Source organism: Tinamus guttatus, unplaced genomic scaffold (genome assembly GCF_059628265.1).
Source record: "Tinamus guttatus ecotype Peru unplaced genomic scaffold, ASM5962826v1 Tinamus_guttatus_pri_ptg000314l, whole genome shotgun sequence".
Taxonomy (NCBI): domain Eukaryota; kingdom Metazoa; phylum Chordata; class Aves; order Tinamiformes; family Tinamidae; genus Tinamus; species Tinamus guttatus.
This window is the reverse complement of record NW_028288848.1, coordinates 10,043,014-10,115,102: the sequence shown is the minus strand read 5'-3', so window position 1 is coordinate 10,115,102 and position 72,089 is coordinate 10,043,014. Positions and strand designations below refer to the sequence as shown.

General features: G+C 40.6%; 2 protein-coding genes across 2 annotated transcripts; both read right to left on the bottom strand.

Annotated features, from left to right (window-relative positions):
- Positions 1-50,917: 50,917 nt before the first annotated feature.
- On the bottom strand, positions 50,918-51,997 carry CH25H (cholesterol 25-hydroxylase). Its single transcript, XM_010226612.2, has one exon. The coding sequence runs from the start codon at positions 51,995-51,997 to the stop codon at positions 51,173-51,175; it is 825 nt and encodes a 274-aa protein (XP_010224914.2). The 3' UTR covers positions 50,918-51,172.
- An 8,441-nt stretch (positions 51,998-60,438) lies between these two features.
- Positions 60,439-71,825, bottom strand: LOC104579025 (putative lysosomal acid lipase/cholesteryl ester hydrolase). The gene is made up of 9 exons (XM_088528737.1): positions 71,721-71,825; positions 70,599-70,719; positions 67,150-67,348; positions 66,651-66,760; positions 65,849-65,985; positions 64,343-64,489; positions 62,638-62,709; positions 61,468-61,539; positions 60,439-60,689 (listed from the first exon to the last, which is right to left on the bottom strand). Exons 1-9 carry the CDS (start codon positions 71,823-71,825, stop codon positions 60,456-60,458), a joined length of 1,197 nt encoding a protein of 398 aa, XP_088384863.1. The 3' UTR covers positions 60,439-60,455.
- Between the last annotated feature and the right edge of the window lie 264 nt (positions 71,826-72,089).

Here is a 72,089-nt window from a genome sequence, read left to right as displayed (position 1 = left end):
TGTCATAACAAAATACTCAGGCTGCAAACTGAACCCTCCAAAATCTGGAATTGGCATTATTACTGAAGTACGTGCTACATTACCTGTGCCAGCATCCATATGCATTGCAATAAAGTCTTAATAAATGTTCGCATGTAAAATAAAACAGTTGTGACTTAGACATTCACTTGATCATTACTTTTGTGACTGCCAAGATACCGAACAGAAATAAACATTAGCAGCGACTGAAAAAGTCTAGGAAAGACAGGACAGCTGTTCTGAAATTGGGCCCTCCTAGGGGCAATCTTTGTCCTACTAAGATAAAGTAAAAAAGCAACTGCAGAAGATGGGGGAGGAGAAGGCGTGGGTGGTGACAACTGAGAGGTTTTCGGTAGAAACTAGCTTATAAATAATGCCCTTAATTGCTACATGCTAGTGTAAACAGTCTTGTTTCCTTTCTCTTCCAGGCTTATAAAAGGGTCTATCATTCTAAATAACTACACATTAAATGCAACACTGACTTCTGTTTTAACTCTAGCAATGTTGGGAATAACAACCTCAGGAAACTTGTTGCCAAGATTTTTTTTTCTTTTTCTTTTTTTTTTTAAACTATTACAAAGTCTGTAGCTGTTACTTCAATCAGAAAACTGGCACAATCACTAGTGCTTGAAAACATACAATCTCCTAACATGAGACATCAGCATTTACAAAGTACTTCACATATTACGTTTTTTGTTAGCTCTATTTACGTATCCTAAGCAAGGAGCAACTCAGCAACTAGCTGCACAAAATATAGGCTCACTTACTGAGGAGTCTTAACTGGAAGAGATCATTTTATTTAGGTCTCCTTAGAACATGCAAAAACCTTTCCCTGACATCACATGGGTTAGCAGGAGGAACTTGGAAATAACACTCTATAAAGACATTGCAAATAATGAGTAATGCTGCTCTGTATAATTTAAATTGTAAAATATTACAGGGGCAGGTACTCTCAAGCATATTTTTAAGAAGCACTTAAGTATTTTCTTAAATGATTTGTTGAACACTTAAACTAACGGATGGTGCCAAGTCTTCCTGTGAAGTGGCTCTGCTACAAGGCAGAAGCTGTAACTGGGGCTCAATGGCCAGGGACTGCAGGACAGTCTTACCTGTACCTGATGGCCTTAGGGAATATGCACTGTAGGGTGGAGTGAGGAGATGCATAGAAATTTTGTGGGGTTCTTTATCTTCTCACTGTTGTCTACTTTTACAATTGCAGTGGTCTGTTAACCTGCTGTCAAGTGCAAGTTCCTGTGCTCTCCTTTTATTTTTAAATGAAAATAGACAGAAGTAAATTCATTCATTGTACTTTTGGGGCAGGACACAGCTCAAAGGTTCAGTTCTCTGTAAGGGCTAGAGTTGAAAAGCCTTTCAGAAACCAGCTACCTCCTCCCTTGCCCCCAGAAAGCATTCCTAAATATAACACTCTAAAAACATACAGACCCTACAGGAATTGCAATTTTTAACATTCCCTAACTCTACCAAGTCCAAATCAACTACTAATACAACATACAAAAGCATTTATCAAAAAGAAACACTGTTTTTGTACCTTTTTTTTTCCCCTCAGCCATGGACTTATTCCAAAGAAAGATAGTTATATATTCACTTGTTAAATAAATAGAGGAAATGGTTCTTCCAAATGTGATTGTGATTCCAATTGTTGCTCAAATTAAATCAATACATTCTGTTTGGAGAGCAACCAAGCCCAGAAAATTTCAACAGAGAAAAGAAAGTTTTGGAAACTGTCTAGTTCAAAAGGGAATTTCATGTGAAATGCTGCTGTGCTTGGATTCAAGTTTGCAGCTAGGATAGAAAGGGCAAGCTAGCTATCACTAGAAAGCAAAGGAACTGCTTCTTTTATAGGCAGCATTCCACCTGAGTATCTAAGAATTCATTAGCTTGTACTCACTAGGCAGGATTAGAAACTACTTCCATTTAATAAATCTGGGCAGATTTATTGACAACCTTTGTATACATATGGCTAAAGTTGGAATCCATGACAGACCCAAAAAGCAAAATGACACTTTTTAAATCTAAAAATGCTAAAACAGCCTTCCTGGGTCTAAGCACTAGTTTAACATAAAAAAGGATGATTCCTATCTCTGTGGTCTTGCCACATTATGAAATCCAGAAATGCAAGTCAGATATTTTTCCTCTTTCTGCCACTAACCCCATATAATTGGCCCGGTAGCTTTGAACACTCACATGAAATGTGGCAGCACTTGGCAGGAATCCCCTTCTCTGGTTTGAAGTACGAAGTTCCACGCAAGTGTTCCACATCCCTGAAGCATGTCTTAAGTTTGGGCTATTTGAGGACATCTCTTTCCTGGTTACTTTTGTCAAAGCTGTTCCATTATGGGTAATTAAATATTTGCTGGTATGTAAGTTTGAAATTGATTCTCTCCATTACAGAGAACGTCTTTTTTTTTTTTCTTTTTCCTTGTTTGTTTGAATGTAACTTATCTTGTAAAGCAGCCAAAGAATTGTCCAGCCTATGAAACCACTAGAACATGTTGGGTCAACAGTGGAGAACTTTCTTTCATATGCTGGTATTTACTGCTGATATTAAGTATCTAAAATCTTCTCTGTAACTATCTTTACTTAATTTGGAGAAGGCTACAGGAATTTGCAAGACCAAATAACTCGCAGGGAAGACAGTGTTACACAATTAAGTTTTACACTTTGTCAAACTACACCATCCTTTTGTTTAGGTGGTTTTTGGTCCTTTTCATAATAAAGCATCTGGGGCTTTCTTCTTCAAAAATGCAATACTGTTTACGGGAAATAAGAAAATAAACTCTTCTAATTAAGGTGAAATCCAAGAATATTTCCTGCTGAACAAAGAACTTTAAGGAGAGTTCCCATTTAAAGAGCTGAAATTCCTACTACTTTAAAACAGACCCACACAATCCTGCTTCAAAAGCTACTTACCAGTTTCCAAGAATCCCAAAGGAAAAGACTTTGAAAGGTCATTTATTCCAGTTCAGATGGAGACTACAAAACTGATACTGATATTTCAGAGTCCTTATTTAAAACAAAATTCAACAAAAAGTATTTAATTAGACAAACCTTTGCATCTTGTCATACTCACTGTGACTATAAAGAGCAGGTTCTTCCCTTTCTTTAACATATTGTTATCACGTTTCTCGCATCATCACTGCTGTGCTTTAGGTTACAAAGTACCAATTTGGTCAGCTGTTCAAAGGGCACGATTTCAGCAGGTTCCCCCCCCCCCCCATCCTTCTGGATATTCAAATTATCATGACTAAAGATGTAAACTCAGTTGCACTTAAATTATTTTGTCTATCTTTAAAACATATTAATTAATCCACAAAACAGGAGTATACTTTTGGATGCAGATATTTATGGTTACTTTCCATGTACTTTTGGGTACAGAATTAAACAAGGAAGAGCTGCTGACTCTCTCATATGTATGTTAACCTTTAAAAGGTTATCCTAGAACTCTTCTTAAAAATGGTATGCTCGGAAAATTTGAAGTTATTAATTAGGATTAGGATCTAATGCTGCTAAATCTTCTGGACACAGAGAACATGACTTATGTTGTAACAATTAGGTGAAGATGAGCAAGAATTCTCATATGTTTTCAGCATTAGCGTATTCGCAAGTAATTCAGGAAAAACAGCATACATGGCTGTATAAATTGCCTGTTTATTCTAATAACTTCTAACAATTACTTCCATACTCTATTTTAACTCTATACTGTACTTAGCAAAAATGTTGATGTATTGTTAATGGCTGATCTCACTGCCTGAGTCATTTTAGATGCTGGAGTTAGTCATGTTTTGTGCATCTATTTGAAACATAGGGATTTTATCACATTTTCATCGCATCTTCAATAGCTATAATTTTGAACAAGTTATATTTCTTACTACCTTAGGAAAAGAAGCATAATTTATGTAATTGGTTCTTTAGTTTCACGAATGGTTGGCAGAAAAATAATATAATGACTGAAATTAATTTCCTTGCCCCATATTTTGTAAGAATCAAGTATTTTACACATGACCAAGTTCACTGTCAGAATTTGACCTTAGCCTATTCTGGCACATTTTCATTTATCTCTAAACATCATTCTGTAGGGAGCCCTGCAGGGAGTTGGACTCTGTACAAAATTGTTGGGTATTAAAATTCCTTGGATTTCATCTCTAGTGAAAATTTTGCCTTCGTCAAGATGGAGTCTTTATTCAGCTAGTCCAGATATATGATCTAAAAGAGCTTGTTCATCTGTTTCCTTTATTCTGCTGTCATGCTAAAGATCTTCTGAGAAATTCTCTCTTTTCTGCCTTGCCCTTCTTGTCAAAAGGCCACCAATACTCAGTTTATTCCTTTAAATTCAAGTCCTTCTTCTGTTCCTATAGCAGGTTCTGAATACATTTCTTAATTCAGTCGGGATTACTAAAGCTCTGGAAAAGTTAGGAATTATGATTTCAACATTACAAGAACATATATTAATATTTTGTGCTAACCAGAGTCCTTTGACCTCAGCCATGACATCTTTGCTTCTTTACCCATTTTCTTGGTATTTAGTTGCAAAATGCAACCAGATCATTACCAGAATTATTCTGAGACTTGTCTAAAACCAGTTATTTCTGGAAATAAGTCTTTTAAAATTATTTTAACTTAATTCTTTCGATTTTTGTGATTTCAGTGCTTGCTGAATCATTTTAATGATTTCTTCATCACTATAATCAACAACTCTTCCACTGTTGGGGCATGGCAGGCAGCCAAGGTTATGTCAAGCTCCTCCTGTAGACATGACACCTGGTTGGCCTGACCTCCGCTGCTGTCCCCGTAGGGTAGCGCTTGAACAGCCCACACTCCACGCCCTGCTGCACGTCCCTGTTCTGCTGGCAACAGAGCAGGCCTCAGAAGTCAGTGCCACCTTCCTCTGCTCTCAGCTATTCGTTCCATCCATTCACTCCATTCCTCCGCCCATTCTCTAAGCAAGCCTGGATATGTGGAAGTCTTAAAGAGGTGTCACAGTGAGCAAATGAAGAACAAAGCAGGTCGGGTAAGCCAAGGTATGAGGAACTCATATGTGGCAGCATAGGAAAATTATGATTGTGCGGATAATAAATGAGGAAAAAAGTTAAAAATTTTAGTTTTTTTTTTTTTTTTTTTTTTCTCTTGAAGATAAGTAATGTATGGCCAACTCCTTAGGAAATAGATTCTTTCCCTAAATGCACAAATTCAGTCATCATCTTTCAAAGCATATTTCAAAATATGTACTCAATACTATTAGTAGAAACTCTTTTAAAATACCTTATCATTAAAATAAATTCTTAATCTAAATGAGGTAACTGGATACCAATAATACCAAACATCTTAATCTAAATAAGATAAGAAGGTATTTCTATCACTAACTCAAGGGCATCATTTTGTAAATAAGCAAGCAAAAAGACCTACTGCATGTCTGAGCCCAAACTGACCTGGGCAAAGACCCATTCATTCCTTAAAACTGTTCCTTCTCCCTTTTGAAATTATCCACATGTCTTCCATATTAACACGATTAATCCAAACTTTGACATAAACTGTCTACAATTTTTCTCAAGGTTTTTCATATGTTGTGATGCCTATTATGCCTTAAATTGTTTTGAATTGTTTTGAATATATTGATGGTCTACAACCATCACTTTAGTCAATATATCCCCTCTGGAATAATGAAGCCCAGCCAGGTCCAACTAAGCAGCTTATATGTGGGGATGATGTAATCTAAATCATACGCGTATAAAAATACAGAGACTTTAGTACAGCAGTAATATTTATAGAAACACAATGAAAAAGTCTTGGACACTTTCTAAATGGGTAATCAGAGCCATTTGCCACTGTACGATAAACTAGATGAACAAAACAATGGAGAAGCTAATGAGAATGAAGCATCATGTTCTTTAAATCTCACATGTCCCTGTATCCTGCATATCCACTATTAGTGGTGGGAGTCCTGTCACATCAGGGGTTTGACAAGATTGGTGTCTTTTATAGAGATTAAAAAAACCCACTGCCTGATAGATGTTGTCCTTTCTTTCCAAGAGAACTGATCCTATTGCTTTGGAGGGGGTTGTATTACACAGCACAGGAAGGGACTGCAAAGCTCCAAAGTCTTTTTTTTTTTTTTTTTTGTAGACAGGAGATGTCATAATTTTAATGACAGGAGTGCTACAGAGTCATAGGCAAGGAAAGGGAAGATGTAAATGAGCAGACTTCTCCTTGCCTTATGAAAATCCCAGCAGAGGCCCTCACTGTCTGGAGTGTCTCCCATTTTATCTGTAGAGAAATGAGGTGCTTGCCCTGGGGCAGATATCTAGCTGCTAAATGCAGCTAATGCTGCATATGTAGCTATAACCAAATGGAGTGCATCTTCTTTGTTTACAACAGGCACAAGATGAAGCCTAAACGGACTGGTCCCTCGGAAATTAATGGATTGAATTTTCTTCATGATTAGATGGCTGGTATAACTCCTACATTTCAGTAGATTTAGCTTCCACCACTAGTGTAAGTGAGACTAGAATCCTGGTAAGATGGTCTGCTGACCGCAGAGCACCACGTCAGATCTTCAAGAGAGCTGATAGCACATAACAGTCACCAGCCACGTTATGCAATGGCTGCAGAGACTTTCAGTTCCATCCGTGTGCAAGAATAAAAATACAGAACTGAAGAATCTGGTCTTGACATGTGTAGGAAAAAGTCAAGAAAAGGGCTATGGGTATTACCTCATAGGGACATAACTTCCTATTGCCTAATATGGAAAGGAAAGGAAGAAAAAAATGTAGTACATAAAAGCTTGATACTTAATGAGAGGTTGACGCTCAATAATTCCAGGACATAAATTTTAAAATAAATGTATATTTGGGTTTGCTTTTAACTGGACAAATTACAACACTCTAAGTTGTCAAAAATAGTTAAACCCATGCTAAGTTTATGTAATTAACTGAATGGATATTTTACTCTCTTTCAGAAAGCTAGACTCTGTTTAAACAGCTGTAGCCATTGCACTTAAAGTGGAAGATAAAAGTTTTCCCATGATAAACAATCTGACAGTAACTTCATGTTATTTTGGGGTCATCGATTCAATTTGACCCTGAAGTCCACAAAGTCATACGGCAGCCTTGGGCCTTTTTCCTAAATTGCAGTTCCATTCCCCTCCTGGAGCAGAGGGGGTGATCACATAGCACAGCCATGCCCAACCAGCTCTCTTACTCCGCTCCAGTGGCCCCCAAATCCCGGGATGCACTGATGCTAAGGCTCAGGCTCTGCGCAGTGCAGCCTTCCAGAGAAGTATGTGCAGCTGAGGAAGGATGGCAACAAGGAGCAGGCTGCCACTGCCAGAATAATTGGGACCTCCTGTTTCAGGAGTAATTTGAGAGCACACAGTGAAAGAGCCAAAGTCTGGATGAATTGTTCTGGCAACAGAAATAGCTTGAACTTGGCCACCTGGAGCCCCTCAGCCCTTCCTATCTGAGATGTGCTCATCTTCCTCTCTTGGAAAGCGACATGTACACCTCATGGTGACAGGCAAGGAGACAGCCCCTGGCTTGTGCCCATAACTGCTGGGATTCACCCACGGGCAAACAGGAAGAAGGATGCTGCCCAGGCTTGAGGGCTGCTGCTTTTTACCAGTGGTTCATCCTTGCCAGGAATCCTGTTTTGCATAGAAAGATTCCACTGATCCTTCAAGATGTTCCCTAGAAAGAAGAGGAATGTTTCTCAGCCTCTCTGAGATTCCTCACTTTCTCTTCTCCATCACAGAATATGCTTCTAGCAAGCCCACAGCTTCTCCCTCCTAATTAGCAGTAGGGTCCAGGACTCCTGCCTTCTAGGATATGCTGCATTTAGTGCTTGGATTCCCTGTGCTGTGCTCAGCCTTACCAAGGAAAATATGCCGAGCTCCAAGCACCTTCACAGAACATTTCTGGATGTTTTTTTTCGCCGCCGTGACACCCTAAGATGCCTCTCGGCTTTCTCTGCCTGAGGAAAAAGAGCAGTGACACTCTGCCTAGCAAATTCATGACAGGAGTCACCAATGTGTCTCCTAAAAACTATTCCACAAAAGGAGCTTATTTCCAGCATAGTCATCTGTAGGAATTTTGCTGTAAAAAAAAAAAAAAAAAAAAAAAAAAACCACCAATAGGCAGCTTCCAGTGTCTTAATTACTTTGTTTCCTGTCTTCTCACTAAGGCAGTCTTAAAAGGCCCAAACTCTGCTGTTTCAGTGGAACAAGAAGGCTAACACCAAGCACGTGAAAAGTGCATGAGATCTGTGTGCAGAGACACTGAAGTAGATGCAGTCACTGAAACAAAGTGACAGAGGAAGCACTCTGGAGAAAGAGATGGGGACAAAACATGTCAACTAAGCAGCAAAAGAAGTTTGTTGCTCACCTAGCAAAGTGAGCTAAGTTAGCTAAATGGCCAATTTCAACATGGGATCAATTGGACTAGCAAACAGGGACTTGAAAGAAAGATGAAGAAACAGCTAGGTAACTGTAAGAGAGAAGATCAGCCATTGAACCTGTCTGGGACCATTTTAGAAGATTGCCCTGCAGTCCTGACAAAAATCTCTGCATTGCTCTGTGTTCTGGTTATGCCTCCAAGAAGCAAAATTTTCATTCATTAAGCAGCAGCATCAGACATTTTAGCTTTATTTATTTAGACATTTTAGCTTTGTTTCCATCACAACCTCAAGACAAGAGAAGATACAGATCTCAGCCAAAGCTATTCCACTTTTCATCTGGCCCAATATAGCAGAACATCTCCCTCTGCCTTGAAAAGATCCAAGACAATGTTGTCCCTCTGTACCTTAAAAAGCAAACATCCGGTCACTCTAACCAGAACTAGCTTAGTCCATCTTCCCACTCTACCACTTCTCATTTCCTCTCCTGAAAAAGAGTATTTAATAAAAAAAAAAAAAAAAAAAAAAACACACCCCGTTCTCCACAGTACTGCTACTACAAGCATTTCTGCCTCCCAGATATTCCACTTGATGTAATTGAAAAGGAAAGAGAAGTAAGAATTTGCTAATGGAATCAATTTGCTAAAAGTCTCATGTGCTGTCTTTTCTTTGAATTTGACATGACAAATCAGCCACAGTTCCAGGAGTGTTTACTTGGAACTGGCTATATTTCATCTTGATGATTGCTTGCATATACTCGCTTTGTTTTTGTCTGCTTTTTGTACCACATATTTTTCATTTTAAGGAAAAGCTTTACCGCTTTAGTACGCCTGTCGGTTTTTCAAGCTGACCGCGCGCAAGGCTGCCCCACGCGACACCCGCCTCAGCGCCGCTGCTGCGGCTCCCGCCCTGCTCCGCAGGCCCCGCTCTCCAGGAGGAGGCCACGCTCGAGCCTGGCGCTGCGGCACCTGCAGGACTCCAGCCTGGTGCCTTTGCAGGGCGGCTGCCAACAGAGTCACAGAGCAGAGACCGCCGAATCCCTCTAGGTTTGTCTGTGCTTCAGGCTGCAGCTGTCCTGCCACAAGAAACGGGAATACCAGGAGCTGTCCGAGGAGTCTGAGCTAGTCCTTGAAACAGAAGAGCAACCTGTGTTTTTAACCAGAGATTTTCCCTTTGCTAACTCTCAAGGGCTTTTGATGGCTACGGCGCAGTGGACCTGCATCTGTATATGTACAGAGTGGAAGAAAAAAAACATTTAGACATTACTGGAAAAAAAATCATACTTACTGATTAAAAACATAACTCCTTGTGTCCAAATCTTCCTCTCATTTACAATTTACAATCAGCTCATGGTGACCTTCCCAGCAATTGAGTTCAGAAGTAAGCCCAAAACCAATTGAAAGTTTTCAAAATTCAAAAGAATCTAAATTCCCAGCTGGCCAAATGGGAGATGCTCTATAAAATTCAGTACATTCACATGGACACACAGATGAAAATTTCCTGCCCATATTGTTTAATTCTATAGTCTGGCACCTAATCAAAACATAACCACCCAAAGGTAATCTTTTTGTCCAGCCGCTGCTGAGACTATGCTAGTTCCTGATTCCACGTGGAATAAGTCAAAGCCAGTGATCCTTGGAAAAGCTGCAGTGAACAATCATTGAGCCTTCACATTTTAGAAATGTTTTCATATCTCAGAACCTCTTGAGAAAAAACTTTGGTGGTGCCTTACTGTCACGATCTTTTTTTTTTTTTGATTAAAGTAGCAATTAATCTTACACATTTTTTTCATCACTTATAAAACCAGTATGAATAAAAAAAATCCCTGAGTAAAAAGCAAAATAGAAAATAATTCTTGTTACAAAGTTAGCATCATCTGAAATTTTCCCTCTGCTTACTGTTAATAGGGAAACTATTAGAACATTTGGTCAAAGGTCAGGAAACAGCAGGGGCTACTTAGGGAACTTTGCCATAGTGAATTACTAGATTTAAATTGAATTATTATTGGAAAACATGTTTTCTATCTTAAATAAAATCACCTTATCAGGAAGTCTAACCAAAAACAAAAGGATTCTAAATCCTGGAACAGATAGGGAAGTCTGGTCTTGTATACACAGAATTCAATGAGGATTATTTCCTGGAAATAGAAGAAGGTCATCTCTACTCAGAGATCATCAGCAAAAAATAAAACCATTTTGGTGTAGAATCATTGTTCTAATGGAATGCCATAACTTTTATTCGTTTTCACGAATCATAAGCCTGTAGAGGAGATTTTTTCATCTTCCCTCCCTTGCTCAAAGCCTAAAAAAAACACCAGTTTGGCACAAGTGAGGGTTCCCTCACTGGCATCTTAGAGCCTATATAACCATAGGACAGGGAAGTCCATGTGCACAGCACACAATAGGGTAAAATGTCTGCATTTTGTTCTGAAATATAAATCTGAACCATAACTTACACAAAATCCCAGCTCTACTGACTTATATCCAAGGTTCCTCTAGGGCTGAGGAGAACATGCACAGGGCTTACACAGCTCAGCCTGCAATTTTCTGTTGCATTACTGAGAGGCACCACACCGAACTTTACCTTTAGACCTCCTTGAAGCTATTGTGCAGCTAGGATCACTTAAGAGTCTACAAAAAGTAGCCCAGGTAACAATACCAGTAGCTGGCCTTGACTGCATTCTGTGTTCAAAATTTGTCTCAGCAAGCTGATCTGGACATAACATTCAATTTCAGAACCACTTTGGTTCTGTTTTTCATTTTTTGCAAAGAGCCCCTGAATGCTGCCTACCTTCATTGGCAATTGCATCCATAGTGTTAAGTACAGGGAAATATAGCTTCCTATTCGCCAAACAAGAATTCACTAGGCATTAGCTATTGTTCTGACCCCAAACAGTGAAACTTTTCCTTAATTTCCATTCAGCATTTCCAAAGGGAATACACCTGCGGCCTTGACAGGTGCTCTACATGCTATTCCTGGTTTATAGAGATCTTCATGGATTAGCTGTGCATAGAAATGCACATTTATAAGACAGGCAAGTGCTGAGCTTACAGCAGAGAAGCAAATAGACACTAAGAAATACTGCTTCCCAAAACTCTCTAGAGGAAGAAATATCAGTTAGTCAGTCTTATCAGTTAACCAGTGTTTAATCAGTGCTTCACTTTACTAATCTCACACATGCACACACAATAAATAACACACAGGATAGAAACTGTTTACAAAGAAGAGGCAGCAGAGCCCATCCTGATCCAGCATGGTCCCCAGGGCTAAGCAGGAGTTATATAAAACGAATAAAACTTCTTCCGCTCTGCCCAAATTAAATCCAGCCAAACACCAGCAATAGGCTGTTTAATCTCAAAGGAAAACATCAACGGATTAAAGAGAAAACAGACATTTAGAGCGACCATGCTTACATTGCTCAAAAAAGGGATCAATCCTGTGACTGCTTTCCCAAGCCAAGGCTTGTGGTGATGGAGAAATTCTGTGGAGTGACCTTTAGCTTCTTCATTCCCTGGGAAGAGACTCAGGGAAAAGCCAAGAGACTCTTCTTCAGGACACGCCAAAGCTCCCTCCTCTCTATAGTGCCAAGGATTCGCGACACAAGGAGCGCTTCAGGAAAAATGCCTCTGCTTTTCCTGGGCTTTTATAACAGGACCTTCTTAGCTGTTGCCACAGTTAACCAGCCTGTGAACGCTGCTTCTACGGTTCAGTGGGAAGAGCGATCCAAAGCAGGATTTGCAAGGTCTACAGAATTCCCCTGCATCACTTCCTCCACGCCACTTTACTCTCCTTTCCTCCCATTAGACGGCAATAAAATTGCAGTTCTGTGACTTTTAACACAAAGATTTGTGTGTGTCATTTGGTTACTTTACACACTCTGACCAATTTCAAACAAATCCAATGATCAGACAGCAGTCTTAAAGACAGCAGGTTCTCCTAGTTGCACAAAAGACAGACAGACCAGGACAGACAGGAGAAGGGGGATTTTCTAGCAAAGAAAGGGCTGAAGTGCGAGCTCCACATTGTTACGTATCAGAAAATCCAGCCACAGGACATGACTGCAGGAGTCCAGGGTACCATTCGCCCTGCTGCTGGCAGAGCTCTTGGAACGATGCCTTCAGGGGCATTCAGTCATTTTGTTATTTATCTGAGGAAAGCGGGAATGTCATCAGAACAGGAAGGCAAAATAAAGCATTACTTGCCCTGCATGCTCACAGCTGAGGAAACTTGCTGTTTTTCAGTTTGCTATCCCAGCATTTGATTTACTTGAAATCAGCCAAAATGTAAAGAGGGAAAAGGAGGTGACTGGTTAACAGACAACTGTATTACTCACTAAGATAATTCTTTTTAAACATGGATTACCACAATATAACAAAAGTAATTGGTAAAGGAGGAAGCTAGTCCTGGAACTGTTTATACATGAACCAACTTTCATAAACATAGACCTTTCTCAGAATCAAGATATAATTAAGATCATAAATTGGTCAGCGCTGTGCAACTTTCTCATGTGTTTGAAAGGCTAGTCAAGATTTCAGTGTTTTAAATATTACAGCATTAGGGAAAAAGCCACATACTACATAAAAAAAAAGTTTGATAGCACTCTGTAGAAAACACCTTTCCATTTCTCAAGCTCTTGACTTCTACATTTTCTGACACAGCGTTCAGTAACTAATCAAACATATAATCATTTCTTTTGTGTCTACAAGGAAGCATCTATGAAGGAAAAAATAATGTTTTATGATTTAATAAAAGCAGAGAAAGAGCAGTTATCCACTACTCCACTGCCTCATGGTTATTTCAACACCTGTGGAAAGACTCCTGTTAGTTTTGTAACGCAAGGCTCTGGTAGGAATAGCACCATAAAGCAGTCCTGTACAGACCTGTTAGTCACCAACTTCTGCTCCTGGCACACTACCCCCTAACCCTGCGCCAGATCACATCAAAGAACTGATCTGACTTCAAAAACAGAAACTAAGGAAGCCTTTTTGTCTTTTTTTTTTTTTCTCAGAGTTGTTTTTCACAGCAAATCATCTTCCTGATCCAACTCCCAAGACAGCTGGGCAAACATTTGCACCAGTGCCCCTGGAAGAGCAGGAAGAAGTCGCAGGTGCCTGCTGAGCAGCACGTGTGGACGCTGGAGCTGCAGAGGGAGTGTTGTAGCAGGCAGTGCCCTTTAACACCTTATGCTGTACAGTCACAGACTCCGGCTTGAACATACACAAAAGCCAGCTGCACACCTATTCCCTTTGACTGAGAATGGTATGGGCTGATGAAATAAACTAGTGATCTTGTAACTTCATGATATCTTTGTACCAGGCCCTTTCCAGCCCTTGGTTTTACATCCAACAGGTAGCTGGATGCAGAACTACATGATAATGATGCCAAGTCAGAACCTCTCCCTCTGCAGTGCCGAGGTTTACCCTGCCTTGGCTCTCAGCCCACACCATGAATTTCTCACTGGAATGAAGCAAAGTTAATAGAGTGGTTAGCCCTGGAGGAAGGTGCCTTTGGGTAGCTATGTGGCCTTCACTATGGATGCAGCATCATGGATTGGATGTGTGCCAAAAGGTGCTGGAAAAAGAGAACAGTCCAAAGCAGAGCTCAGGATACAAAACAGCAGGGGATTCCAGGGACCGTCACACATGGGGGAAGGCATCTTACCTCCAGTGGGACTGCAGGCCTTGTGGAGGTGCTATAGAGCTCAGAGGAGACCTCCTAGGGCTTTCCTGCCATCCGTGATGCACACTGTTTACTGGCTTCCATTGCCAGTTGGATTATTTATTTATTTGTTTTAGGAACAGATGCAGAGAAAGATGAGCACAGCTCCAGAAATAGCTTACTGAGTAGTATATTATGACAAGTATACACCAGGATAGCAGGTTTCTTCATTATCCCTCTGTGCAACCCTTTCTCTGTCCAAGTGGCCTGAACTGAACTGTCCTAGGCTTAAGTCATGACATGGATGGGTATAATATTATGTAACTTCCAAAAAGATACTTGTGGAACCTTCTTTCTCTATTACATCTCATTCTCCTACTCCTTAGATCCCCTCGTCAGCCCATCCTGCTCACACAAGATGTCTAGACCAAGGAGCAGAGTACCACTAAAGAGATACCAAAAACATGCATGGCTCAAAAAAGCAGCATACACTTTTCCCTAGACATACTCTGCACAGCAACAGCCCTAATCAGGATCATTCAAGTAAGTATCTACCACTTAAGAAGCTGGCTCAAAGAAAGAACTGCATCTCCTAGTGAATTATTAGAGGGAGCAGATGATGGGAGGGGCAGATAATAGGTTCAATTTTTTCAGGGGTACTAGAACAACCTCAGTAACTAATCTACGACCACAGAACACAGGCACAAAGAAGAAACCAGAAGCCACCCCCTCCTACGGTGATGAATGTGAATATTTCTGAGGTTGCCATGAATCAGAACCATATAATAACAAGTGCACTGAGATCTTCCTCAGAAGCAAGAAACAAGAGAAAGATGGGGCAAGATGATGTTGAAGGCTCCATAAGATGCAGTGCAGTAGTAATAAGACCCCTAGAACAGTCACCTCTTCAAAACCTGTACTTCTGCCCCATGGACCCAAACCCTCCAGCACACGCTCTGCCACACCAGAAACCCACTATCTGGTGGACCAAATTAAATTAAATTCCATTTAATTTAATCTAGCACTATCCTTACATTTCATGCAGCCTAATGCTGAAGGAAGCCAATGTCAAGCAATATTTCACTCTGCTGGCAGAGGCTTGGCCAGACCACGACCCACGCCACAGCTGCTGCTGTTGCATTCCTTGGTAATTTTCAGGTAGGAGGCTGAAGCAGAACATTACTTGTGCAATGTCAAGATGCAAATGATGACTAGTTCTAACACAGACACTTAGAAAAGCTACTTCCTGAAATCATAACTGATCTGAGAAACAAAAGGCTGAACCGCCTACGAAACTGCCCCAAAATCCCCATGAAGGAACAGACTGTACACAAGGAAATCTGTGATATAATAAGCCCATCATCCTTGCCAACAAAATGATCAGGGCAGTTGTCTTGCTTGCTGTGCCAAGGGAAATTAGACTCAGCCATAACCACACCTTAGGATGTCTCTACATTTTTTTCAAGTAGGTGATCCCACAGTGCACAGATGATCGCTTGTCAGCACATGTCCTCACTGGCATCTGGACATGGTAGGCAGGTCCTTCCTGCCACACCATCTTCCAGTCCTTTTTCCTCAACCTTGACAAACCCATCAGTCCTTCAGCAAGTGTCCCATGTCCTTGAGGGTGGGAGCTGCAGATCAGGTCCTGGGTATTTTATGCTGCTTCAGCCTGCATTAACAGACATTTCAGAAGGACATTCTGTATACTGGCCAGTGATACTGCCATAGGCATCAGATCAGTCTTCTGTGCAACAAGTGCAACACCTCTGTCCTCCACACATACCTCTCAAGGCCACAGTGCCTCATAAGCAGGATGCTGCCCCCAAAATTTCCTTTAAAACATGCTGTAGCAAAATCTGAAGGTATTTCTGTACATAACTGCACACTGTATTTTACACAGATGAGTGGAAAACACCCTGATGCTCTCAGGATGCACTGAGACACCCTTTAAACACAGTAGAGCTAACATAATAAAGAGGAAGGGCACGGTTTCTCTTTTTTACCTCACCAGCCACAACCTTAAAGTCTCTTCATCTCCCCCTTGTGACTTTCCCCCTGCTCCATTTGGTCTGACTCTTGGCTCCTCAGCATTCAAATCAAGCGGCCCCTTCCTCCTTGCTGTGAGACAGGAGCCGGCGGCTCTCGGTTCCTTGGCCTTTGATGAGTCAGAAGGGACCGAGCATGCTCAGTGAGGAGAGACCTTCCTAAACTGCTGCTCTCTATTTTAAGATGCCAGTACTGAGTAAACTGCAAAGTTTCAAAATGACCCAATTTGGGAATTTTCTGTTGTTGTTGAAACAGCAACAAGCTCATTACAGACTGAAAGCCTCTGGCAATTTTAAAGCCATGGTTTAATACAAAGACAGACCATCTAAAAGAAGATATCAGAGTATTTCTTAGCATTGCAAACAAACTCATTCTCAACCTCTAATTCAAACATATCACTGTCATTTATCTATTAAAGGACTAAATTCTTTTTATCTAATTCTTAGTATTATCTTCCTAATCCTAAGACATACTTCACAACTGACATTAAAGTATTTGGAGCAGACTCTGCAGAATGCCTTTCAGGAAGAACTTGCTCAGGATTTTTCACTTTTAAAGGTTTACCCTGAAAGTGAATCTTTCCATTTTGCAGTTGCAAAATTCAGCATGAGATCACATGTTCCACCTAAAGCTGTGTGTAAAGCGTACACAATCTTAGATGTCTTTTCTGACCAGGCTCTTAAAGGCCTGTCATGTGTTTGCATGGAGTGTGTACATTCTGTGTGCCTATTCTTGATGATACAGTTGCTTTGGTGTGTGGTCTGCAGAAGAGCTGCTGAAGCTTGGTCTCAGTATAATTTGAGAAAGTTTCATGTCATACAGCAACTATGAAAATAAACAGTCAAGTGCACAGTCATTTCTGACACCAAAATGTAGATCCCCTACTATCATTTCTAAAAAGAAATCTGAAGAAACTTCCAGCCTTCAGCAGAATCAGTTTATGGTATTTAAATAAGAGGAAGGTCAGATAGACTACACTTGACATTGCTGGGAACAGATTCTTTGAGGGAGGGAGGAGGGGGGGGAAAAAAAAAAAAAGCCACTTGAACAAAAGCAGCTAAAAGGATTCCCATTTGTCAACTATCATGTTAATAAAATGATCTTTCAGAAACACTGAAAGGAGAACAAGGCATTTCCCACATTTTAGAAAATGTTATCTAACTCACTGTTCATACTTAAAAGTCAAATAAACATTATGTAAGAGAGGACAGTATGCATACATACATACTACTTTTTAAACTTATATGTATACCACCAGCCTGCACTGCAGTTATGGCAATTAAGTGAGAGACAATAAATGAAAAGAAACAGCACAAGAGACCTAGAAAAAACAGCCATTAGAGATAGTAACCTAAATTCGCAGGAGAACCTGTTTCAGCTTTTCCATGTTTTATGAAATCTGTTTCCCTATGTCACAGCACCACTCAGATAACGTAGCTGGGCTCTCTTCCAGACCAGTTGCGCTTTCCTTATCTGAAAGGAAACTAATACTTCCCTGGTTTATTAGTAGTTCTATTCATATCATAATTAACACATGTTTTCCTTTAACAAGAGGGCAAAAAGATAGAATGAGCAATAGACTGAGCATTTCAGAAGGAATAAAAGTGAAACTGTCCAGATAGTAAAGCTCTAGGGGGAAGGAACTTCAAGGAGGAGGTTAACTGTTGCTGGAGCAGAAAGCTGGTCCTCTCAGTGTGCAATAGACCTGTGCCTTTGCACCTCAACCAGCCCGGATTGTCTGGTCATTCCCAAGATTATATAGAACCTGGGACAATATGTTAACACTGTCTGTAGGCAGAATCACTAGTGCTTATGGATCCAAACAGGTGTGTGTCTAACCTGCTCCTTTTAACAGTGAAGACCAAAAACCCTCCTGAAAATTTGCTTTCAACATTTCATGATTCTTACCCTCAATGTCTTTTCCTAATGTCTAGTAAAATCTTCCTTATTACAGCTGAAGCTCATCATTTCTTATCCTATCTGCTATAGAGTAACAAAAGTTATTTCCCTTATCTTTGGGGCATCCTCTTAGATATTTGAAATGCAGTATCTCTCTCCTTAGTCTAACATATACTTTTCATCCTTCCTCATAGGTCTTGTATTTCAGAACCCTATCACTGTTACTGGCTCTCGTCTGTTTTATCTCCAGTTATTCCACATCCCTCTTAAAAGCCTTCAGCCCAAAACTAGACACAGTGTTACAGCTGCAGTTTTGGCAAGGGTTAGTGGAGAGTTACTTCGTATATCTTGTAAGAGTTTATATAACCCAGGATTTGTCATTTCACAGCAGCAGCACTGTTGACTCATTTTCATGTTTTACTCATTTTTTTCTGTCACTTAACCACTTGCTCTCCAACAAGACCTATGACTGACTGTTCTTTATATATGATTTAATTGACATCATATTTTTATCATTGTCAGATATTTTGATCATTTCTTCCATTTGTCAAGATCATTTTGAGTTCTACTGTCCTTCAACTTACTGAAAATACAATTCAACTCGAGACATTCTCCTGAGGTACAACTTCAAAGTTCTTCTGCTTTGCCCATCCTACAGTAGTTTAATTTGTGTCTTTTGCTGATTTGCTTATGTGAAAAGTATCAAAAGCCTCAGTAATTTCAAAACATTTGAAACCTACTCATTCCTCCATACTTGCAGGGTCAGTCACAAAGTCTGAGAAAGGAAATAAGACTAACCTGCTTAAAAATAGTTTCATAGCTTATTTTGACTCAAAAGTAAGAGTCTTAGCTCTTTTTTTTTCTACTTGCCTTCTCATTGAGATAGAAGAAGAAAAGAAAAGAAAAAAAGGAGATAAAAGACCAGTATTATCTCAGGTCAGAAGTATTTTCCAGATTAAGCCTCAGTACTCTGATATCTCAGAAGGAGACACAAGAAATTACTACAGAACTAAACATAATATTAAGATGAGCTATCTGCAGCAATGAAGCAGCTGTAGTAAGCTGGTAGATGTCACAGGTAAGAAGTAAATGGCAATCGCTCAGAAGAAAATAATAGAAAGCCACATCAAAGGTATATAAAAGTGATTAGTGCAATTATAAAAAACACACTTCTAAACTGAAGTCTAGAAGTGAGTTTAGTAATTGGAAGAAAAACTTTCCTATTCTGTTCACCTATCTTTGGGGGAAAAAAATAAAAATCTTATTTCCAAATCTGGTTTTCCACTGGGAATCAGTGGATATTCAGAAAGAAAGGAAGCAAATGTGTGTTTCTAAAGTGAGGTAATTATTGTGTGATTAAGTCTTCACTCTGTTCTGAAGCCAGTAAGTGATTTTAATGGGATGAAAAAGATCCATCTCCACAGTTACTTGTAGAAATGCTTCAGTCCTTACAGTTCACTGTTCCAAGTCCAGTCCTTTTCAAGTAGACAACCTTCCTATAGCTTCCTACTATTATGACAATGAAATATTTCCACTTATATTCATCAGATATCATTAAATCATTGAAAGAAGTTAATCAGTTAAAACATAATATTATGCTGCATTAGAATTGCAGCATATGGTGCTGGTTGGAGGGGACCTTGAGGTCATCTACTCCAACTCCTTCTGAAAACAAGGCCAGCTTCAACGTTGTTCAGGGCCTTGACCAGACAAATTCTGAAAATCTTCAATCCATTTTATTACTCCAGTAGTCATCCACTATGGAAAGCCCTTCCTACTGTCACAATTTGTTGGGTGAGTTGGCTTTACCATGCATACTGCATGGGGTACGGGTCTTGCTCCTCTCACACAGGATGCAGCCAAACCCAGTTATTGCAGCATCAGCGCTCTATTTAGTTGTTTGTTCCAACAGGTCCTCCTAAAAGAAGCACCGTCGCATATATCAAAGAAGGTCTGACTAAATATTAAGTCTGGAGGTGGCATGAAAAAGTAACCAGTTAATTCAAGTTGTGCTTCCACACATATCTTGGTGCTTATACAATCACCTACAAAAACCTTCCAAGCAGTATTAGAACTACAAATTCCACACATTTTTATGGTATTATATGAGAAGTAAGAAACCATTTTAAGACTAACACAGAACAAGGCAGGCAGGATTTGGCATCAGCAAGCCATTCATAAAGAACAATTTAAAAAAAGAACAAATATCTGTTCTGCACAGAGCTATGAAAAATGCACCCAAGGGGCAAGGATAAATTCTGGAACACCTGACAGTTGGAATGGAAAGCATGAATGTTTCTGTAGGCTGACAAAAGCACATGTAGGAGTGTAAAACAATTACATGTTACCTGGTGAAAATCCACAGGCCAACTCCAGTTTCAATCACCTGATGTCAGCTGGTAGAAACAAGTTTAAGACAGGCAGGTCTTCCGGTAACATTCATCCACTGCTGGAGGCAAACGTGGGCAGGCAATTAATCTCATTATCAACATTTCCATTCTCCCATTCATCTTCAAGAAATGAGAATTTGAATGAGAAATTGAAAGGAATTATCCCATGTTCTTGCCCATGCACTTAGGGCATGGGGGGAACCAGCACACTCAGAGCTCTTCAATTTCATTTAAATTACGTCTTCTCTCTTGATCCCTATGCAGAAGGGAGAACCTGACAGGGGAAGAAATTTAGAGTGCTGACACAAATGTTTCTTGAAAAATATTACAAATTGAAGCACCCTTCAGCTAGTCCTACCACCATTTTCAGCCAACCTATTTTATCCACTTCAGATTTACGGCAAAAAGAAATCTTTCAAAACCATAAAGAATGTTGCAGAATGAGTTTACACATTCAAAAATCACGATTTTAGTCTAGCTTCTTTGAAAACCACCTTGGTCTTACTTAGCCTTAATATATATTATCTCTGTTTCATTACTATGCCACTTTACATATTTAAAACTAAACATCCCCAAAATAAAATAAATGGTCTGCCACAAAGTAAATAATCCAACTGATGTGTTTCCTGGAGGGTGAAAAAAAAAAAAAAAAAAAAAAAAAAAAGCTCCAATCCCCCAATCCCCTTTTGCAGGCAAGCTACTTCTTTCCTTTATATTCTAACCCAATTTGTTCTCAGCACTGAATATCCCTGCTATTGCTGAAGCCAAAAGTATATGTATGCCGTGCAATGAAGCATCCAACTAAGCTTACCAAGACTCAACCTTCCCCAAAGAGCAAAATGAAATGCTGATGCTTCTTCCAATAAACTATGTCCGTTTTCTGCTCTCACTGTTCCCAGGGGCCCAGTTAGATGAACACAGACTAACTGCTCAGCTGCATTCCCTACCTCGTGCCAGTGCTTACTGGCTGGCAAAAACATTCCTCTTTCCACATCTGTAGCATCATCCTCACCAGTGCTGCGATCGTGTTACTCTTGAATTTATACTTGCAGAGAGCCAGACTCCACGAGGCTCTGAGCCTTGTGGCTCCCCCCATAGCATAAGGCATGGGCAAGACTTTGGGAGGATTGCCTGCTTTCAAGTTAAAAAGGATTCCCCTGTTTCTTGAAACTGCATGGCAGAAGGGTAGCCTTCTGGTGCTGGGGTTTTCATTTCCATCAAACACAAAGGTAAGGGACACTTTCCCTTCCCAAAATAGCAGCACTGGCATTTTCTCTAATATTGAAGCTTTACTGCAAAATGATAGGTAAATTCTCCACCTGCACTCCAAGAGCAGCCAGATTCTGGGGCTCACCTTTTCTGTGAACACTGCAGACACTGCTGTCCGGAGACACAAGGACTACCAAGGTCACATCCAGGCCTACACTGGGGGCTGACTTTGCAGCAACTCAGTTTTCCCCGATAGAATTACTTTAATTACATTGGGTGCTCTTGTTCAGCCCCTAAGGCCTTGTAAGGCCCCTAGCCTTACAAGTGATGTTATGTGATTGACACCAGACAAGCAAGAGGGCCTACGGTCATTTCTAAAAATGCCCCAACACCCTCTGCCATAGAAATGCATGAACACAAGGTTAGTGTAAACTGCCTGAAGGAACAACGTGGGTATGAAGTAACAGCCACAAGATCACCCAGAATTTCTGGCTGCTCTGGCCCTGGCCAGCTGTGGTGGAACGCAGACACAGGCACAGCAATGAATCTTCCACTGCTAAACTGAAGGGAGATGCCCCCAGGGGACATGTAAACAACACAGAAATCCTGTTCGGCTGAATCGAACCACTCTGAAAGGAAGGGTAGGAGAGGATTTAAAGGAAATTCAGGAAAAAAGCCATACGGTATTAGTGTATTGGATAAAACTTTAAGGATTATATGCATTGCAGCTGTAGGAGTTGGGAAGAGTGGAATAGAGACAGAATCACAGAATGAAATCACAGAATCACAGAAACATAGGCATCAATCCTAGATACAAAAGGTACCACCTGAGAAGTGGTTTTAGCTCCCGAGAGCAGATATAAAAAGCATGGACACTGAATATTCCAATTGAGGAAATACTAGATTTGTAACTTCAAGTAAGGAAACATTTAATTAACAATCTTATTAGAATACACACTTATGCCAACTACAAGAGATAACCCTCCTGTGTAGCTTCCAATGTCCCTGAGCTCTCCTCAAAACAGAAACCTTAAATAGTTCATAGACCTGAACTCTGAAAGAGACAACTTAATGACTCACCATACATTTTGAAATTTCAAACAGAACAGCATGTCCCCAGAGGAAATACCTGGAAAGATCAAGGACTTTTTACCTTGTTTGGTTCTGGAGAGCATAGCCTTTCAAGCCTAGCTCCTTGCTGTAAGTAGAAAAAAGTCTTCTTTTTGGGAAAGTTAGTATTCCACTAACTATAGGCTTAATTATAGTTGGTAAAGGAAATAAGCAAGCATATTACAATGTGTGAGCACTACAGAAAATCTATCAGAGGTAAACATACACCAGAAAAAAAAACTTCTTCGTTATCAGAATTTTCTAATCTAAAAAAATAAACAGTATTGGATTTTGTACAGTGAAAATTGAAACCAAATTAATTTCATCTTCTGATACTGAAGCTTTACTTGCCAAATTACTCTGGCTCAACACAAATGTGGTAACATTTAGTTAGTGATGGAATAAATAGCTGGGAGTCTTTGAAGGCTGCAAATCAAGCAAATGTTGGAGACATTTCTCTGACTTTGGAGCATTCACTGTTCAAGTGAAATTTAACTCAGTACTGATGTTCAGCTGCCCCTAAATGCTGTCTATACTAGGTTGACCATTCTGCAAGTATTTTCTCCATGATTATAGCCCTAATAACTTATACCATGGATTTTCAATACAATGCAGGGAATACTTGGCAATTCTGAATTGTATCCAAGAGCCACTTTCTGTTAACTCCCTGCATACTGCTCTTCTGGAATCAAGGACATTGGGCTTCAGCCTTTAACATTTTTTACCGTCTTTCACACACCCATAACACAAAAAGATTCCAATTACTGGGCTTAATCACTTTTCTACTCTAAAATCAGGGACCACTCTGCCCAGCTCCCAGATCCTCTTGGTGAAGATTTTTCAAAGGATTTCTCTGCTGGGCCCTTTTGCAGCTTCAGGTGCAAGGACAGAGGACAAGAAAGCAGAGTGAGATGAGCAGCTGCAGATGAGAAAAACAGCTCTGCACCATTCTGTGATTCTTGAGCACTCAAGAAAACTCAGATACACTGCAAAATGATACCAATGAAAACCAGTTACTGTCTTAAAACACCTCCCTGGCTCTTCTTCCTCACTTCTGACTTCTTGCATGGAGAGAGAGAGAGACAGAGAGAGTAATTGCTCAAAAGAGCTCTTTAAAAAATGAAGCCGATCATCTCTACTGTACACAGTGGAAAGGCAAACATCCAAATAAGTAGGAGAAAATTGGGATGTTCATTATGTAATGATTTGGAAACTACAGGCTAGTGAGCTGTATAACCAAAGAAAAACATTTCTGAAAAAGCAGCTTTGAAATACACAGTTTAGTTCGTATGTGGAATTAGCTACAACTTCTCCATGTACTTTTACAATGAAGCAAAAGCAAAAGCTTCATTGTAAAAGTATGAACTTATATGGTATTTTTATAAGTTAAAAGTTTAGTCACAACACAGGTCATTTCTTCATGCAGTACTTACTCTAAAATACAAAGTTCATCTATAATTAAAACATTTCAAAGTTAAATAGAGGCATCCAATCTGCCAGTAAACATTGCCTTTCTAGGCAAATTCAGTAGTTTAGCTTTTCATATATTTATATAACATTCTGTTCACTTAATGTTATTGCTGTTACTGTCTTGCCTCAAACTATTAAAAGTAAAAATCACTCCCTACTTTAAAAAATGCTATTTATCCTGAATATACTCATGATTCTTGCCATGACAATATCACTTTCAACCCATAGAAAATGAACTTCCAACATGGGTTTGCAAAGACTACATAAAAATTAATACAAGGCTTTATCACCAAGCATTGTAGACAGTTTGTAATCAAATAGCATAACACACTGGTATTACATGTCAGAGAAAGTGTCATGCTGCATCTATGCTCTGTCAAGAAGACAACAAATAGGAGTACAGATGCTAACAACTACACTTTAAACTATGTGCCAGAAACTGAAGCTATAGGCCTTGTGCAAAATGTTCTACATGTCAGTGTCCCTGGAATTTCCTTAAGAAACAGAATAGGGAAATAAAACTCTGACAAAATACACTTTTGTAGTCTTATTTAGAATGCCCTTTGGAAGACACTGTGTCATCTGCAGCTGTAAGACTCTTAAATGGAATCTGGTTAAGGTCAAAGCTTTTGACACCCCTGGATTAAGGGAAAAGGGACAAGCTAGCAATTTTATTCTTAAATTTGGGATGTTGGTGCTTTCCCCTCCCCTCCCCTCAAGACTCACCCTTGCCCATTCTGAGGGCTGCTGATGCCACCTGCAAAATCTTTATGTTCACCAGGTAAATGTCTTTAAGAGCAGAGGAGATTCTACAGGAAGCAAAAACAGATGAGTAATATTTTAACTAAGATTAAGCATAAGGAAGAAAAAAAAAAAAAAAAAAAAAAAAAGGTCTCCAGGAAGTTAGTGCCAATAAAAGTGGATACTTAAAAGAAGGGACACATTCATCACTAGGACATCCGCTATAGCATAGCTAGGGACCAGTCCAGGATGATTTTGACACGGGGGAAATTAAAGCCTGCTTAGTTTCAACTAGCATGCTTGCTCCTACGTGGGAAAAGAGAAGAGCACTTAAATAACCCAAAGACCCTGTTGGATATTAACTACATCAGCTTCCAGTGTTCCCTAGCCACATTGTATTGGAAGGCGCTTAAAACGTCCCCAAAACCCTGCCTGGTCTAGGAGAGGTAGCCCAGCTGGCCACTGAACTCAGTGAAAGCCTTTCTTTCCTACAGGCACCACTTCTAATTCCATCTTTACAGGCAGTAGAGGATTCCTCACCACTTTTTTTGTAACACTTGTCCCTCATAATAACAAAAGAGACTGGAAGAGGAGAAGTTACACCAGTATTGACTGGACAGGGTGTCTAGTTAATGTCTCTAGTGACACATAAGCAGTGACAGAAGATCCAGCTTTCCAGGGTGCCGCTAGGGAGCTAAGGGAGTGGATAGGAATGGGGCTAGTCCGTATGACATCAGTGTTCATTTCAGTCAAATGACATAAACACAGGATCCTTTTGTTCATGGAAAGATGGAGAAATGCTATTCTGAACTTGCATGACAGTAATTTCACTTCCCTATCAAGGTCCACATTGCTGATTACATTTTCCCATTACATTCTCTGAGCCAAGCCTTTGTACTGTAAAGAAAATGATTGAATGCAAGAAAACACACATTAAGAAACTTCCTGTCACATCATTATATTAAAAGTCCTCATTTCTGAGAGTTTTTTTTTTTTTTTTCTCTCCTCTCCTCCTTTAAGGGAGTTTGCACTAGTTTTTGTCCCTTCACCTATCTGACCCAGAGCAGCAAAACTAAATTTATAAAATCTCTTCCAAAAGGAATGATGTTTTTTCATCTCAACAAGTTAGCTATGAGTAAATTAGTTCTCAATAATTTCAAAATCTTTTAACCAGACTGTGGAATCTTTCCTATACCTGATCTAGAAACCTCTCGAAGATACCTTTGGTTGTTATATTTGAGAAAACTAATATATTGGCTGATCTGTAATTCCAGACCTAAAAACAAAGCCTCCAAGTAACATTTCTGTGACAAGTGAAACCAATAATCAATTTAACAAAAACATGAATAGTTTCAACCAAAGGCAACAATGAGCAAGAATATTCTTCAGAAGGTATAAGTTAAGAGTTCCAAAATTAAACAAAAGGTTAAGCAAATGGCTGGTTTTCAGGTTTTATTTTATTTTGACATTTAAGTTAATGCCATATTTATTTCTATGACTGTAGGAAAAAGTTGAAGACCAATTCCTATTTAAATATTTTGGACTTTGAGAAGTCTATTATATGAGGCACTGTATTTTATTAGGCATTTTGTTATTCCTGAAAAAAATTTAAAGGCATTATTTTCCAACAACATTGGTTAGTCTACCAAGGGACAGTGCTTCCCACTACAAACTTGGCTGTGAACACACTTATGACGGTTAATTTGACTTTGAAGTCTGCTTGACTTCCTTCCTCTCTTCCTTGCTAAAATTAGTGGTTCATGTCTGAATTCGTCAACTCCAACCTTCCTTGTGCCCAATAGCAAAAGCAGATTTTGTTCTAAATCTTGGATATTAGTTCTTCTCTTTCAGTTTTGTTTTGAGACCAAAATTTTTACTCTGTTAGAACTTGGGGGTGGACTAGTCTAAGCCAAATCGTATAAGAAGCTTCCAATATAATGTGAAGCAATCTCAGTACTTTGTTGCTTCTATTTCCAGTCACTGTTTAAATCATATGAACAACTTTGCATGAGAATATAAAAGAATCTGGGGAAGTATTTGCAAAACCTGATGAATCCAATCTCACAAAGTTGCCACCAGCTTCCTCTAAAAGAGAAAGATTCAGAGCAGGAGACTTGTAGGTGTCCTGAAGTATCCCCTGGAGAAAACCTCTCCCCATTGGATTTAGAAAGAACAATAGGGATTGACCTCCTGGCGGAAAAAAATTAGTGACTCACCCTTAACCAAAACTTCTGTGAAAACAACCGACAAAAAAACCTTTTTGAATATCCAGAAGTCCTGTCAGAAGCATATCTGAGAAGTCCATGTTGTATTGGAAACACTTGGATACAGAAAGTTTTATCCATTGCTTCCAAGCAAATTGACAAATCCTACGTACATGTACTACTTACATTTGCAAATGCGAAGGTCAGTTAATGACGTAAGAAATAAATCCCATTAATCTGGATGCAAAAGAGTTATCCAACATTGTACAAATAAATGATTGCACAAATACAACTTGAAGCCATACTTTGGTTTTACAGGCAAGAAGTCCAAAAAAGTAGCTTGATGCAAAGCTTTCTAAAGGAAAAGTTCCTTGTTTCCTAAGGAATTGTACATTTATGTGTAAATTGTTTTCAAAAGCATCAAATTTAATTTACTCAAAGCAGAAAAGTCACATAAAGGCAATTACATAGAAGTCTGCAATTGAAGGAAAAAAAAAAAAAGAAAAAAGAAAAGAAAAGAGAAAAAAAATCCTCCACTCATCTTCCATCTCCCAGCTGCAGGACTGAGAGCAGAAGTGTCTTGTTTGGTATGAGCGTCAAAAGTTCAAAGTTACTGGTTATGTCTAAGGCTTCTCTTAGAGCTTCTCTTTCCTCCTCCTGTGTCAGGAGCACAGAACTTGCATTTGCTCTCTCTCTTTTTACCTACTTCACTTGCTCCAGTCATTCCCTCTGAGCATACTCCAACCTGTTCCACATATCCATTGGACACACATCACTTTCCCTTTCCCCTTAGATCTTTCCTGGATTTTTCCCTATGACTCAACATGCCTTCATGCTCCTGAATGAACAAAGCCCATGCACATCCCTAGCTTCCCTTTGCCTTTCACCTTTAAATTCATGGAGCATATTCTTTGCAGTCACTGACAGAAGCAGCTTCTTCCCTTATCATTCTACCTCTTTCCAATTTCAATTGAAGTGACTCCCCAGGCTGTATACAACCCAAGAGCCAATCCATAATTCCTATCCTTCTTGAGTATCAGCTCTTTTCTAAGCTCTGTCCACAATCCCTCTCACTTCCTCCTTCATATCTATCACTAGTAAATGGTAAGATTCACAAACTAAACTATCCTCTCTAGTCTGAGAGTTCAGATCTATCACTCAACACCAGATCCTTTTGCCAAACTACAGTTGTCTCCTGCATCTTAAGCATCTTCTAGATGTCAAGATGTTTTCTCAAGCCCAGCAAATATAAATAGGGCTCGTCATAATTTCCTTCAAAACATCTCCAGTCCTTTCCCTCCCTCACTATGGATAAGTGGCATCACTAGCAGGAAAACTTCAGGACATTGTTTCTGACACTGACCTACCCGGGTCCTCATATTGAGGCTATGCCTACATTTTGCCCACTCTGTTTAAGTAGCACCACTGGGTTTTATCTGTCCTTAACCATTTACACTTCTAAGATGCACTCCTTCAGCAGTTACAACAACATCTTTCTCCTTAGCAAGAACTTTCTTGACCATACAGAGTAAATAAGCTGTTTAAAAGTTCAGCTCTTCATTTTGTCAGTGCTCTCTTTGCACCTTTCTTTTGTTGGAGTACATCAGACAAACTGCTGATCTTCACCTTTAGAACCTTGCATAGCAGATGACGTGTATTTGCCGTCCTCCACGTGATGGCAAGAAGAGGTATTTCAGCTCTGATTGGTCAGGGATGCTTGTTGCCTGCTTTCTACTACTAGTCTCTTCCAGATATCTGCTTAAAAACCTTCTTTTGTTATTATACTTAAGGATCTTAAAAACAGTTTGGCATACAGACACCACAGTCTCTCTTGGTAAACATCACTGTCCTGTTGTCTACATACGCACACAAATCTTCCCAGACATTTCTGGCTTTTGTTTTCCTTTTTATATTCAAACTGTAATTGTGGCAATTTAGGGATTATCTTTTTGTCTGTGCTAATAGATCACAGCAAAACATCCTCTTCTAACTATGATTTTTGCGTACTGCAATAGCACTGGTAAAAATAATAACAACAAATAAAATACGATCCAGATTTGTGAGCTGGAAAACAACTAAGTCAATTGAATAAATTATTTACAAGAGATTGCTCTACCAGATGAAGCTGAGCTAAGGAACAATTAATCTCTTTGCATTAAGGCAAAGTTTGTTTTTTTTTTTTTTTTTTTTTTTTTTATCAGTCAGTTCAAGTTTTTCAGCCTTCCATGGCTAAGAAGTTGGATGCAATGCAGAAGTAAGACTCAGAATGAGAGCATACGCAGAAGAATTACTCCTCCTGCATAGTATAATTCCTCTAGGAGTCATTCTGCCAGAGTATGATAAATCTGTTTTGTAATTCTTCTGGTTTCAAATGCGGGATTATTGATGATAGAACTGAAAGAGCAGCAGATTTGTATGGAACATAAGTAACTTTAGCACTGGAAAGGATGATATTCTCCAAATTAAGAGGCATTCAGGAGCATTATTTTATTTGCAGAGTGTAATATCCATCATTTTATACATATCTGAAATCTGATACAAGGACAAGGAGAAAAGTATTTTAAATGAAAACAGTATTCGGGCAATAGAGCTAGTTTTGTTTACATTTTTTTAGCTGCAAACTTATGAGAGGTTGCGATTTCAGCAACTACATCACTGCAAATCTGTTTTGGAAGTTTTAAAATTATTTCTCAAAGATGAGAGAAATAATGAAGAACTTAGTTCATATACTAAGGGGGAATTTTCTAAAAAGCAACATGGGAAATCAGTGTGCATGACAGACTTATAACAATTTTAGTATCACGAAGCTACAATGGTATGTCTTCATGTATTACCACAATAGTGAAGGAAAATAACATAATAAAGTATCAAAAACATATTTGATAAAAATAAACAACTATTTGTTGTATCATGAACTAGGATTTTATAGTAGCTAGATATTGCAGCAAACAGAGGAAATGAAGCTTGTTTTTCCCCCTGCAGCTTTTGGGAATGAAAAGTTGATTTGGAGAAAGGATTCCTAGAGTAGAACTAGTATACTCTTAACGAAAAAAAAAAAAAAAAACCCTCTTCCTTAAATAAATGTTTTTTCAAAAGCTGGAATCATCTAGAATGCATCAGGTTAAAAAACAGGCAAGTAGTGGGAAGCAGGGGGAGATCTTTTGCATTTTTACTTTCATATCTAATGGAGGGAAAAAAGGAAACAAGGGAAGTCTCTGGAAATGGTGGGACCTCTTGCAGGTGGAGGAGCAGGGCAATTGCACCAGTCACTTTTGTCCAAGGCTGCCTGTGTGCAACATGTTGCTTGCAATGTCTTCCTCCAAGAGGCAAAGCTACAGATCCTAGAAGGCAGATTCATTTTTCTATGAGATTAGGGTTTTCGAGATCCACAAGCACCGTTTCCCCCAGGTATTCTTCCAAATTCCCTCCCCTCATCATGCTTTTTTCTATTTCCCAAGCTGCTCTTTTTCCAGCCTAATTAGCCACTAGTGCTTTCCCTCCAGTCTTTCTTCAGGCTTCTCTCTCTGCTTGCACTAACTCAAAACCCAGTACCCTGCTCTCCTCTAACAGGACTTGACATCCTGGTTCCACCTGGCTATCAATGGGTATCTGAAATGTCTCCCTTTTTCATACCAAATACGAACACAAGTATTCTTCACCTATCCCTATAAGAAAGGACAAATATTAGCAGGAAAAAAAAAAAGTAATGTAATGCAGGGAAAAGTTCAGAGGGGAGGGGAAAAAAAAAAAAAAAAAAGCACACTTGTTACTGTGTAATACTGTGTTTCATCAAGGCATCACAGCCATGCCGGGCAGATCTATGATTTATGCTTTATTTCAGGGAATTTTCCAACCTTCAGTGACACATGAGCAATGATATCAACTAAATGCCAATGCAGGTCACTTCATACTTCCCTTTTCTTGACAATCTGGCATATTTTTGTGGTTGTAACACTAGAGAAAATACAGACTGTGGACCAATGGTTTTTATTAGGTGGTTCTTTTGACACTGAATTTTCATACAATACATAATAAGATGTAAAACACATTCATCTAGCTAAAAGTCTATGTACTGAGCTTCCAAAGCAGTTGTAAATTGCTGACTCAAGTTTAAAGTTGGCTCTTGCAATTTAATTCACCTGACCTTGAAAGACACAGTGTTATCACCCAGAAAGCAGTTATTGACATTCTCAACCTTTCAGGTGCCCAGCACATCCCCTTCACAGACCTCATCACTCTGTTGGCTTCAGCAAGAGGAAGAGCTGGGAAGGCCCTGCTTTCACCCCGAGATATGACCACTCTAGCCAACATGCAATAACCTCCTGAACACCTATGGCTAATCTTCCCCAATAAATGCACAGGGATGCTCCCCTGAAAAAGCAGGCAGAGTGAGCTGGAGCGAACCAGCACAGAGCAGCAACAGAACAGTTTTGACTTGTCCATCAATGTCAAGGGCTTTCACTGAGTCATCATGCTTTAGTCATTAGGAATAAATGGTCATAGATATCCTCTTATTTGACTTCTCTTATTAATGGTCCACTGCATGCCAAAAACAACTGACTAGGGCCAGGAAGACATTGAGAAATGCAAAATGCTACTGATTATTCTGGGGTAATTTCTACTCCTGTTTCTACCATTTGCATGACAATTCAGAACAATGCAATTTAAAATAATACATACACAGGTCAAGAGTAAAGCTCAGATCACCACAGGTGATTCACCCAAACCTGGATACTAAAGAACTGTTCTGAGCACAAGCTCCCCGAGCTCCTGTGCTTTCCAAGGGCTCTTTATGTTACTACGCACATGGCGGCAAAGGTCTTTGAGCTGCCTGCCTAAGACAACAGAGTTCACTCACACACGGCAGAAAAGGTCACAGATCTTAAACCTGCTGTGAGGACAGTGGTCTCTTAAGATCTGGGTCTGCTCTCCCTGAAACCAAGAACATACTAAAACACAGAAAAGACTGAGATCAATTACAAAACTTGATGCAGGACAAGGAAACACAGAACATTTTAATTCTTGAGACAGCTCATTTCCTATGCTATGCTTTGCGGGCTGCTCTGATTCTAAAATGCAAGCACAAATAGAATAGAATTCTGCTTACTAAAAATCAGACAGCAGGTCATGAAATTCTCCTCATGAAATAACTGTTTCTTGCTATTTCATACTGTGCACTCTACCTGAAAGATGGACAAGAGGAGTTTTAGAAGAGAATTTATTTCCACTGGGAAATTCTTGCTAAAAACTCCCACTGCTTGTGCATCAAAAACCATAGCAGGAAACGTAACATTAAAGAAAGCACAGTCAGTAAGTATTCTAGTTATTGCAAAACCAAAAGAGAAGCAGCAGGTTGAATGTAGTTTTACATACAATGCCTCCCCAAGTTTTTCCACATCAGGTTTCATCAGTTTTTGTCATATTTTCCTTTAAAATAAATGCTCTTCTTTCACTGTAAAAGAAGCTACACTGCTATCAGAGGATACTAACTAGGCAGAGGAAATAGTACTTTTCTATAGCCAAGCTCATACCAAAAACAAACTAAGGAAAAAAAAAAATATTACCACAGTAGTTTGGCTCTGTAAGTGTTCCCATGTAGTTTATAATAAAAATAGGTAAAACAAAGTTTCTTTGTTCTTTGTGATTGCTAAGCTAATAAAGATTAGACTCTTTACTTGGGATTTGGCCAATCACTATACTAAATAGCTTTAAACAGCACCCAGCTTGGTCAGAATTGTTTGCATCTCAGCATTACATGTGCCTAAATTTATACTTTGAATTTTAACAATTTTAATCTTTAACATTGTGAGTTGCTTCTCATTTATATTTTTAATATTGTAGCTTTGTATTTCTGTGAATTGCTCTACATGGAGTGTGAAACCTCACAAAAATAATCCGATCTGTTGTGTAATAACCACTGTTTTGTGCTTTTCACTTACTGGAGCTTCTTCATCATCAAGTGGCTGACCAAAATTACACACTGGATCTAATTCAGTAGAAAAACTTCCAAGTATAAAAATCAGATTCAGTCTGAAAACATTAAACTTATACAGAAATCAACATTCATTTCAGAATGGGCTTATTAAAGAGATCTGTCAGCAATCAGGGAGGACCTGCCCATCTTTTCTCACTATCCACCTCAAAATGGCAGGTTAGAGGAATCTCCAGTGGGACTGGCCAATAACTGCTCCTATCATTGCCCTGATGAACGAGTTCTATAGCACCTGCTTATGGGATGGAGAAAAGGTGCTTTCCCACTTGCCCCTTCCCTGCCCCTCCCACCCTTTCTGTTATTATTATTTTTTAAATTTCTGTCATCCTTCCTTGTATTGTGACTGGCCTGAGCCATGTGTAGAACCATGCTCAGGTGTGCAAGGACCATGGTGCTCCATTAACCCTCCATCGAAATGGTGCTGCCTGGTGCCCTGGAGAATGTTTCATCTGCATCTAACTGCAACGGGGACTATGTCCCATTACTACTATATCTTCACCTAAAGAAAGTTTATTAAAATATAGCACTTAGGCTCTAAAACATTGAAATACTATTTTTAAAATATTAAAAAAAAAATCAACCTTTAAATTAAAATCTAGGATTCATGTATTCCCCAACAAAGCATGCAGTGGAGAAGATACTAGTATTCTAAAGCATGAGGCATAGACAACCCATTAAATGCAAGAGAGCTCTGCCCGAGTTCCCTACAGGACAGGTGGATTCTATTGTTAAAGTATTCTGATGTGTGGGGATTTAACCCACCGAATAACGCATCTGACAAAGGAACATTCTTGCCGAAAGAAGCTGAGCCCTGGCAGAAGGACTGGCAGAGGATTACTGCATCATTCAGCACTGATGCCTCTTCTTGTTACTTGGAATCTGATGAACTACAAATTAACTAAGCTACATTTTAGCATTCTAGCTATTTTCACTCTGTTTGTTCACTTGCCCAGATCAAATAGAGTGAAATAAAACTTGATAAAAATCAACATATAAAAATCTACCTTCTTTTACTTTAGTCTTGTAAATAGTATGTCAATAGTATAAACAAACATCATATCTTTTTTTAGAATCTTGACAGTGTATGAAAGCGTGTTTAATTCTGCTTTTGTTTAGTTTTGGAGACCAGATGTTCTAATGCAGTTCAGAATGCTATCTTACATCCTCCACTGCCTCCTCTATACTCACATTCCATCATCTCTGTTTATTTCTTCTCCATCCTTTACTTTATCTTCAGAGGGGAAAAAAATAATAAAAAACACACCTGCAACCCACCAATCCACCCACTCAATCTGCTAACTACATGTTGTCATTTTCTACACACCTATGACTCAGTGTTCTTACTACACCATATTTTCAATAGATCCAGCCCTTCACATATCTTCCTTCCACACTTTATTATGTACAAGTACACCACAATAGCTGGCTTCTATCCACTACTTCTGAGCATTATCTGCCCTCACAATTTTACCAGACAATCTAGAAAGACAAGAGAAGTTTGTCTACCAGATGTAATCTGCATAAAATGAGAACAAAAACTGTATGTAAAACCAAAAAGGGAGTTGCTGTATAATGGAAAAGGAAAATGAACTACAAGGCAAGCTCATAATAAAAATTGCTAAGAATGTAGCATGCTAGAATGCCAGTGATAATGGTAGTGATAATGCAGACCATGAGCAAGATTATTCAGTGACCTAAACTGAATTCTTGCAGTCTGTAAGAGCTGCAAACTCTTTACTTTCATCCAGGCATGCCAACCTTAATTTAATGCCTTAATTAAATCAAACCCCTACTTTCCCTGCTATGTACTTTTTACAGCTAGCAGCCACTTCCCCAACCAAACACATGTCAACATTGCAACTCATCAGTCAAACACCCTAGATAACATAGACAGCTTTTTGCATCTACTCTACAAACTGGTAGTCTCAGTAAACTAAATAATATACTTCTGCTTTTGACTAGAAGGGGAAGAAACCCTCACTAAATAGCTCACCAAATGGCTGCTTTAGGCTCATACATAATGAAAGGACTATTGTGAAAGAAATAATGAAGTTCAGATGTCTTTCATAATGTGTTCCCAAAAAAGTCAAAATGACTGTTACTGTGTCCACATGCTCAAGACAGCTTGGATTCCATCTACTCTCCTGCCTCTTCACTTGACCTTATGCCATCTGCCTGCCCAAAACCAGGGCAAAAAACTTGGGAACTGCAAATTTTCAGATCTAGGCCACAGCTAAATATCACTAATTGAGACATTTCTTTCTGCCTAAGATATTTCCTACCCAGCCAGTCAGTCAAAAACCCTAACCACACTTTCACCATGTCAAGTATTGCAACAGTATTTTCTCTGGAGCTACAAAGTAGTCCTGTCTTGCTTTAGTCTATCTGGAAATCAACTGCAAAGATCAGCTCTTATCTTTTGCCCTGGGCATCCTTTCACCTGTATCTCTGCACTGTTGATTATACCACATGAAAATGAAGCTCTTTCTCTTCCCTTTTTCATTCTGCCTATCTATTCATCCATGAGGAATGACTAGGTCCCATTTGCAGTCAGACTTTCACCATAATTGTTCTCCTCAAGACAGCACCTTCCAGCAGAAACTCATGTTTGTGAGCAGCTCTTATTAAAAAAGGGCAAAGCTTGTTTTGCCGCTATCCTTTTTCAGACTTTTCCTGTCCACAACTCTCTGTCATGATAGCTAGACTAGCACACTGACCAAGTCTGCCTCACTGGCTCTTCCCAGCTCCTCCTGCACTTCCAGTGCTCCGTTTAGACCCTTCTGTTATCTCATGCTTCACATTTAGAGCACAAGTTGCATTTGGGGGAGAGGGGAGGAGGGAAAGGAAGGATGCTGTTAAGTATCATATGTTTATACAGTTCTTGGTACAATAGAGATTTTCACACAAAAGGATGGTTCCTAGACACTATGACAGCAAACAAACATGCCAAGCAGAGAGACTGCTCTGCCCCAGCTGTGGGAGCTGAACCCATCTAGTGCAGTGTTGGCTGCTGTCACCTCAACATGGCTCCCCTTAAACAGACTGTCCTTTGTCACCGAGCGCCCAGCCCGGCATGGTTTTCACAGCCCTGTTCCCACTACCACAAAAAGGAGCCAAAACTGTAACAAATGTCCTACAGTAGCTCTATATTGTGCTGTGACTTGGAGCAGACCCCAGCACACTGAGTCACCTCTCCCATTGGCACTGCTGCTTCCTGCCTGGAATGGTATGAGGAGATCCAGGCTTTTGCAGTGGAGAAGCAAAACCCACAATGTGCAGGCCCAGGCAGTGATTTACAATTCCCCCAAACACTCTCCCACCTCCATGCACTACACTCCCAGCCTTAACACTCCTGCTGACAGACTGCACCCAAGTTCAAAAGGTCCATGAACCTGCAGCAGCTGCTGCGGAGGGTGACAGGCACAGCAGACTTCAGCTCCATTGCTGCACCATGAGGCAAAGGGAGCAGGGAGAAGGGGGACAGGCCTCCTACCAGTTCCCTGTGGAGCACTGCCAGCCATTTCTGTAACCTGGTGAACTGTGAGAAACATTGTTGAGAATAGAAAAGCACCCAGCTGCCTGCAAGCAGAAAGTAATGCGCAGGTCTCTGCACTTGGGAGTGGGGAAAGGGTTCTGCTTGGATTCACTGCTCTGTTTCCAACTGTGAAGGCAGGTACTGGTAAGGATGAGAAATACTGGTGAGGAAAGCAAAAAAATGGAGAAGGTTCAGAAGCAGCTCCTCTCCCTCGGGGAACAACAGGGCCTGGAACAGACTGGCCTTAAGCTGGCCAGTTTGGAAACATCTGGAGACAGGAAACCACATAACTGGAGCATAGCAGACAGCTCTGGAGATCAATCACCTCATCCAACCTCCTGCTCGCAGCAAGGCTAGCTTCAAACAGCACCCATAGACCTGCGGGAGGGCTGGGCTCTGTGCGGACCTCAGGGGGCTGGAAGGTTCCAGGGCCTGAGCCAGAGCCTGATGTTTGTAGCATTGGAAACAAGAGATGGTTTAACCCAGACTCAACACACAATGTGAACATCATTCTCAGACTCCAGACTTTGTAACACATGGTACTTGCACTGCCATAATCAAAGGCATTGGAGATGCCTCCACCACAGAGGCCCATCCGCTCCTCCACCCATCTGCTCTCTCCACTCCTGCCACACCAGTGTTACCCAGGAGACTTCAGCTGCGTGCAAGAAGGAAAGGACACAGAGCCAAGTGTCCTGCACACAACAAAGACACTGTGTCCCAAACTACTTCTATCAGTCCTGCTTGTGAAGGAAACGGGGGTGGGGGGATCAAAACCCTCAGTATGAGCAGCATTTGAATTGACATTCAAGCACAAACAGCTTTGCTCTATTAGCCTTCTGCCGATTACAGAAACGATTACATCAGTCTGAAATTGAATATGCCCTGACCTAGATTTTCAGAAGCCCATAAACACAACGGTTGTCATGATCCATTTTCACAGATATTTAGGATTCGCTCTTATATTTGCCATTGCAGGAAAGTAGGGGTTGAGGGGCAGATTTGGGGTAAGGACATAGTGATCTGCTTGGGGGATAGGAGCAGCAGGATTTTACTTTAACAAAAGCTTGGGGAATTTATATCTTATATCACTGTTTGAGATCAGCAGGAATGTTGCAAGCAGACTGGTCAGGCAAAGATAATTAATTTCCTGGACCTGTCACTATGTTATGTTATTAGCCAGTATTAGCTGATATTTGGACAATGATTCATCTTGTATTCACTACCAGTAATGACCTTTTCATTGTGGCCATTTCTAAGACACACTCTAAAGCAGAGTGTGCTGGGAGTCTTACTGGAATCTTTTTAATACCACTTCCTTTGAGAAGCACTGGCAGACTGGGCTAGATACCATCAAAGACCTGCTGCTGTTTCACAGCAGTTTATGTAGCAACAGATTAATGAAGAGCCATAAAAAGTCATATTTTTCATAATGTCAAGACTTAAATGTATCAAAAGTTTCCTCATAGAGCAAGTCCAGTTCTATGGTAGCAAAAAATTTATAATCGTTAGTTGAGAGCATAATAGAGATTATTGTGCTCCTCTATTTTGTTCAACAAATTTAGCACCCCTTTTTAAATTGTTAGCTTATGAGAGGAATGTTTTTAATTAAACTGAGTTGATAGGGAGCACACCAAACCTCTGCTAAGTGAGGAAACGCTGTCATGAGTGCTCAAAAATTATTCACTGTCACAGCCTACTTTTAGCTTTCCTTCTTGTGGGTGATCATGCCATAACGAACACATTAGCCTAAGCAATTTAGCACTAAGTGATCATAACTGTCTATTACAGCCCCCTTCCCAGCCTCCCCCTCATGCAGTTACACGTCAAGTCAGCCTCTTCCTCCATAAATCACATTGTACAACATCGCTGTTCAAACCTCCTTTCCTTCCGCACCCTGCTCAGTTCCACACACTGAGCATGATTTCCGAAGGCTCCACATGTCCCGTGCTTCAGCTCTTTTCTAATCATCACAAGCTAGCAGGATTTTGCTTCCCCCCATACCCAGGAAGGCAGTAGCATCTTCTGCAAAGCTACTGAAGTTTCACTCACAGGAACCTGAAGTTGTATTACAAAGTAATAGGCACTGACACCAAGACACTGTCTTACTTCAGTCTCACATTCAAAAGGTCTTTAAAAGATAAGGAGCATCATTAGGATTCTCTGCTCTGATTCTGAGCACACTTTTTTGCAAAATGGTGTCCCACACTGCTGTGAACTCTAGCTGACTAAATTCTTTGCAGTACAAATCATCCCCGCCACTTCACCCCATTTCCAACAGATTGATGCTGCCCCTCTTTGCTAAGCCAGCTCTTTCCATCACATTTATGGAAGCCTTTCGCTCAGTCCCATTCGTTGTAACTTGTATAACTCGCTGTGTATAACATTATAGACCTACACACTACACTGGCCTTCAGGAAAGAACAGATTTCAACAAAAGAGCTTTGGAGGTGAAACTTCATTAAACTTTAGTGACCTCTTGAATAAAGAGCTAAAGATTAGTTCCAGTTCTGAATCATATGTGATATTTTCTATTATTTCTAGTACCCAGAGTTATGATTTCTGTCAAGTTAGAAAACATGTAAGCAAAAGGAATGACTGCTTTACATATGGCAAAATAACTGTTGGGTTTAAAAAAAAAAAAAAAACACACCACACAGATCAGGGTAAGAAATCAGTTTCTGTAAAACAAATGCATTACAGAAGATTTGGCTGGCAAATGAAGCCAAATTAGTTGCTTTTAGGAATACCAGGACACAGATTTTTTGCTCTCACCTTAAAAACAAACACACACACACACACACACACAGAAGTAACTTTTAAAGGTTTTCTGAATAATCCCAAAACCCAGACTAGGTCTCAAATCAGTTAAGAATGAGTGGTAGGAATTATATTATTTCCATGTACAAAATGTGCACAGAATCCTGAAAATAAAGAATGACATCAAATCATCCATCACAAAACCATAGTACATATTGCAAATAGACCAAGTAGGAAAACCTTTTCATTAATGAGGTTTTGTGGTAAAAGTAGGTAAAATGTATGCATCTATATGCATTTAAAAAAGTATCGTGCATGCATGGGAAGTTGCTATAGAAAACCTAAGAGATAAGCCTGAGTAAGGTAATGCTGAGAAGGAAAAGGAATACACACTGGGTTTTGATGCCAGACGTGAAATAGGAGGATGTAACCTCCAGAGAGCTTTGGGCATATTGAATTCCTACAAAGCAGGTAGGTGGCTTTTTCTGGAATAAAACTAAACTGTTATTGGCTGGAGCAGAAGGCTCAAAAAAAAAAAAAAACAAACAAAAAAAAAAAACCCACACACACCACACATATTTGAATTACTAAAAAACTAAATAATAATAATAATAAATCTTATTACTTTGGTATGGGTTTAAAAAAAAAAAAACACTTGGTTAGATTCCAAGGGAGTTTTTCCAAGTGAGACAGTCAAAAACCACAAAAAAGGGTTTTTTTTGTTTGTTTTGCGCACATACAGCTACTTTCTGGGAGCAAGGCAGAGGCTCTGCACATCCCAGCAGCAATTCCCACGTGCCCACCGGCAGAGGGGACCAAGGCTCTGCCGTGCAGAGCAGGGGGAGACACCAGAGCCATGGAGCCTGTTCCTGGCTTATCAGCCTCTCTTCAGTGCAGGCACAGTTTCCACCAAGCTCTCTCCTGCAAAGCCACCAGGAGTTACTCCTGTACTACTACATCGTGGGCCTACAGAGGATGTGGGAGGCTGGGACTGGAATCCCAGATGTTTAGCAGAATTTAGGGACAGAAGTTTGGGACAAGAGAGTGATGGACAAGACAGAGTCAGTTTTAGCCAGTGTTTAGGTTTTCCATTTCCCCAGTTTTGGTTTTACTGCCTTCGTAATCCTTCTCAAGCTCTACAAAAGGATTTTGTATGGATGGGAAACTCCCCCTTTACCACAAGAAAAATTCCACTCTTTCCCTCCTTAAAGGCTGTTATTCCCCTTTCATATTACAAAGTTGAGAAAACCCCAGAATACGTTTCAGATCCTTGTGCTTTTGAGCAAGCTTCTTTTTTCCTTCCAGACCATAATGTTACTTTCAGCTCATAGGAAGTATGGCTGAAGTCTTCACGAGTGCTTCCTTTTTTTCCTCAGAGGAGAGGCTTATAAATAACCCCTCATCTTGTCACGCCACCAGCCAAAACCAATCTTCTACCTGGGAGAAAAGATTAAGGCCCGCTCAGTTTTCCATTCATCCTTTCTATTCCAAAGGCAGGACAACCTCTCCCAGCCGGGACGGCGCCTCGCGCAGCCCGCGCGGCAGGACGGCGCTCGCCCGACGGCCCCAGCGCCAGCACGTGCAGCCCACGGCACCCGGCAGCAAAAGGGGAAGCCTCCCCGGAGCTGCTACCAAGAGGTTTAACCAGCGGGTGCCGACTCGGCTAAAAGTGAAATTTAACACAGAATATAGGAGGGGGGGAAAAACCCTCCACATGACTGTTTCCATTTTCAGACATAACTCCAGGGCTTTTTCTCTCTCCCCACTTCTCGTCTGGCTCTTTCTCCCACTCAAAGCATGTCCTTTGCTGGTACTGATAAGCTATGGAAAAGGGCAGACAACATGAATTGCTACACCCAAGGAGACACTGAGGTTTCCCATTTCCCCAATTTCAGTTCTATTGCCTTTATAATCCTGCTCAAACTCTACCAAAGGATTTTGCAGAGATGGGAAACTCCTCCTTTACCACAAGAAAAATTCCACTCTTGGGGTGGTTACAAACGCTGACCTTCTGTGTGCATGCACTTTATAAATACATATAATTTATATATATAATTTAAATTAATCTTAAACTAACCTCATATTTGTTTTTAAGCTTCTCCTCCTCTTGCATGTACCTGCCACTGAAATTCTGTTTTAGGCAGTATATTGTGACTGTAAATGCATCAGACCTTCTGAAGACCAACAGCAAGCACATGACATCTCTGAAAGTCCTGTTTCTATAACGTGTTATATTGTTTGATTTGATAATTCAAACGGCCAGTTAGCTAGCATGCAACAAGAGCCAAAATAAATGCACAGCAACACAGTTTCACCGACTGCTAGTCCTCGTCTTGCAGTGAAGCTAAAGATAAGAAATTCTTGATATAAAAGACTTACAGTACTATCTCAGCCAAACTAGGCTTCAGGAAATGATTTTTTTTTTTTTATGCACCATAATTGCTGTCATACGAGTTACCTCCCAAAATTTACTCCACGCTTCCCATTACTCACTTTTCTACCCTCACAGCCTGCCTCTGTTTCCTCTGTAGCATTCACTAGCTGAAAAAGATTTCAAGCGATGCTCTCCCTGTAACAGCAGCCACAATCCTGAGTACCCTCTCCTGAAAAAATGCAATATTAGCATTAGGTCTTTTCTTCAGGACTGTTTAGATCGGATCATGATTGGACTAATTGATTACATCATTTTTTTTTCACCCTTTGAGAGAAAGAGAGAGAGAAATATTCCAAATCCAAGAAACTTTCCATGAGCCAGAAAGGAATTGTTGTCTATGTGTCCAACAGACTCCGACCACAAAACCACAGATCTCTCCAATATAGTAATATTCCCAGATTTCTCCAGAATTTCTATATATCCCACAAAATTCCCAATACTCTCCTGTTTCCAAAAATCCCTCCCCAAGGACAATGTCACTCCTATCTCATTTGACCTTTTAGTTAAAAAAAAGAGACAGCAGAGACTACAATTAAACTGGAGCTACCCCTCTGAAAGGGCCAGCCGGCTAATTTCACACTGACAGAAGAGCAATTGGTCCTCCCTGCCTTTTCATAAATGGGGCTGGAAATATCTTACTCTTCCACCCAGTTAATATTCATATAAAAGTTTAGGGTCTTTGAGGCCTCTCCTGCTCTGTTCAGTTCTGCTGAATTGTGTCCAGAAATTACTGGAATACCCTGAGAGGTGCTGCAATTGCGTAAGTATTTTTTCCTTTTGAAACCCAGTTAAAAATGACACCATCCCCACATAAACCTTCAGCCCTCTTCTTCTCTCAGCACATCTGGATTTAAGGAAAAAGCCCTTGGATCGCTTTTTGAGATCAAGCACAAGTATGCACCTCCCCAGGTCAGTGCTCTTCTCAGTCCTTTGAAGGAGCTATGGAGAATTTTGCCTCTTTCATACAACCAGCCACCACCCTGATTTGCTGTGTCATCACCAACTTTTTTTTTTTTTTTTTTTTTTTAAAAAGTATACCATATGTTACATATCACTGTTCCATATAAATGACAGATATTATACACTAGCATGAATTATCCACACATATTGCTCCACAATCACCTAAACTGTCACACAACCGTTTTTAATAATGCCATATTGGAATACCTGCAGAATGAAAATGCAATTCTTCTTTAGATACCACTGACAAAGGCAGCCACACTAAACACCGGTTACCTTTGTGCAATTTCAGTGCAAACCTTGCTTAGCTTCCTGGGCTGTTTTTTCCCCCCATCAGGACTTTCTGCATTAGAAAGTAGAGCAACTATGTGTCATGACTTGGGGATGATAACACAATTGTCACAAAAATTCTATGCAAAACTGAATTTTTCACCTTTGATCATGAGCATGACAACAGGTAAAACTAGTTTCCAAAACCCTGTCTCTGCCATGGTCAGCTGGAAATTTAATAGGTTATTCTTTCACATTAAAGAAACAAGGTGTGTAATAACAGCACTGGGAAATAAATAATGCTCCATTATTAGTTGTATTGTTTTAACATTAATGCTTTATAAATAAAACAAAACTGGTTTACAGGAATCTGAAAAGACCAGTTCCTGATTAATTAAATTTGGCTGTTTTCTTGAGAAAGTTTGATTAAATTGTGCTTCTGGTGAAGTGAATTCAACTTTCAAAAATCACACATTACAAGCTTCCTTGTGCACAACTCCACTGTAATGACCAGGGAGGCTTAAGTATCAGGAGAACTGCTTGGAATAGCAGAAAAAGTCCACTAATGAATCTTCTTGCTCAAACGGTGGGTAGGGAAAGAGTAAATATTTATTTTCCCCTGGAATCATCATATGTTTAGTTAAAATTCTCCTACAGTTATAAGGCTAGTTCTTACTTCTTACTCTCAGACCTAGTTGGGAAAAAAAATCACCACAATGGGCGAAGAATAGATTGTCTTTTTTCCCCTCCAGCAATTAGAAACATAATCCAAGCTCAGTGAATCCTTCGTTCACAGCACTAGGATTGGGAGCAGGGAATCACAGTTCACAGCAGGGACTGGGAATCAGTAAGTCATTTCTAAGTGCAGAAGGTCCTTACTATACTTAGTATTTCCTGGGAGAAAGAGTTATCTTCTATATTTGGGCTATAAGCAAAGCAACAGAATTTTCTAGAAAGGAGGCGGGGGGGCGCGGGGAGAAAGGCCATCAGTACCACCAAAACAGGGCTGATCAGGCTCTGGTTGTCTGCCAGCCAATTGCAGACCAGTGATGGTGCTCCAGTCTCCTGACTTAGAAAGCACGCATGCTACGTAACATGAAAGCAGAAATATCACAAATAGAAAAAAAAAATTTCCCAGGGCAAGTCACAAGAAGAACCAGATACTTTGCTGAAGGCAGGCTGAGCCCCGGCTGCTGCTCAGACTTGTCTCCTTTCTGCTCACAGGACTGGCAGTACTGCTAGCTCTCTCTGGCAGGTGTTTCAAGTGGGAACAGAAACACAACACTAGCTAGAATCAATCCATCCCAAGTTAAGGGTAATTACATAATCTTCTGCTTTCCTCACCACACTAGGAGCACAGCTAACAAACCATTACTCACTTTCTTGTGTTCATGGTCCAGATACTGTGAGTTCGGCCCGATCATACTCCGACAGTCACTAGCAAAAATCTTTGATATCTTCAACTGCTGTCCTGTGGTCATCTACCAACACTGCCCTGCAGAGCCGACAGACACAGCCCCACTTGAGCCTTCCTCTTCTTCATCAAGCATCTGAAACATCCCCCCACCCACAAATTTACTTACTGCTTGGTAAAGAAGTCCAGCAAGAATTAAGGTCACTTCAACAAGCATAGAGAGCTATATAAAAACCTTTTAGGACTAAAATTCAGAAAAGAAAAGTTTTCCTTTCTGCTTTTTTGAGCCTGACTCTTTGATGGCCCAGAGGAGAGGAGAAAAACAAAACAAAACAACTCACACCATAAACCTGGCAAACCAGCTGACAGCGCTCAGACAAATTTCTCAGGGAAGGAGGGGAAGCTGTCAGCAGCTGCTCAGGGTGAGCTTCCTTGGGGCACCAGGAAGAGCGCTATTGGTGGAGAAAGCAGAGTTATGGTAAAGGAGAGGGAAGACAGCTGGTTGGCATTTGCAGTATGTGTAAATTATCCTGCCTAGGTAACTTCTGAGTTTGCAGTTTTTGCAAGCTACAAGCATCAGCTGAGCATGCCCACCCATTATTTAATGATTTCAACCCTTAGCACCTGTGTAATTCCCACATCCTTTTCTCTGATTAACTTAAACTTTGTTGGGTCAGATATTTAGACTGGTTCCAGAAGCTTTGTAAATAAACTTCTTAAACACTTTTTAATTGCCCCAAAATGATGTTTCATAGTGGTGAGAGCTAATATAGGCCTTGTGGCTGCGTGAGGTGGATAAGCAGACCTATGCCAATACAAGTACAAACAAGCACTGCTGCCAGTACTTGTTTCTTATCCTTCTGCTACAAAGGGTACCTCATGCTCACCTTAAAAACAGCTTTCTAGCTCATCCTAGACTTCGGGCTACTTAATCCCCTAAATTCCTCACTGCTTAGTTCTGAGGGCAAATAAAAGCAATTGGTCTCTAAACTCTTCATAGAATCATAGAATGCTCAAGGTTGGAAGGGACCTCTAGAGGTCATCTAGTCCAACCCCCCTGCGCACGCAGGGTCACCTAGAGCACGTGGCACAGGACTGCGTCCAAGCGGGTTTTGAAGATCTCCAGAGAAGGAGACTCCACAGCCTCTCTGGGCAGCCTGTTCCAGTGCTCTGTCACCCTCACTGGTAAGAAATTTTTCCTTAAGTTCCTGTGGAACTTTTGATGTTTCAGTTTCTGGCTGTTTCCTCTAGTTCTGTCGGTGGCCACCAGTGAAAAGAGGCCAGCCCCATCCTCCTCACTGCCTCCCTTGAGGTACTTATAGACACTGATCAGGTCCCCTCTCAGCCTTCTCTTCTCCAGGCTGAACAGGCCCAGCTCCCTCAGCCTCTCCTCACAGGGCAGATGTTCCAGGCCCCTGATCATCCTTGTGGCCCTGCGCTGGACTCTCTCCAGCAGCTCCACATCCCTCTTGTACTGTGGAGCCCAGAACTGGACACAATACTGCAGATGTGGCCTCACTGGGGTGAGTAGAGGGGCAGGATCACCTCCCTCGACCTGCTGGAGACGATCCTCTTAATGCACCCCAGGATCCCATTCGCCTTCTTGGCCACGAGGGCACACTGCTGCCTCATGGTCAACTTGTCATCCACCATGACACCCAGGTCTTTCTCCGCAGAGCTGCTCTCCAGAAGGTCAGTCCCCAGCCTGTACTGGTGTCTGGGGTTATTCCTCCCCTGGTGCAGGACCTTGCACTTGGCCTTGTTGAATTGCATGAGGTTTTTCACCGCCCAGTTGTCCAGTGTGTCCAGGTCCCTCTGGATGGCAGCACAGTCCTCTGGGGTATCGGCTACTCCTCCCAGTTTGGTATCATCAGCAAACTTGCTGAGGGAGCACTCTGTGCCTTCATCCAGGTCATTGATGAATAAATTGAACAGGACTGGACCAAGGACTGACCCCTGGAGGACCCCGCTAGCTACAGGCCTCCAACTAGACTCTGCACCGCTGATCACCACTCTCTGGGCCCTGCCATCCAGCCAGTTCCTAATCCACCTCACTGTCCACTCATCTATCCTACACTTCCAGAGCTTGCCCAGGAGGATGTTGTGAGGGACGGTGTCAAAAGCCTTGGTGAAGTCGAGATAGACTGGATAGACTTCTTCCTGGAAGTATTTCCTGCATCCTTCCACATCTCTCCCTATTCACATATCTGTAGGACTGAAGCTTCTCTCAAAACACTGAAAACAAAGTAGTCAGGTTTCTGCCTGCCTGGCCTACTAGCCTTCCACCTTCCTTTGTTGGCTTTTTGCTTTTCCCTAAGTAAAGCCTGTTTTGTAAAATTGAGCATGAACAAGGCACTCCAGTCCATGAGCCCTTGGATTTTTTAACCTAATTTTATAGCCAACAACACAAAACTACTTCTGCATTTATGCTGACCAGAGGCAGAGTTGCCTGTTGCAGGCTGCTGTATTCCACTGCTGTGAGAACTTTCAGAAAGAATTAAATAGGAGAATGGAGAAGATGTGAATGGATGTGGAGTTTACACAGCCCCAGCAATGCAGGATATGAGTAAGAACTTGAGGGCTGAGGGCAGCTGTGCTGTGGTGGGGATGATATTATCAGTGCCCTCCTTCATTACCTGATTGCTAGTGTGTGCTGCACGAAGTGATGGTGATGGACATGACTACAGACACGCTGGTTTCCTTTCCTTTTCTCCTCTCTCTCCCTTCTCCTGTCCAGTTTGCTTCTGCTGGTCTCTTCATGTCAGTCCCTGTAATGGGGGGCAAGGTAATTAGTAAGCTTTTTAAACTCTCTTTTTTTAAAACAAGAATCTCTGAAAAGTGAGAACAAAAAACTTCTCAGCATTATTTCCCATAGCTGGCATCTCCTTTATATTAATTATGTGCTCTACAAGAGTTTGGAAAACTCTTTTGAAAAATGTTTGACAGTTGTTTTTATAAGAAAAGCATATCCACATTGGCCTACATAGACCTTTCAGGTCTCACTATACTGAGCAATGCAGGACCAGCCTAAATATTCCATTAGCAAACTGACCCAGCACACCAAGCTTGGGTCTAAGATGCAGTTGATAACTAAGTGTGGTAGTAGGCTCACATTAATTAGTCTCTCAACCAAAGTAATCCAGGAACAAATCCACAGGGGTTTTGTACTTTGAGAGTGCTTTTTTCTTATCCCAAATCACTATTTTTTAAGGAGGTGTACGGTCACTGGCTCAATAAGGACTGCATGGATGAATGCAGATAGCAGCAAAAGCTGAATGTCTGGGGATGAAAACAAGAATAGGTGAAACTGAACTTCCTCCTGAGTCTGCTAAAATAAAGCCTCCTCGGAGTTCTTCACTCTTTCCAATAACTTTGAGGGACAAATACAACAATGAAGTATTCTCTCATTCTTAAATGTCATATGACAATTATGTATTCTGTCATTCTTAATTGTCATAAGACAATTAAGTATTCTGTCAATCATTACAATTTGTTTTAACAGTGCTTTAGAGATAGAATAGTCTGATAATCTCAAGCTAAAAAATTAGTTTTCGTTCAGATAATTCACTGCATTTCTAAAACCATTACCATAATGAATTTTCAAATCTTTAAAAGTCATAACCGCAGGGAAGCTGTGTGCAGCACTAGCATGTGATCAGTGTGGATAAGGACAAAGCCTGTTCCAAAATGGAGCAGTGAGGCAGCACGGCTCTAAGCTACACCCGTTCTCACTGAAACAGCCCAAGAACATATCTTCCAGAAGCACAGAGAACAAATCCACCAAAGAAAAGCAGTCTCTTTGCAAGGTTCCAAGCTGCTCCCTCAAATTTGCAGGGCCTGACATCGTTTGAAAGACTCAGCCTAAATTTCAACAAAAGTAGAGTGCTAAAGTGCAGTGAGGATTTGGGATTTGGGAGGATTTGGGAACTCCAGCAATTTATTAGATCAAGCAAACAATTCAAATGTTTAGCTGTGTGTTATTCTTAAGAACTAAAAAACAATAACAAACAGAAAGGCACATAACATCTTACTGCTTTGACTTTTAGCAAAATAGGATTGTTAAAGGTATAAATTTGACAATAATCAGCATCAGACATCTCAGTTTATAGCTTTAAGATCTGCACAAACATCCAGTATTTAATCACAAATCACTACAGATTAGTTTGCAGCAGATTAGATAGAAAGTCTTTGTGGAACGTGTGGGACGCATGTCCCACTATAGCTAGGAGAATTTTGGAACAGATGAGAGAAAGCTGGGTTTGGTTTTCTGGCCTAAACTGTGACAATGCAGTATCACAATGTTACATTTGTCTGGTAAAGACCTGCGGTGAGCACGATGGGAAACACAAATACAGGAAGCAACATCTGTAAAATCCAGTTTTAAAATCAGCACCATCAACTCACAGAATTCTCCATGCTCTCATGCTCAGTGAGAGACAATATGCTGAACTTTCAATGAAAACAGGAAATAAAACATCTTTTATTTGCTTTATCTTCAGTGTAACTTTTTTTTTGTCTGTATTTTGCTTTTACTTTTCCAAAATAAATCCATGAATCTTTTGCACAGATAAGATGTTACAACTTCATCCAGGTCTCCTGCCCACCTATCTCCCATACAAAGATCTAAAGCTGTATTACAATCCACTGTTACAGAAAGCATTTTAAAGTACCTACAATTCGCAGATTTACACCCTAATGGACAAGGCATGTTAGGATTATATCATGGTGACAAAAACAGGTTTCTAATACAGAATTCAAATAAGCCATTCCAGGCTTATTTATTCCAGTATAGCACACTGTACATCCCACTGAAACCACAGAGCATCCTCATCTGATGTCAGGATCTGTCAGGCTGCATTCACAGGGAGTTCTAGAACCGAGTGCAACTTTAGGATGCCTCAAAAACAGCATAATAGCTCAAAGAAATCAGGAATTGTATTTTGCTTTCTAAATTTGGCAGGGAAAAGAATATTATATTTTCTTCGTAGCACACTGTAAAATACTTAAAATTATAAAAATCAATAAGATTGAGAAATCTTTCTTTCCACTGAATAGATGCATCACAAAATGTCCAGTTTTGTATTCTTTTAAGCTTCAGTTTTTGCTCTCAGGATGCAATTGTGTGTGTTCTTATGAAAACGAAGGGTTGTGTTTTTAAAGTCCAGTGCATGATGTCCAGAGAGAGAAGGGAGAGGTTGAGTACAATGACTGTGCAGCATTTCATACTATTTATGAAGATATTTATCAAAATTATTTTGTATACAAATACACTGCTCCTTTTACAATGCCACATTACTGACAATATTAAAAGCTCCTTTCTCTTGGAAAAACATCCTCCCTAAGGTCACACAGCTCTAGACATAACATAATGACAAATACATTTTTGCATGGTGATGTGTAAGTCATCATTACGCACTCTCTCTCACATTTGCACTTTCCCTGTTCCCATCATATTCCTGAGTAATAACAGAGGATAGAAAGTTACAGGCATTGAAATGTTACGTAGCGGAGAAGCCATCCTAAGAAATCCATATGGACTCCTGCTCAACAAGACACATAAGACCTGCTTATCTCTCCACATTCATTTTTCAGTGTGACTTTTTTGAGAACACCTGGTGAATATTATAATTTCTTCTAGCAACATGTAGAACAACCTTGTTTTGTGGTTTAAGCTCTAAAAAGTTTTGATTCTGCTCCTCCAAAATCTGCTCTATTTTGCAAAAAATGCTTATATTCCTTGCCAGTGTTTTGCACACTAATAAGAAGTTCAATTATATGGTTGTAAATTGAGTCCCTTTCATTAAGAGGCTCTTTACTGTTCTGCTCTCACACCATAATTAATGTGAAAATCATTCAAGCTTCTTGCATATGCAGCTCCATAAAACTTCACCCTGCCTTTTTAAATGGCATTCTTCGTTGTCCTGTTTCCAAAATATTGAGAACTATTAAAAGTATCACCATACTCTGGAAAAAAAAACGAATTGTTCACTTCTGAAACAATATGAAAACATTTTAATGAGGAAACCCCTACCTCCCCCAAACAAATTACAGCCTATGCTAGAGGAATCATATCTGCTCATAAAATGAATGGAGGAATGAATATTATGAAACGGAATGTAAGTTTAAGGACTGACCACATTTATTTCCCATTAAAAATAGTACATCAAGTTTTAAAATACAAATATCAAAATTATTGCACAAGTCAGTAAACTAGCTTTGGCAGCATTTTTAACATCAGTGTGTAATAATAGGATCTGGCAGATTAAACTCCTGTGTACCTGTTCTGGTTACATCATAAATCACCCTACAATAGCAAGATAATTTTTCCTGTGCACGTATAGAACATCATATAATAATGTAACTGTAATACAATATATGCTTTATGAAAGCTGGAAATAAAGAAGAGGGAATGTGTCTTAACACTTCCCTTATACCTTTGACTCAAACAAATTTAAGCAACTATCCCATTTGCAGTCATTCAACATAGACAGTTCCAAGTACACATACAGACACACATATATTAACAGGCTTTGTTATAAATAGCTATAGCTTTTATAGGTAGCTTCATATACACAATCTTCTGTATGTCTTTGAAAAAAAAAGACAGTTCTAGTTTAGTTTATCAAAAAGAAGAGTTCATCCACAGGCAAATATCCTCAATGAGAATGTGACTCTGTGAAAGTCCCAAAGAGTCTGTCCCAATGGGTGAAGTATGGAGCATAGTTTGATTTGAATTTCAGATGATGGAGATCATGATGTGGAGCTCCTCCATACAAACCAAAAGGCACAAGCCGGTGCGTGGACCAAGGGAGGTCATATCCTGAATGGTCTTCCACTGACAACCAAATGTTTACAAGGAAGAAAATCATTTCTGTCAAAGGATGGCATCTGAGGAGCACTGGATTGATGGCAGCAAAAAATCCCAGAGAAAGCAATTCCCATACACTGGAGTACTGCGTAGTAAGAGCAAATGTTGATACATGCTTGTGATGCACCTTATGAAAGGTCTTGTAGAGCCAAGGCACCCTGTGATGAAGCAAATGCCAAAGGAAGTATTCAAAATCAAACAGAAGCAGGCAGACTGTGACTTCCAGCAAGACCTCGGGCAGCTCTGGAGCCATCACAGGTAGCTTCACTGGTCTCCAGTACCAGTGGAAAAATGTCACTGGGAAAATCAAAACAGCATGATGATAGGCACTTTGAATAATGCAAGGCACCATCATTCCCAGAGTTGGATAGCTCTGTGGCTGGATTTTGTATTTTCTTAAGCACGGTAGCCTAGTGCTTAAAAAGTCCAGTGTAATATAAGGAAGACAGAAAGCCATGTATGCTGTAAAAGAAAACAGCACTGGAAAGTACGGTGACTTGATCAGCGGCTCCTTTGCTGTGACGAAGTCCCAGAGGACCTGAAGGCACAAGCCGTGGTGCTGCCCGTCCACGCCGCGGCCGAGCAGCGCTGCGACGGGCGCGCTGCGGTTCATGCTGCCGGCAGTCCCAGCCGCCGCCGTCCGCCAGCCTTTATCCAGCCTGCTCGGTGGAAAACTCCGCCCCGTCACAGCCTCACGACTGAGCTTCCAAGACGTAGCTGTAAGGAGGAAGTGCCCTTTCCTGTCGTACAAAAGCAGTGTAATGTGTTACAATCTCACAAAAGAATTATCTCACTGGTGGAGTGCAAGAATTACAGATGCCTTTGGCAATCGTTTGAACTCCGAGAAGACCTGGGCGATAGGAAATGTCAGAACTCGAGCACTGGAATTCAGTGAAAGAGGGTAGGAGCATTCTTCCATTCCACTTACTGAATACACTTCAAAAACTGCCACCTTTCGCTAATTTTAAATTGTATCATCTTCCGTTATCCTTTTCCCTTTATATATAAAGAAACACAACCTAACATAGGTTTTCCCTGTGACTCCTACGGAAGTGCATGTAACTCAACACCAGATCTGACCTCTGGAGGTAGTTTGGTAGGTAATGCATGTGTGCAAACACACATCTTCCTAATAGTCCCTCAGATATACTGCAGGTTACATCGATACCTCAGTGACATATACACTATGCTTTCAGTTTGAATGCGGTGGCTACAATTTATTTTCATTGACTTCTGTACTAGTCTTCTCCTTTATTTTCCTGAATTTGCTTGACATGGCAAAATCCACCTGACTGTGGCCAGACAGAAAATTGAGCCAACAATTACAGAAAAATAAAATACCTTCCAGTTGCTAAGATAACATCAAATCTGATTTCCTTTCCAAACAGATACTTAATGACAAGTATCTGCATTATTATACTATTCAGTCCACAATTTAGCTGCTCTTTGAGTGATAGGATAAGGGAACGATCCTTTATCCCAATCATGTAATGAGAGGGTCCACTGGTTTGAACTGCATCCTTCAAATGATCTTCCTTGGACCATTTGCAAGCACAGAGCAGGCAGTGGCTAGTAGGCTCAAGACCCAGCATTTAAAATTTGGGAAAAGTATTTTAGCGGTAAAAGATGGAAGTTTTAGTTTAACCGCTGGCTTTAGTTTAAAGCCTCTTTGTGCTTTTTGAAGACGACAGACAAAGCTTAGAATATTTGGGGAAACAGTGTTTGCCATCAACTTCCTATGAACTCACCTCTTTTGTAGGTACCGTATTTATTCTAACATTGGAAATGAGCTCAGCTTCCTGGATGACTTTATTAGCTTTTTCATAAGATTTTAGTTCTTTGCTATTCAGAAAAGAATTCTGATGGAGGAAATGGAAGTCAGGATTTCATTGCTGCTTAGTAATTAAGAATGATGAACTCGCAGTGACCTTTTCTGATCTATGCACACTTCTAATTCTGAAGTTTGTTTTCAGTCTCAATTATTTTCTTCTCAAGAGATTCTGCTCTTAATAGAGATTTCATTCCCTCTCTAGGCTCTGAAGGGTTCACTGAAGCAGTAACATTAACATGATCAGTGATATTAATCAGGCAACCAGAAGTTATTTTTTAGAGACAACTATGGCATGGTCTTCAGAGACTCTACCTGTTGCATCTGTTTTAGAAACAGATGCACATTTCTGTTGATGTGAGACTGTTCTGCTGAACTCAGTTAATTTAGGCTGTTGAATTTAGAGAAACTGAAGCCCAGGAAGATGCACTAATTCAACAGATGAGGATGTACAATTATGAGTTTCACTCAATCTTCTGACAGTATTTTATTCTGTCTTCAATTTCATAAAAAGCATGAGAGATGCATTTGTATTGCAATCACCGTCTGGGACAGAAATTTTTTCTTTTTAGAGATGCTTTCTGTTGATTTATGTAGATATAATCAGAAATTGCCACATATGATATGTGATCCTTCATTTTATTAGAATTATGCAAGAATTGAATTTCTTCTATAATGTATTTCAAGTCTGCCTGCAGAAAGATAGACAGAAATCACTCAACCGCCCTAAAGACACTCCTCCAACTAACCCCTACCAGCTTTGTGAATTCTCAAGAAGTTTTAGGGCAAATGCTGCCTATAGACTAAAATGTAAAGAATGGGCAATTTGCCTGCAGATTAGGTCATAGAAAAATATTCTCAAGTCCCTTCAGGAAAAATCAGAGAATTTTGCATTCTTATTGCTACCATACCCTGACCCAGGAGGCGCCTGCAAGGGAAGCCCTGTGAACAGAGCCCAGCTCCGGGCCTGCCCGCAGCACCGGAGCGGACTCTGCGCGCAGGCAGGAGCCACGCTCACGCTGCGCCCCATCTGCTGGCGCTCGGGAGGATGAACTGCTGGCAAGTTTTACCTCCGCTGGGGCTTGACTCGGCTCAGCAGCAAGTATGCTCAAAAAACTAAGTCCTTATGCGACAGAGATGGCAAATGCTCTTTAGGTCTCTATTCTCCAGTAACTATTCAAGCTATTTGGCTTTGTCACTAAAAAGCACCTATCTCACATATTTACATTGCTTTTCTAACTTGGGTTCCTTTGTCACTGCAAGATACAATGCAAAAAAAGACAAAATACATGCAAAACCTCTCTGCACTTAATTCAGCAACAGAACCCCAGCTTTTTTCACTTAACTTACAGTACTGCCAAACTTTCCCGTGTGTTACAAAATTCTAAGTAGGTCTCTCAAAATCAAGCCTCTTGCTGCAGTGTTTAGGTTGAAGGGCACATAGTTTGGAATGAGGCCCCGCAAAGGGTCTTAAATAGATTCCACATGAGCACAAGACGCAAGCACCGACCCCAAGCTGAGCTGCTAGGTATAAGCTATAAGGAGAACAGCAAAACATTAACAAGTGGGTAGGAAAAGGAGGAAGAAGTAGCATGAGGGAAAATCAGGATCAATACATTGAAAATAGTAGCACAACAGCACAGACAAAATCTCTCTCTCCCCTCTCAGTGGTAAGATTACAACACATCCCTCTCAGAACAGGGATAGATGAGAAGACAGATTTCGTGACAGTGCTGAACCTTCTACCAGAAAAAGGGTGCTGGGAAGCAGGGTTGATCACTTAGGGAGGACAGTAAGAGCAAAGCAGGATAGCCACTAGAGCAGATGAAGAGAGAGGTAGTCCCTTGCCTCATTTCAAAAGAGTTAACCCTGAAAAAAAAAGAAAAAAGCAATCGGAGGTCCTAAAACACTGACCACTGACTCACCTTATTTCAAGAGACTGAGCGCAAAGACACTTTTCGGCAACAGTTCATGGCAGCTCCGTGAGGGTGAGGGTTTGAAAAAAATCCTTTATGCTTCTCGCGTCCCACAGTGGCCGTCCTGCAGGCAACAGCACCACCCAGCGCAGAAACGCGCCTCAGCGGCCCTGCCAGGCCGAGCGCGCTGCAAGGCCGCCTTCCCGAGGCCGCAGTTTAACGACCTCTTTCAACGTAGATGTTCGCGTTCTGTTAATGTTTCTGTTACTAGGAAAACATCTTCTTTTCAAAAATTTAATCCATATTATTAAAAATTCATAGGATGGCAAAGTACATGCTACTTTGCAATGGGACAACTTTCAAAAGTTGGCTGGCACAGGTCAATGTCACAGGCCTCCTAGATGAACAGATTGGGAGGGAAAGAGGGAGCATCTTTTCAATCGCTACTCTCCTTGTGATTAGCTATACCGAGGTTCAAATCCTAGATCTGAACCTAGAGAAGGGACGTGAGCCTTTCTCTCTCATCTCCTAGGCAAGCATCTTTAACTTAGGGCCCTTACATGTGGATAAACACATGGAGGATAAACACACTTTCCTCCTCAGTTTTTGAAGGAAAACTCTGGTCTAAATTCTTTTCTTAACTAACCTTTCTTAGTAAAATCATTTTCATATCAACACTCCACCTCCTCAAACAAATTTCACTGGAAACCTCTCCAGACAGCAGGGAAAGCAAGCTTAATGAAAGGTTTTCAATGTATTCTTAACAACAGCTGGTGATGAAAGACTGCAGAAAAGCAAACCATTATTTCTCAAGCTCCATCTTGGAGTCCACCAGGACTAGTTTTCAAAGTAGAACAATCAAGGTAGGATCTTGAAATTTAGCCACTATCCCTCACAGAATCATAAAGGTTGGAAGGGGCCTCTAGACATCATCTTGTCCAATCACCCTGCACACGCAGGGTCACCTAGAGCACGTGGCACAGGACTGCGTCCAAGCGGGTTTTGAAGATCTCCAGAGAAGGAGACTCCACAACCTCTCTGGGCAGCCTGTTCCAGTGCTCTATTACTCTCACTGTCAAAAAATTTTTCCTTAAGTTCCTGTGGAACTTTTGATGCTTCAGTTTGTGGCCGTGTCCTCTTGTCCTATCACTGGCCACCAGTGAAAAGAGGCCAGCACCATCCTCCTTACTCCCTCCCTTGAGGTACTTATAGACACTGATCAGGTCCCCTCTCAGCCTTCTCTTCTCCAGGCTGAACAGGCCCAGCTCCCTCAGTCTTTCCTTATAGGGCAGATGTTCCAGGCCCCTGATCATCCTTGTGGCCCTGCGCTGGACTCTCTCCAGCAGCTCCACATCCCTCTTGTACTGTGGAGCCCAGAACTGGACACAATACTGCAGATGTGGCCTCACCAGGGCTGAGTAGAGGGGCAGGATCACCTCTCTCGATCTGCTGGAGACGCTCTTCTTAATGCAGCCCAGGATCCCATTGGCCTTCTTGGCCACAAGGGCACACTGCTGCCTCATGGTCAACTTGTCATCCACTATGATGCCCCGGCCCTTTTCTGCTGAGCTCTCTCCAGAACGTCAGTCCCAAGTCTGTACTGAAAATCGTAACTCAGTAATGTGGAACTGACTTGTAATCTCTGTGACTACGTTCACCCTTTCCAGAGATATCACGATGGGATACGGGCACTTTTCTTCTCAGTTTCTTCAAAAAAAGTAAGACCTAGGCAACCTTGCTTCCGGTGCAGCCACTGTCCATGCAATGTTCTTAATCTAGTATTTTGTTTATGTTATCAATCAAATTTGACTGCAGGGTGGCAAACTCAGAAGTATTATGTTCAAGTGAGTTACCTGAAAATAAGCTGCTAGAGAACCCATATGAACTAACAGTAATGCTGCAGCATGAATTTGCATTTTGTAAGACATCAAAGGAGGGGAGACGATGTTATGAATCTTTCAGTTGCAGGAGATCCTTCATTGGACCATGTTCTATATACTAGAAAATCTGTTCCTCCACCAGGGAGAAAGAATGCCATTTATAATTTCTCTTGTGATTAAGGAATTTGTGGTGACTAAGGAATTTGTGTTTATTTTTTGTATAGTGCATCCACCATAAAGATTATGGTTTTTGTTCCTAAGCCAACTGAACTATTTACCACCATTGCCCATGCTGAAGCATTTCCATGTTCTCTGTGTTGATGTGTAACCCTTCACTACAGAATGCCCAAATATTCTGGAAGTGCTTCACACTGGGCTAGGACATAGTATATATATATATATATGGACACTAATGTACTCATCAACCATCATCAGGGCCAGCGTGTGGTAGGCCACCTGCACAAGAAGAACAGTCTGAATTATCTTGCAGATGGTTTTATAAAAAAAGAAAAAAAATGTTCAGGTTCCAATCACAACAAAACATAAACACATGTCCATGTGCATGCATAGGTCCTTGTATGCCCATCTGCGTTGTAGACCTATAAGTATTGAGGATTGTGCATATGCTTCAGATGCACACAGGTCTGTGAGTCTAATAATCCCTCAGCTGCACAGGGGCTACTTTCTCCTGCTTTCGAGCACAGCTTGATCACATTATAGCATATTGAGTCAGGAAAATGATCAGCTTGTCAGAAAAATGTCTCATGCTCTCTCTTTCTATTACACTACTAGGCTTTGGTGTTATCCCAAGCTGATGTTTTGACCTCAACATCACTGTAATACGAAGGCAAGTACTAAATAGTTAAGACCTGCTTTGAAGTGGATCATTCATCACTGCTCACTTGAATTTAGAACATGCTTTTTGCTCTTTCCCTCCAGGTTCACGTCTCATTTCACACAATTTTATCCACTCATGCCTCTACATGTTTGTCACACCCTGCTTGCAACTCCAGCAGGCTAGGGATAGCAGGGTAGTTTATCACTTCCGTACCCATCCCTGCTCCAGCAAAGCAGAGAAGCTCCATAATGGCTTTTGTGAAACACTTTCCTGTTCTGACCTTTCTTCCAATCATGAAGAGGGGTCATCAGCAGATAAGCCTGACAAGTAAGATTTTATACACCCTGCTCTCTTGACTACACATCTCCTAGTGTATTCGCAATGTACAGAAGTCACAGCCTGAGCATATTTATTACCAAAGACAACAAAGGTGAAAAGCCGAGTTACTAGATACCTAGGCAATCACATCGAGCCTACCAAGGCAAAGATCAGTTCCTTGCCCTACAATGTGGTTAAATGCTATTTATGAGATTACTGAACAGTCCGTTAAGCAATCCAATTACACAAGGCTTAAGAAGGTGATACAAGAAGCTTTCCACCATGTCAGTGATTTGAAAGGAACTCTTTTACCCGGAGGCTTCAAAAACATCTCAGTCCTGTGAGCAGTTAGTTATTCACAATTAATACCTTAGTCTCAGAAAAGTTTCAGAAAGTCACCTGAAACAAGATAAATGACCTTTTATGTTTAGGCAAAGCCTCTTTAACAAAAGTAAAATGGAACTTTACTTGGCTACTTTATTTCCTTTATTTCGTACTGTACCTGTTGTATGGATGATTAGCTGTGAAGAAAAAAAAATGGCACAACAACTAAATTCGCTGGATTGTCTGTCCCCAAAATTCACATGTATTCATTAAAAAAAATATGGAAGTGAAACAGAACACATCACTCCAAAATCCAAGCAGAACTCCCAAATTTATTGAAAATATCTTGAGCATAATAACCATTATGCACATGGTTCTTGCTGTATCATATACTGTCACAACTGTCATTTTAGTCACTTTAGATTCCTTGGACTTACTTTCAGCACAGCAACATGAAGCAAGCATGGCTGCTACAAACATAAAGCAAACTCAAAAGTCCTACTAGGAATCACAAATGCATTATTAAGAACAGCTTTCTCCTTAAATGAAACCTGGGGACTCCCTGAGTCTGAATTAGAAGGAAATAAAACTTGACTTATAGCTTCTCTTTTTTTTTTTTTGGCCATTTTTTGTCTCACCTGAAAATGCAGTATTTGTCACACCATGCAGAAAAGAATGTTCTTTCTGCTAGGATTATGGACAGAGATCTGTGTTGAAATGCAACTTTGGCACAGAAATTATTATTTGGACTAAGATAATTCACTCTGGAGATTCTTTAGTCAGCTATGCTGGGCTTGTGAACTCGCATGCAATTCAGAGGAGCCAAAATGTTCCACATGGTCCCTGGAAAGAGCAAGACACCTATGCCAGAGACAGTGAGAGCCCCAAAGTCAGATCCCTAAAGCAGGGATAAAGCCTTCTCACTCCACTGAGTGGGGGGCTTAGCCTCATTTTAAGGTGAAAACTTAGAGAAATGGAAATTGAGATAAATACTGCCAGGCTTTACCAAGGTGTTTTGAAGTTCTGAACACATTGGTGGCAAACACCATGGATGCAGCTACAAAGCAAGATCTTTCAAAGCAGCAGCTGATTAAGAAGGAAGTCCAAAAAAATGAAGCCACCTGAGTCACAGAATAACTGCTTTGTATCTCCCTACCCCAGTAGTCCTGTTTTCTAGTGATCATTTTACCACTGCAAACAAAACATCAGTATGTGCATAATTCTCTTTGAAGCTCACAACCTACTGATAGATCTGACAAAAAAGTGGTACTTCCTTTAACTATTTGGCTTATTCCAGGAATCTGCAAGGGCAAAAGACAGTCCTCATCCATAGCTGGTATGTGAAACATGAATGACTTCAAGGACATTATTGAGATCATGAAAAATAAAGTAATCAGTCCCAAAATAGGAAATTTCAATTGACAGTGATGATACTGTCTGGCTTCATGACACTTTTTTGGAAAACATTCAAAAGAAAGTCACCTGATGTAGCCAGCTTCTCAGACGCGGGCAAAATAATAACACAGAAAAAAAGTTGCTAAGTGCTTTTTTTAAAGTACCAGCACCAAATGAGATCCCTGCAATACAAGGAGTACCTCAAACAGGTACTTAAATGACAATATACTGAGAAACAATCGTGCTTTATGCACAGCAAAATACTAAGTGTTTGAATCGTCAAGCACCTGAGGTGCTGAGGGGACTACATGTCTTTTAGACATGTCACTAAGTCCATAAGCATAGCAAATGCTTTCTCTGTACAAAGACAAACTGGTGTTTTATAAGCATTATGCCACTGTGTGCAAAATAAGCAGGAAGCAATGAGGATTTCTGTATGAGAGAGCAATAATACTGAGAAAAAAAATGAATCCAATTCAGTAGTCATTGTTGGCATTTTAAAAATGCATCATAAATAAACAATGTAGCATCATTGACAAAAAAGTACAAGCCTCATGAAATACCAATCAGGTTTAGAGATACTTTCTCATCAAATGAATTATTTCATTATACATGCGGTAAGGTGCATCAAGACCCCAGATGAAATCCAAATGTTCCCATTCTGGAATCTTTTTGTGGTAAACCAAGTTTGTGATCTGAGTGAGGAGCATGGCAACATCCTTTGGGTCTGCCAGCCAGTCCTGTCCACCAGTCCACACGGCGGTTGGCACAGTCATCTGTCTTATTTTATAGAGAGGTGGGGTAGACTGAGAGGGGGGAAAAACAGGAAAAAAAAAATATACAAACATTAGAAAGAACAAGTCTTCACAGTAGTATGAAACTGCAGAGCAGGGCATTAGCAACTGCGAGAAGAATGTTTCAGATTATCCTTTTTTCTCCTTTGCTCTCTCTTGGACAGACAGAGATGGAGACAAGAGCACTGATTTTCAAAAGAAGATTCAGCTCCTAGAGCTCAGCCACATTAGAGCGTGTGTAGCAGGAAATATGTGGTTTGAGGAAGTAAAAGAAACAACTAGGTAAGGAGATTGTGCAGTGAGAAGGCTGGGACAGCATTTCTCATTCAAGTATTCCCAAGCCCTAACCAAATATTAAAAGCGATCGTTACTCTGAGAGTAACAAACTGCAGTCGGTCCCACCACTGAACAGACAAAAGGCAAAATATTTTTAATACTGCACACAGCAATTTAGAAACAAACACAAGTGCAGATTAAACAGGCTGAATGAAGATAAGCACTATACATGAACTGACACTCAGTTCCTTCTTGTGAGAAGTGCAGCACAATCTATTACCTAAGCTGCAGGACACTAGTTAAGCTTTAGCAAAAGGATCACCCCCAAGAAACAGCAGGCAGCCACAGCTGTGTGTCTGAGCACGGACTCCATACATACTTAGTTTCACCTGAGAGCTCTCTAGCCTGGCTTTTTTTCCATAGAAAGCAGCATGACAGTCTAAGGCAGCATCAAGCCTAATCCACTTTTTTCATGCCTCTCAGGAATTGTAACACATCTGTAAAAGATCTCTACCTGATTGTAGTGAGCCATATTTGCAGCCTTGCTTCCCCAGTCATAAGCTTTGAGTTCCCCCGATTTTGCAGCCTAGAAATGAACAAATATTCACACATACAAAGAATCACCAGAATGCTTTTATCAAATGTTTTCAGTAGAGAAAGTAGGATTAATATTTACCTAGACAATGAAACAAAAACAACTGACAAAGGAAACTGTGAGACAGCAGCATTAACTAGGACAAGTGCCACTGCCTTGTTCAGTGCCAGAGGCATGGGAAATACTAGCACTCAAAAGGATCACACTTTGACCCTTAAGATTTGACACTGTTTCACAGCAAAATAGGAAAGATTAACAGTTTAATGCATCCAAAGCCAGGATGTGGCAACTCCATGCTTACTTTAGAAATATTTACGTAGCTGTCTAAATGTATATAAACACAGGAGTGTTTATATAGCTTTCTTAAAAAGTCTACTCTGCATCATTTACTACCTACTATTTTTCAGAAACAGCAGTCTACATAACGGGGATCTGAAAAAAAAAATTAAGCTCTTCACAGCCTTCCTTCCAGCCAACGCTTAAGCAGCTGTGTGCCACAAAACTCCTCAGGCCTGCATGCCTCCGAACGGGCTGCGAAGCCCAGCAACACGATCACAAGCAGCACTGACTGCTGCTTCCTTGGCAAATGCCTTCTCTCCTTTGCTGCTGAGCAAGCATCAGGCACAACAGCATCACAGGCATGAAACTGTGCAAGGAGGCACTAATAAAATATAGATTGAAATCAAAAGGATGATATAGAACAGAAAGCCTGTTGCTTTTCACTGGCTAAAACACAGCTTGTAAACAAAACAAGGTTCGCTGAAGGGAGAACTTGTCACAGTATCTCTCTGCGTTATCTCTCCTGCTGGTATTTCCTGCTTGTATTGTTTGTTGTTCTGAAAGACTTAAAATTAGCATGGCTTTAAAAGAAATACATCACACTGAGATGGGGGAGCGGGAGAGACAATGAGAGAAAAAACTAGCATTAGAGTCATTTTCATAAAAGTGCCTACGGTAAACTGCTGCTATTCTGACAACCTTACCTGGGCTATACTACATGTATGCATTCATTCCACATAAATACCAGAAGACATCACTATGCTACAAATAAGCTAAAGCCACGGACATGTGAGATTCTGAAAACTCTACCTGGCTCCAGTGGATCATGTTTTGCACAGACGTGCCTGCAGGACAGTGTGTTGAATACACATCCACTCGGCTCTGCAACAAGGTAAGTATCATGGTTTATTCCTCACAACTCAACAGTAAAAACCAGTGGTGCTTTCTGAAAAAATAACATATTTTTTCCATTCCTCTTAAAACTATTCTAACAAAAATTTAACTAAAGATATATATACAGAAGAGGTAAGATGTTCAGATGCTTTGGGGATTACTAACCATTAACTACAGAACATTTGGCCACTTTAAATTAAACTAGAATACAGGATTATTTTTTGAGACAAATTTTCAAAGCAAGAGTATGACCACAAAGTCTTTCTTTATTCCTTTCTGCCTTTACTTAATGAAATGTCAATATAAACCTTCCCCTAAGGTACTGTGAGTCTAAACTATGAACTCAAGTTTTGGTAATAGACATACTAGAAGTAGAAATTATTTATGCTTTAATTTCTAGATTTAATCTCTTCTCCTCAGATGGGCAGGATGCAAAAATGAAAACTAAACAGAAAATGAAAACTAAAACTGCATGGAGAAATAAAGCATATACATATGTATATACAAACACACAAAAAAACTGCAGCTGAGCTTTAAACGTGATAATGATAATTTTTAAGCACTATATACTTTTTAAACACTTTTTAAAAAGTGGTAATGTTGTTAAAACTAGGATTACATTGGAAATAGCACCTCCTCAGAAATCTAAGCTTATTCTACATCTAAACTAGTAAGTATCAGTCCAAAGTGATTCAAAACTTTGTATGCCTTGAGTTACTATGTAACTCAATAATATCCAGAGGAAATACAATTTAAATCCTGGCAGAAAAAAAATATTATCCTCCACTAAACCACGAAAACTGTATGCACTGGGCAAGAAATAATGCAAAAGCCACTGCTTTCATCTTAATGTAAAATACACAAGCTGTGCTCTTGGACAGACAGAATCATGAAGAAAATACTGATTCCATTAAAAAAATACTCCATTAAAATAAAACCTCCTCAGAGGTTATCCATCTGTGGGATATACAAACAGCAACTTCTACTGATGTCTAGGAATTTAGAAACACTTCAAGAAGCATTATGAAAAAAAGCTGTTCTCATGTCCATTGCTGTTAATTAGCTTTTAGAAAACAAAAATCCTAACAATTATCCCTCTGGAATGAAGACCAGTTGAAGGTATCAGCAGAGGCAGTAATCGGCCTCAGGAAAAACAACTTCACGTGGCCACCAAGAAATCAGAAAAAAAGTATCAGCAGTTCTATTCATAGTAGAAGAAATCAGTATCTACTCCTCTCTTTTTGGCAAGAAGACTGAAATACTTGCCCTATTGCCCATGGTATTAATGCACTTTTCTTTCCCGTGACCCTGCGTGTGCAGGGGGGTTGGACTAGATGACCTCTAGAGGTCCCTTCCAACCTTAAGCATTCTATGATTCTGTGATTTCTTGGACCGATCTAAAAGTTTGTAACTTTCCACTATTAAAATGCTAATTCTATCCATTTCAAATGGACAACTTGAATTCCCAGTGACATCAAAGAAAGATATATATCCAAACTCAGTATGATGAAGAACCTTGTTTTCTTAAATGTATGTAAAAAAGCAAGCAATTCGCTGGTACACAGCGAATAGTGTGTTAGAGTTCACGGTAAGTTAACTACCCAAATACATCAAAACGTACCATATTCAAGTTTCTCTCATTAAAACCACATAGGAGAAAGAATATGTTTCCACAAAGGTCATCAAGAAGTCTGTGGGTACAAACATGGGTAGCAAGCCACTTCAGCAAAAAATTCTGAGGAAGGAATTGTTTCTTTCCAAACATATCCTGCAAAATAACAAAGAACAAACACATAATTGCACAGGATGATTTGATTTTAATTCGTATACTACAGCATTCTTGAGGCAACCATTTCCATTTGTACCGATGACAAATCATATGAAAATGATCTTTATCAAGCTCGTTTACAGTCCAATGGGGAAGCTAAAATTACTGCTTCTGTTGCAAACGATGCAGTCTACCCCTACAAAGATTATACGGAAACAGAGAATCATTCAAGAATTTCAAATATAACCTCAAACTCCAACTGATTTTAGTATTTAATAGGACTACTGTACAGATTCTTGTCAGTAGAATTGTTTAAGGCTGAAATACTTTAAGCTGCATCTGCTAATAAGTGACTTTTGTACTTCCTCTCTTCTAACCACATAAGCAAACAAGTCGCATGAGCTGTAGTGGACACTTCCTCTTGCTGTTTTTAAAGCCTCCAAGGATTTCAAAAGGGCCCAGCAAGCACTAAAGTGACACAACTCTTTAAGGATACACCTGACCCATGGGCTTGTGGCTGTCATGTACTCCTACGCTCAGGTTTTTTGAAAGTCATCATGACAATGAAGTTCCCTAGCACAACATGAACATGAACTGTTAGCATGACTTTCCTGCTGCTTGGCTCCGGAGAAGGAAACAAGCTGTGCATGCGCACGCACACATACACACATGAATGTACATTAAATTTGTACAAAATACACTAGAAAAGGGTTCATATCAAAGTAGGAAAAGCTGTGTGGGAATCTCCATGAGCGATGCAAAGAAACACGACACACAGCGGCTGTTCATAGCGTCTGGCTTCGGGCACCTGCTGCAGCTTGCTTGTCTGCCCATTTTCCCTTTCCTCTTGATAGGGAATGGCAAGCTCACCCCAGCAATGACTCACAGCGCCTAAATAAAGCTGCTGCTCTTAATCATGCTCTGAAGGATCCTCTTCCAGTGGTTCCGGTGGTTAATTGTGAAACGAGTCTGCTAAAGTTCACAGCAACTCAGACACATTCTATAAAAATAGAAAGCTATCATATGATTCTCCTAAACTGGAGCAGCTATTTAATTAATACTGGATTTTTGTAGCTACGTTCTAGAAACACATAAATCAGGGTAATTTGATTCTATTAGATGGCATTTGCAAATACCATTTTAAACATATAAATTGTCATGTTAGTAGTAAAGTAGTAAAGCAGTAGCAGAGCATGCACTGTTAATACTATAGCACTATTATTGAAAAAACACCCTAGTAGTTTTGTCAAATATATGTTAATCTCTAATTCACAACTATTAACACTCTTTGCTACACTCCTTTTAATCAGAAAGGGACATACTTCATTTGGTTTAGAACATTTATACTGAAATACAAACCTTGAGTAGCAGATCAGGAAATATACCTAATTTTACCAAAGGGCTGGTAGCAAACTTGATCGTAGCTACAGGTGCCAAGGCAAAGAACATTTTGATTTTCTTAGCCAGGTTTGGTAAAGTTGAAAAAGCAATGAAAGCTGTAAATAACATGAAAATAATTAACACGTCTCACTGACACAACTTAGAACAGAATTTAAGCTGGCTGTGAATGTGTAAAATCTAAAATCTGTCAAGTGTGCAAAGGTATTTTTAGATTATTCCCAGTTCAGAAATAGTACTGCAATGATACAGTTTAATTGCTGTCTTTAGCATCAGTTTAGGTATTGTAAATTAAAATAGCTACTGGAGAACACAAATTAAAATGGGCATATCAGGAGGATTTGTTTTCTTCTGAGAAACAGCTTCCAATAACATACTAATCTATCTAATACTTGTAGCTCTATCTGTCTACAAGCCTAAAAGCACTTGACTGAAGCCATGCATATAGCAAAATATTCCAGACACAGACATTTTTATTCCACACAGTTCTGGTTATTCTAGATCTCATTATCTATTAATCAAAATATTTCCTTGAACAGAAACTGCACTGCAGCTACCTATTTTCACAGATTCCTACTTTAAATACCCACATAAAGTAATTCTCGTCTCTTGTCTAATGCTAATGAAATTCCCAGAAGCCCCTAAAAAATGGAAGCTTGCTTTTACTGAAGGCGCCTTATTTTTTCATCATTAAACCAGCTATGCAAATTTGATATCAAGTCAAACACAGCACGCTCTAATGAAGGCATCGCTCTTCACATACCCATTGTGGTGCCCTGTGAATGGCCAACGTAAAATACTTGTTTCTGGCCAGTTTTCTTCAAAATGAAGTCCACAAAGGCCGGAATGTCATACTTAGCCATTTCATCAAAGCTACAAAGCAAACAAAACAAGTTGGCTGTATAAGTAAAATTATCAGTGTGGAAGAGCTACACAGAGCTTTACTGCACTGCAGATAGGTTGTTGGGGCAGAAAGTGGAGCTTCCTGCAGATGAAGCAGAACGCTCTGGTGATTGAATCTTCACTTAAGACCTGCCAAAAAAGCAGCGAGAGTTCTGCTGATCACCTGTGAAGGCCACAGTACCTACCATAAAACTCTTCTTACTGCTACACATGTAACAGTACATGTTACCAGAAAATAATATTAAACATTCACAGTGTGACTGAAGTGATAGGCAAACCAAAAAAAAAAAAAAAGAGCAGCTTGCTCACAAACATCATTAAGTGTGTATTTCTTTAGTTTCCCTACCAAATGAGGCTACCTGAAAACCCAGAATTCTTCTTGCTTCACTGTGAAGTGTATATGTTTTCTGGACCAGGTGTTCCCTCTGCTATTTCCCAGCCATACATCATAGCCAGCATCTGCCAGCATAAAGCCCAGGCTGTTGTAATCCAAGTTTGTGATCCAGTTACTGCCATCTGCAAGCAAACCATGCTGCAGAAACACAGCAGGCTTTGGACCTGAAAGATAAGGACAATACCACATTAGGATGCTGAACTGTGGAAATGCAGCCTCTCTGCAACTGGTACCCACATATTATCACTACCCAGCTCCCTCCCATGAGTAGAAGCCTCACAGAGTCCACAGAGTAGCACAGGAAGCCAACAAGTGAATCATTGTCTCAAAGGCCTTTCTCCCCGTGACTTCAGCAGCTGGAGAGAACCAAGGGTGGGACACGTATGAAGCTAAGGAAGCCTCTCCCCTGACTGCCCCGCCCCAAAAGGGATATTATAAATCTGGAAAACCAAATAAAAATAAACAACAGAAGCTTCTGACTCCCAGACAAAGAAATTAAAACAAAACATGAGCTTCAGAAAACACAGAGCCCTGTCTCTGGAACTTGCAATAGCAGAAGTGGCGTCTTTTCTGCTTTAATAACTGGAATTTGATACATGGTAATGTTAACTCAGTGCTAGATATTAGTCAGGATTTCACCTCTTTCAATGACACATAATTCTACTACAATACTAAACTTTCATGACACTTTCTACACTGATAATTTGGATTTAGATTTTTCAGTAGAAACAACCAAATCTGCCACCACAATCTATGTTCCCAGTCACATCCATAGACGTTTGCTGTAGATTCCAAAACTCAAATTAGCAACACTCCTCCCTCCTAGCAAACTTTACATCCATGGCGAAAAATCTTTCTAGTGCCTTTTCCCATTTTGTTAACAAAGCAAACAAACACACTCCCCCGTGGAGCAGTTCCTGCAATCAGAGCAAATTCCTGGGAAAGTCAAGGCAGCTCTAGAACTAGTATAGTTCACGACCACTTTTTTTATGCACTGTTTATCCACTGTTTTTATCATATTTTATCATTTTATTAACATCATAAAGAATTTTCAGGATTAACACTAGATTTGTTTTCAACGATGTTCATTTTAGTTTTACACACGCACACCTTTTACTAAAGGATCAGGCTGCTAATCCCATGTTTCATAAAACAGGAAGGATTCAAAGTGTTTAATCATTTCAGTACTTGAATTTTGTCCACAGATTACCATCAATTTCTACCAGCTCCTTTTTCATGCCCAAAGCATCAGCAGATCTACATGTGAAACACACAATCACTTGGCAAACTGGCACGGACAACGATAGTTTAGTCACACCTCTGTTCCTAGGGTGCCCAAAGCGGGAGTGAGGGAGAAGGAATCACACAATTTGCATAAGAAATTAATGTTTTAGATTTTTTAGTTAACACTGAAACTGAAAGTCACTGATGTTCTGCTCTTAAGCTCTCTGGCCATTTTCCCACATTTTTTTTTCCCCTGCTGTGAAACCACAGGCTTTGTTTTGTTTTTGCAAAACATCATGTGATACGCAAACTCCAGTGAATCCTATTCACATGAAGAACGTATTTCACAAGAATTATGGCATACATGTGCCAGGTCAGCAGTAACACCTCATTGGTATCTTCTGAGAAAAGATACCGGGTCTATAAAAACTGTAGATCAACATGAACTTTGAAGTGTTCATTCTTTTTCTAGGAGATCATACTTCCTCAAATGTGCTTAGTAATCCTTGTTTTTAAAATCAAGGTACTTTGCAAAGCATGAACTTGGGGTCGAGGGTGTGGCAAGGGGAATGTGGAGAATTCCCACAGGTCAGGAAACTTCTGTTTGCTTATGTCGTAGATGGAAGAGCCCACAAAGTCAACACCTGCAGAGGCAGTTTGTCTTCTCCCTGAGGATTTTCCTGAATTTTCAAGTACAGAGATACCTGTACGGTTTGACTGGCTTCATCCATGCACTGATGTGACATGTCTACCTTGTGAGTGATAACGGTTAGAACAAACATCCTAACACCTAAAACCAACAGTTACGGTCATAAAGGCCCTTGTTTGGCCTTCGGTAGCTAGAAGGTCTTTTTTCACAGGTCTTGTTCATACCCCAGGCTGCAGGACAATCTCTCTTCCCTTATGTGAGCTGCATAGTTATACCCCTTACTCCAAGTGCTTTTAAGGTCATACAGTAGTTCATAGGATATGCACAGTTCCCATGCAAACAGGCAGCTGTTGCCTGTGTGTATTTGCATGCAGGATTTTTTGTAAACTATAGTGACTTCATTTATATCTGCCAAACTCATGATTGCTGTTTAGATCCACAAATGCAATTTCTGTTTGTAGAGTAAGAATATCACGAGTTAAACGTTATGCGTCTCTTTTCTTCAACACATATTTTTTGTCTCATTTTTAAAAGTATCCCATCATTGAGCCCTTGCAAAAACCTTTGCTCGTATCTCTCCCTATCACTTAGTTTCAGCTTCCTTCCTTCCCTTTCCCTTCCTTCTTTTCCTCATGACTCAGCACCCAAATACTCCCTGCATCCCTTTCCACAGTTTTATGTTAACTTCTGTCAAATTGCAAGAGCTCTAGGGGTATATGCTAGTTCTCTTCCCCAACTCCCTTTAACAGATCACATCCAAAAAATAACACGGCCTGGCCTGAACGTTGTCAACAACCGTTTCGGTATTCTAATTTGCAAAATATTTTTAAAATGTACTGTACTCAGCATGTCCCAAAGGAATTTTACTCTTATTATAATGCTTACCTATGTAAGTACCTGTGGCGTACAAAATGACTCCACACTAATAAGCAGTATTGCTCTAGCTTGTAATTTACTCTAAAGGCAGCTTCAGAATGGTTAGAATTGACAAATTAATTCTAATTTCATGCAAAAATCAGCCTGTAATTATTTTGGGAATGTCCTGCTGGGACCTTTTGTGGTCTAGGTATATTTCATCAAAAGAAAATTATGAACTGCCTATATTTCTGAAAACAGGTAATTGGAACAAAAATCTTTTGTATAAAAAAGTGTTTTTAAAAAAGCAGTTTGAAAAAAAAACACAATAGCAATATGATCAAAATATTTTGTTATTTACTTAAAGAAAAACAAACAAACAAATCTCACACAGTGTTTTCTATTTAATAGAAAATTCAGGCACTTGGCCCCTCAAAAGTCAAACCACAAAGAGTTTGCATTAGTATCGCAAAACAGAAACATCAAAGAAATACAGCTTTCGAACCTGTTTTCCCTTCCTTTACTCAAGTCACTCTACATGTGACTAATTTATTTTAGCTATAATATTTACCATTAAAACATTCTCAGTGCATAATCTTTGTCTGGGTTACTTTAGACACAAAGGTTTGTAAATCAAAGCAATCTTTTCCAAGACTTTCCTTTTTTCTAGCAGAAATACGTCTTACCTTTGGTTTTCTCATAACCTTTTCTTCCATGAGGAATTCTGTTAACGGAAAGGATATATCCATCTTCTGTTGTCACTTCATACTCCTCACTAGGATATCCCCTGAACTTAATAATTTGACTCTGAAGAAAAGAAAAGAAACTGTCTTGGAGACAGACTGTCACTCTCCTTAGCTCATCACCATTTGCTAGGTACTCCGGGCCCCTTGTACAACAAGTGTGTGGTAGGAAGGTGCCAGCGCAGTCCTCTCTTCCACAGAGACGGGTTTTCTCCCAAGACTCGGCCCAGCGGAGCCAGGTCCTGTGCAGAGCACAGCGCGCACGGGGCGGGACGGGAGGGCTCCCCGCGCTGCGCTCGCCCTGGGCCGCTGCAGCGAGACGCTGCGACGCGAGCGCTGGAAGGACATCACGCCACGGGGCAGGGGCCACCCCAGGAGCGGCAGCTCCGAACCAGGACGGGTGCCTCTCTCCCGCCTCTCCCTGCAGCCACTGAGTTGGCCTGCTGACAAACCATGCACGAAAAGAATAATGGTAACATTTAAAAAAAACCCCACACTTCCTTAGCACTGTGGTTTCATTGGCAGTTTTCTCTTGCACCTCAGCCTTTCTGTTACTTTCATTTACTGCCCCAGGCCCACGCTCTTTAGAGCCAGAGAACTCACTGCTTAGTTGTTTTTATGAGACCAACTCTGCTTTGAGAAAACACTAAAAATGCACCAAATCCACTTGTAGGCTGTGGGACAGGGAGGAGAAACACTCTGGAGAGAGAATTCAAGCAGAGCACGTCATTTCTTTTACACATACCTTGAGCCATGTATGGTGAGGTTAACCCAAAAGTAATTTTAAGACTAAACTTTGGTAGTAAAAGACTCTGCAAGAGGAGAGATAAGCTCTGCATGCTGTCAGTGCCTTCCGTGCGGGCTGTAAACGCCTCAGGACCGACACCGCCCGGGGCAGCAGGGGAAGCGGCACCGCTCCGATGGTGGAGAGGGAAGAGCCCCTGCCAGGAGCCTCCGGCGGGAACGACCCGCGGCTCCGGCGGCGCCAGGAGGGGCAAACGCCGCGGCCGGGGGCCGGTTTAACGGCCCGGGGCCACCTGCCGCCCCCGCCCCGCCGCCACTTACGATGTTCATGTTGGTCTCGGGGTCCACGTTCCTCCTCGCCCTGCCCGCGCCGGCGCCGCTCTGCAGCAGCAGCAGGAGCGCGGCGGCCGCCGCCAGGCCCCGCATCCTCGCCGCGCACACAGGGCCCTCCCCGCCGGGCCCGGCCCAGCCCGGCCGCTTTTGTGGCGCCGCCGCCGCGTGACCCGCGCGCAGGGACGGCGCGGGGAGAGGAGGGCGCCGCGCGGCTGCCGAGGGGCGGCGCGGCCGAGGGGCGGCCCCGGGCCGCGGGGCGGGAGCCTCGGGCCGCGGAGAGGCCGCCCGGGCGCTCCGCGCGCAGCCGCAGGCCCCGCGCCCCGGCACGCGCGGCCGCTGCTCGCGTTCGGCGGAGCC

Excerpts from the sequence above, each read along its gene's own strand:
- LOC104579025 (XM_088528737.1), bottom strand. The coding sequence starts at position 71,825 with ATGCGGGGCCTGGCGGCGGCCGCCGCGCTCCTGCTGCTGCTGCAGAGC. Across the intron at positions 65,986-66,650 it reads TTCACAGGGCACCACAATGG|CTTTCATTGCTTTTTCAACT; the intron begins GTATGTGAAGAG and ends TGTTATTTACAG. Across the intron at positions 61,540-62,637 it reads ACATGATCCACTGGAGCCAG|GCTGCAAAATCGGGGGAACT; the intron begins GTAGAGTTTTCA and ends GTTCATTTCTAG.
- CH25H (XM_010226612.2), bottom strand. The coding sequence starts at position 51,997 with ATGAACCGCAGCGCGCCCGTCGCAGCGCTGCTCGGCCGCGGCGTGGAC.